At 39.6% G+C, this 72,089-nt stretch overlaps 1 protein-coding gene across 4 annotated transcripts; it reads left to right on the forward strand.

Moving 5' to 3' along the window:
- The first annotated feature begins 1,933 nt into the window (after positions 1–1,933).
- On the forward strand, positions 1,934–46,321 carry RBBP8 (RB binding protein 8, endonuclease). Of its 4 annotated transcripts, XM_048289543.1 has the most exons (20): positions 1,934–4,912; positions 6,527–6,576; positions 13,813–14,033; positions 19,070–19,112; positions 21,469–21,564; positions 23,655–23,767; positions 25,464–25,539; positions 28,585–28,754; positions 30,141–30,242; positions 30,936–31,033; positions 31,663–31,790; positions 32,718–33,603; positions 33,688–33,814; positions 35,697–35,797; positions 36,550–36,664; positions 37,593–37,745; positions 38,367–38,436; positions 39,392–39,488; positions 43,643–43,784; positions 45,704–46,321. In XM_048289543.1, exons 3-20 carry the CDS (start codon positions 13,922–13,924, stop codon positions 45,799–45,801), a joined length of 2,727 nt encoding a protein of 908 aa, XP_048145500.1. In that variant the 5' UTR covers positions 1,934–4,912; positions 6,527–6,576; positions 13,813–13,921; the 3' UTR covers positions 45,802–46,321. The 4 variants fall into 4 exon arrangements, with proteins under 4 accessions (XP_048145500.1, XP_048145501.1, XP_048145502.1 ...); XM_048289544.1 differs by lacking the exon at positions 6,527–6,576; XM_048289545.1 differs by lacking the exons at positions 1,934–4,912; positions 6,527–6,576 and adding an exon at positions 10,809–10,905.
- Positions 46,322–72,089: the final 25,768 nt, after the last annotated feature.

Consider the following 72,089-nt stretch of genomic DNA (forward strand, 5'->3'; position numbering starts at 1 on the left):
GGCTTGATGGGTCTGTCTTGATTTTCCAATTTTATCATGCATGGCCAGGAGGAGAATCTTGAGGCACAATAAAGCATGGTTCTGTATACTGTGTATGGACTAGCACCACAGAGAAATGGCTGCTTAACTTTATCTTTCCCCCTTACTTCAAAAAGTGAGTAGCTTCCTTAACAGCTCAAGACAGAAACATATACTGGAACAATAATTTTTTCAAAATTATTTTATCATACAAGAAAGATAACATAAGAGGATTAAAAATCTGGCTTCAATAAAGTCATTAGCAAAGCTCCTTCTAACTTTAGAAGCTTGGAATTTTATGTGAAAGACATTAATTGCAAAAGTGAAAAGCTTTGGTTTTGAAAAGTTGGAACATACATTTACATCCATCTAGTGTTTTCCCAATACCCTCCTCCTCTTGCTGTTTCTAAGAACAAGAAACACAAGAGACCAACAAAGCTTTAGGTATTGGAAGAGAAAATTCTGCAACAGGACTGCTGAATGAAGTAATGGAACAGAAGAGTGGTTGGGTTTCTCTCATGTTCTGAATTTTGAAGATGCTTAATAACAATGTGGCATTTCAAGTTTCTAACAAAAGATATTATCTCACTAACATTACGTTTCAAACCAAAAATATTTTCTAACTAGTACTCAATGACCCAGAAAGCAACACATAACATATTCTCTTTTTAAAAACAGACCTATTAAAAATTTTAGTGAGTCTTCGTTCAGTAATAGCTTGATTAAAACTATTATTTCATTTTGTAATATGAGACACAAAGAGAAACCTAATGTGCTAAGAATATTTCAGCAAGCCTCCTACAATAGAAAACTGTAGCTCCTTAATAAAAGTATCTATCTGGTATACCAGTAGAACAGCAGACAAATGAGTAGTACACAATCTACTTGGATTTTCTGAGGTCTTTGACCAAAGATTGCAGGGGAAACCATAAGTACAGACCAAGGGATGGGAAAGTAGTTCTCATATTTAAAATAACTGAAGGCCTAGATGACAAAACAGAAAAATAAAATATCAAATTTCAGCATGTGAAAAGATAACTGTGAGGTCCATGATATCTCATGCTTCCATGTCTTCATATAGAAAGCCTATTGCTTAATAGAGTATCATCTGAAAAAGAAGACAAATAACAGAAAAGTATTTGTTATTCAGACACCCAAAGAATGACAGCAATGCCTCTTCTGGTTCCTGCCTTATAACTCTCTTTACAGCAAATACTCACTCTTCTGTAATGATTATTCTCCATAAAAAAAACAGCAAAGCAGTCCTAAATGTCTGTAAGACACCAAAAAAATAATAACACTTAAAAGCTTTTTCCTCTCAGAGAAAAATAGCAAGCTTTTACTTTAGGCTTACTCTTGTAGTGAGAATAGTGGTAGTTCTCTTGTAATTTGTTATTTATATTCTGCCAATGTCCAGTTCTGCTGTCTCAGACAAGGTAAAGGAGAAACTGTTGTCATCAACAAATCAGCTGTAACAAGTTCTAAACCTGTTCTTGCTCAGAAGAGCATCAAAAATGCTTTAAGTTGCATCCCTTGGCTCACTTGAAGGCATTTTTCTCTAGTTAGCCTCTAGGTCAGAAATTAACTGCTGCTACCTCTCCTCCTTTTCCAAGGCAGGACTTGGCTTACTTTTCATTATGCCCTTTATGAACCAACAGTCTCTTGCCCGTACACTGTTACACAACTAGTCAAGAGGAAAGAAATATTACCTAACTCTGATAGGGGGTGGGGGCATGTGTGTTATCTGAATTTGCTTGTGAATATACTGAACAGCTTTTGATAGCTACGGGGAGGTATGTTGTAAACTCTCTGTAATGAATACTTGTAGACATGAATGTTTGTGCATACCTTCACTATAAGAACAAGTTGAAGCCTGTACCATTTATATTGTCTTATTTTTCAGAATTGCACCCCTCTGAGACTCTTCTCCTGAAGAAGATTTTATGTGATCACTGTATAAATTGGTAGAGTTCACAGATAAGCATTATGAGACTTTTCTTGATGGAAGCTGGAGAGGACAAACAGCATTTACTTCATTCTCAATAGGAAAAGCCTGCAACAGTAGGTTTGATTTTGAAGATAATTCCTCTGTGAAATCCATTTAATGCAAATTATAAGACAGAATATATATAAGAGAGAAATCGGTCCTTCAGGTAATTATACTGCCTTCTTCAGGAGGAAAAGCGATCTGTCTCACAGAGAACTCTAAGCAAGCCTGATACTATAATATTTATGTCTGTGGTAAGTCTATATTTAGAACTGTCATGAGTTACGAGGCTGAGAACAAGAGTCAAGTGATGTCTATCAAAAAATTTATTGATACATACAATATCTTCTTTGTCTTATACCTTTGCCTTTTACTTATGAAAAATTAAATTTCTCTAACTTGTGGAAGTGAATTTAAAAGCATAACTTAAAGTCTCAGTCCTGCCAGCAACTCTGTATGAGAAGCCCTAACTAATGAAAAGCCCCTGCTGGATCTCTAAGGTGTGTACATGGTGGGTTTTGTTTGGGGGAACAAGAGTCTGGAGAGAACAAGCTCCTTTAAGCTCTCAAGTCAAAGGAAGAGATAGTAAACATCCCTTTTATGCCTGTGCTTTTCAGAATCCAGTAAAGAGTTCAGTGGCAAGTACAATGCCTTTAAAGTTCCACCATCAGGTTCACTATAAGACTCCAAGTTTAATGATGAGCTCAGGATGCAGAAAGGAAAATTTCATACAGTATCTTTTATGAGACCAGCTGACATAGTTGGAAGTAGACCAGCTTTGAAGCACACCAGCCCTCCCAAAGTCTATTATACAAGCAGAACCTTTTCCACATTGTACAGTCTTACAGCTATTTTGGGTGGTAATTTACTTGTGTTAATCAGTTACACAGTTTATCCAATTATGCGACACTCATAAAACCAAATTGTAGGCAGACACAGTACATTCACATTGGATAGGGATTTACAGTGCAAGATGAAGTGTTTGTGGAAAGGACTTTGGAGTCTTTAAAAACTTCCATTTAATATAGCACCAAGACTGGGGCATACTCAGAACCCAATGTCTCCATCACATTTGGCAGTGGTGCCCGATTATTCAGTACAGCCTCCTGAATCACCAAAACCACTTCCTGCAGCGGACTTTCTGCAAATCTCTTATCCAAGTACTGACCCAGCCCAGCCCTGCTTAGCTGTATGAAATCATAGCCTAAGGCAGTGTGACTCCAAGCACAAACAGCATACATCTGCCATTTCAGCTCAGTTAGTTGTCTTCTTCAGAAAAGAGCCTTCCTTTCAAGGCAGTCATAAGATGCAGTCTCATAGGAAGGGTTATTCTCCTCTAGTAAAATCATCTGAGTATATTTGAATATCAGTTTGTCTTTCCTATTCTGGTCAATGGTGAAAACAATGCCTATGCTACACAACGTTGTTTGAATTTGGTGGTAACTTCCTGTTCTGATCACTGGTTGTCTAGTAACTACTATTAAAATGGGTAAGCAAGCAAAGATGATCTAAAAATTAAAAATATCACTGTGGGATCAATTTAGGAACAAACACAGCTTTCTACAGGTAATCAGAGCCTTTGACAACATTCAATACAGCAAACCTTTTCAAGTCTGAGTGTTTAAATTTAGGTGCCTAAATAAAAAATAAGCACACATTTAGAAAACATTGTATATAAAACCATTATTACATTTCCAGAAGTCTTAAGACTTTTACAGGTCTTACTGATTTTACTCAACATCTCTGACAATCACAGCAGGAGATCTGAAAATTATAGCCTATAATTGTATCTGGAAAAAAAAAAGTACTAAGTTTACACAGATGCAGGCTTCTGTCAGGGCATATCCTGATCTCTGCCTACAGCCTGAATAACTATGCAATATGCAGGACTGCTGTGCAAGTATTCTTGCCCCACAGCCATGAACAAGAAGCAGTGCAGCTGCTGTTGCAGCCCATGTGCTATTGTAACAGGGCAGCTGTTGTAGTTCCTCACAGTTATGGAAGCATGTCCCATACACGCCATGTTCTCTAAACTGTTTCACCTTGAAACAGGCTATGCAGTAATTCAGGGTCAGCTTGCACAGACCTAGGGCTCTACCAAAGTCACAAGGTGGATATTCCACATGCAAGCTCCCAATGTGCCGTCTCCCATGTGGTAACAAAAATATGTTCGAACCTATGCATAGAGTAAATACATTTTGTACCAGAAATAAATCTGAATTAGTGCACAATTTCGGGGGTTTTTAGCTGGTCACACTAAAAATTTGGTGTTATTTCATTATAATAAGTTGGTACTGTTAGTATTGTTTAAAAAAAAGACATTTTCTTCCCTGTTTCTCTTTGCACTTATGCTGACAGACCTCTAGCCCAGTTCATCTGCATATAAAATGAAACAAAATTTATAACAATAAGATCTTGCTCCACTTAACAAGGATGTATCACTCCCCTACCCCTCGGTAAATTATTTTGCTGGAGGCTACATCATTCTCTCTGAGTAGTATGTTGGGAGTTGACAGAGGCGTGAATAATTCGCGGCGTAGAAGCCTCCCCAGCCGAGCTGAGCTGCAGCATGTTGGGCCAGCCTTTGATGCAGACTGGTTGGGCAGGTTCCTGGGCGCCCGAGGAACCGGTCTGACAGGCCTGTTATGCCAACAAATTCTGGTATGATTCCATGCTCTCCAGAATGCAGAAACCTGCCCAGCCAGTTAAATGAAAGGCATATTAGGTTATCCATTGCACATTGTATATATCTTAGGTGCAGCAGATCTCCTCTCGGCATTCTCTAGTGTGGTCCACAGTGGCTTCCTCATCTCACTTACACTTGAGGTTTATAGCTGGAGGGGAAGTCAATAGTAAATATTTATCACCCCGACCAAGAACAGAACTTTTCACAATTCAAACAGAAGGGTGAGTTTTGAAAATCTTTCTTTAAAATTAATTTAAGATAACCTTAAGCAAAAAAATTCTCTGATGTTTGAAGGGTCTCTCCTTAATGTGTCTGAGTACTGCCAGTCTCTATGGCACTTGTTGACAGGATTTTTGTAATTGCAGCTGTTTGAGCCTTCTTTGTGCAGCTCAATATCATCTGCTCTGTCTGCAGAGTATTTACTGGAGAGACAGTTCAATGAACTTAGCACGGGAGTGAGAGATAAAAACTCCACTGCCAACAGCTTAGTATTTTGAGCAGTTCACTTAAGTATTGCTTATTGGTCTTCTCTTTTATACAGTGTTTTTATAATCTCTGCCACATAACAGCAGTGTAGTGATAAGGCATAGTGCCATTACAGTAAGATGTGTGGTTACTAATTCTTGCCAGACTAACTTTTTTAATTGTTCAATTTTATAGAGTGAGCTACTTAAGCCTAGATTTACCTACTCAGAGTTAGCTTCATGGTAAGATAGGAAACTTACCTGTCATTCTTCCTGCTTTCTTTCTACATACTTATTAGAAATTTACCTGTTTAGAGTGAGTAACGGTGGTGGTAATGGTAATAAAAAGCAGTGCTAGTCATAAAGAGTAGGCTGACCTGAAAGTTGTACCTGTATCTGCAGCTGAATCCATTCACAGGTTCTGTGTCAAATAAGAAAAATTAAACAGTGTGAAAACAAAAGCTGTGGAATCTGGTAACTGATTAACTACTGGAGCACAGAACTACTTGCTGTGCTGAATAGAAAGGAATGAAGACAGGTTTTGTCATGCCTGTTAGGACAAAATAACTCTTTAACTTCAGTAAATGTGAATCTTCTCAACTTCTGTGTAGCTACATTTAAAAAAACCCTCACACAGCTACTTCCATCTCCCAGGAATTCTTGATTTTGTTTATCTTTAAGCAAAACAATTACTAGTCTCTTTTGTGATGTGAAAAAAACCCGTATCAGAGTCAGTGGATACAAACCACTAGATACAAAATATCTATACAGGATTATGTAAGACTTTATGGTACTCACGCAACAGGAAGCTTCAGTTATGTTTACTGCCAGCTATTTCCAGGTTGATGCTAGAATGAATATTATTCTTTTGTAGAGTGCCAAGAAAAAGACCTCCTGAGCAGTTTTAAAAACCAATGAATTGAAATCACCTTCTCTTTAGTAGCGCTGTATCTGCGAGCAAAATTTTTTCTTGAAAGTGTGGCTAAACAGAAAAGAACATAAGAAAAGTCTTGTAGTCTCAAAGAAGCTGAAAATATTCATCAGGAAAAAAGTTTAATTTTCTTATATTCTCTGTTGATTCTGCTATCAAATACGTAAGGAAAACTTGTTAAGGGATAAACCGTTTTCCAAAGAAAAATTACATATGGCTGAACCGCATGTTTGCACAAGAACTCTGTGTCTAGCCTATAAAATGCTACAAGAGAGCTTTGATTTCTAAACCTATAGGATTTTAACACAGAACATGTTGAACATGTTTATAATTCAAACTAAATAAACTATTTTTTCTAAATGCTGCTTGCTATCCTCTCTCCCTCCAGTTTATGTGTTCTGTTTTATTTGAGTCTTCTTCAGCTGCCTTTTATTTTTTAGGGGGCTGGAAGAGCAGGGACTATTGTTTGGGGATTTATTTTTCCCAAATGGTAAGTAAAATATTACTTCCTATATGTTGTTTCTTTTCTGTCTCTGACTTCATGTTGTTCACTACAGTAAAAGGTAGGTGGCATGAATTCATGCACAGGTAAACTTTTACTTCAGCCTTCCAAAGCTAAGATAAATATGCATAACTACTCAAAGTGGTCATGTTAACCTGAGAAACATCAGTAGGAGCAAAGCATTTCTGCATGCAGCTAACCCAAATAGGTGCTGCTGCTTAAGCCTGAAGACCAGGAACACTGCACTGGGGTCCTGCAACAGCATCCCTCAGGTTGCTTTTTTTGTTTGTTTCCCCTCCATCAAGACTTCCTAAGAGACCTGAGAGTTTCAGTTGAATAAGCCCTGGCAATTTCTGACTACAGAGGAGGAGCAGTGAAAGCACTTCAGAGAGGGTTCCTTAAAGTGAACAGTGTTACTGGCATCAGGGAATTTGATCCTGGCTCAGTTTCAAATGTGGCCACGCAAGCAACTCGAGAAGAATCAGATTCAACTAGTGGGGGTGATGGAGTGGCTCCTCCCTACTTTTCCAGAAAAAGCAACCACCTGTGCCAGACAGCAGTGGTGTTGTCTGTGGTCTGTGTGCCCTCCCAGATGTAAGAAACCATGCTATTCAGAGCACTGCCATTTCCTACACTTCCAGTTCAAATCCCATTTAGGTAGCAGCTGAACTGTGCCATATGGTCTTATTTGCTGAATCTGAAGTTGGACTCCTTTGATGTCCTTACTGGCAACTGCAACATAAAGTTCATTAAATGAACATGACTAGAGAGTTAAACAATATATTTATCTTTCAGTTGCAGATCTTTAAGACAGGGAGGCTGTGAACACACTGGCCATGTATATGCATGTGTAATCTATTATGTCTGATGCAAATACATAAGGACCTCACTATTTTATTTTATATATATATATATATGTATATATATATGCAAAGAATTAAATGGCTACCTTTATGCATAATGCAAATAAAACATTTAAATTGGACTTCCCATTGTAATTCAAAGCTGGTTTTAATCTTTACATCTAAATTTAAAGTAATATAAACAAAAAAAGTAATCTTTCTACTAATCTCTTGTAGCCCTACTCTGCATGCATATGCACTGAACTAGGTCACCTGCTGCTACCTGAGTGGTTAGAAACACTGATGCAGCCTCTGTACGACCCCTCAAAAAGGGAGGGGGGTGTGTGTGAATTAAAGGCTATTTCTAAGTATATCTGTGCTGCAACAATGCAGTACTCTTACAGCAGAACTTCAGTTATTAGCTGATTTGCTGGTAAATAGTCCAGTCATCAAGAAGAAAAGCATTGCCACTAAACTGTAACTGAAAATCAACAGCTCCACCTACTATTACAGGATTAAACATTCCAGCCTATCCAGGTCTAAAATGGGCTAGGACAAAATAAGATTCCCTTTTTGCAGAATTGCTCATGGATAAGTGTTCTGTCACCTAGTTTCATGTGCCACAGCAAGGGTTATTTCGAAATCTGGACACGAGCCATGACACCACAGGAAGTTTCGTATCTGTTCAAGCGCGGCAGTAGTGAAGCTTTTTCCCACAGTTTTAATGTCTAGGTGTGTGTGATCACTCTTACGAGGTGAATGAGATGCAGTTCCAGTTAGACTAGTCATCTTAAGACACCCAGTGTAAGTGACTGTGGAATATCAGACTCTCCAATGGTTTTCTACCCTGTTCAATGAGCCAGGAATCTGTTCAGTGGCCAACTATGTGATTACAGAGTACATAAAATCAAATAAATCTGGAAGGGAGATAAAAGTAAAGTTCAACCGTTAGTGTTAATCCGTTTTCACTTACTGTGGAGTAGATAAGGATAACACTGTAGAAGTCAGTGGATTTATATTGCTGTAAAGTTCAACATGAGAGAATATGAAAACAAACAGCTCACAGTTTATTGGGGAATAAAAGGGATGACATAATTATTTGCCAGAGTGCTTCCTATAAATAGTAAGAAAGGTACAGCTTATGGTAAAATATCTGATCAATCAGCAAGAGGGCTATTTTATTGCTACTTACCAGATCTGTGTGTAGATTTAAGACATCTGCTTCTCTCAACTCTGAGGAAATTATTACTTGCCTACATCACAAACTTTTAGATTACAGAAGTTTCAAAAGTAGAATGAAAAGCAGCCAACAAGCATTATTTAGAAAGACTGGAGTGTCTATCACAGCCTATTATGACATGACAGCTTCTTCCAAAATATGTAGCTAATCTTAGCTCCACCATGTGTCTACTGATCTGGTAATGGATCAAACTTACAATGTAAGCAATCTGCTGCTGAGCTCCTGAATACCACTTTAATTTTATTTAAGTTGAAAAACAAGTGGTTAAACAATGGTGAGGAACAAGCAGAAAAGTTAAGTACAAGATTTCTTCAAAATACTTCAGAATTCATGGTATATACTTGATGGGAAACAAAAAGTATTTTCAACAAACGGGAACAACAGATTGAAGCCTGAATCATGGACCATCTCTTGTCTGCCAGTACTTCAAAATACCTCAAAAGTGTTGAAATAGTATTACAGATCCAGTTTTATTTATGCTGTAGCTCCTTATTTATGATGTTTTCTTGAAACCTGAGTGATCTGAGTAATGTAAAAAGAGTTAGATGGAACAGCTACTAACAATTACGAAATACCTGAACACCTAACTTTTAAAATATTGCTATTAGCAATCTAGAAGGTATATGTTTCAGCACTGGCCCTTCCAAACTGATCACCATTGTGTCTTCTAGCCATGGCACCAAGCTGCCTCTGCAAGAGTTCCATACATACCAAAATGGTCCAGTGGAATCATGTGAAGGCAGAATAGTAACAGTGAAAAGCTGTGTTTTGTTTCTATTTCATCACTAAGAACTTCTTAAAATCAAGGGGTTTATCTCATTGCAGACAGCAGGGCTGGTCCCAATGAATGAAGGAACATTGATCTGCAATTTGGGAAAAAAAATAACATTGAGAAGTGACAAAAAAGTTCAGCAGCCTTATGCTGTGCTAATTATATGTGCCTACTGGTTTCCATACTCACATAAAACATAAAAATATGCCTAGGCTGCTCTGCCATAGAGTAAAATGACAAGCCATGGAAACTCTTAAGATCAAGAAGGCAGAAGGGAAGCGCTGCAAATACTTCTGCGTGTAAACCCCAGCAACCAGATTACAAATCCTGTGGCACAGATAGATTTAACAGCATAGCCCTAAAGGCAAGGCCACTTCTGGCACAGTTGTACACCCCAATGACCCTCTTCACATCTAAACCAGCAAGAACTTCTTTCAGGAAGGCAGGGGCAGCATGTGTTTCAGTGCAGACTCTTGCACACACCCTTGCTTTTCCAGACTGTTCTGTGCCTGCGGTAACACTGAACTGGGGCACCAGCCAGGGCCTGGCTTGTCCCCTCTGGCAGCTCTCTGTGGGAACCCCAAGTACCAGGCCACAGGAAGAGAGGGCTGGGACAACATCTGGTGACCTTGATGAATGAACATGAGCCAGCAGTGTGCCCAGGTGGTCAAGAAGGCTAATGGCATCCTGGCCTGTGTCAGAAATATTGTGGCCAGCAGGACCCTGTGCTTGGCACTGGTGAGGCCGCACCACTAGTGCTATGTTCAGGTTTGGGCCTCTCAATTCAGGAAGGACATTGAGGTGCTGGAGCATGTCCAGAGAAGGGCAGCAAAGCTGGTAAAGTGTCTGGAGCACACGTTCCATGAGGAGCTGCTGAGGCAGCTGGGGTTGTTTGGCCTGGAGGAGGCTGAGATGAGAGCTTATCGCTCTCTACAACCACCAGAAAGGAGGCTGTAGCCAGCTGGGGGTCAACCTTTTCTCCCAGGCAACAAGAGACAGGACAAAAAGAAGCGGCCTCAGGTTGCTCCAGAGGAGGCTTAGGTTGGACTTTAGGAAGAGTTTCTTCACAGAAAGGGCGATTAGACATTGGAATGGATGCCCAGGGAGGTGGTGGAGTCACTGTCCCTGGACGTGTTTAAGGACGTTGCACTTAGTGCCGTAGTCTAGTTGACATGGCGGTGTTTGGTCAAAGGCTGGACTCGATGACCTCAGCGGTCTTTTCCAGCCCACTTGATCCTGTGATTCTGTGGCCGTATCACTCCCGCCACCTGAGCCCCCGGCGGGCGGGGGCCCGGGCTCCGGGCCGGGGGGACGCAGCCCCTCACTTCCCGCTTTCTCGCGAGAGCAGCACGGAAGCCTCGCGAGAGCTGCCCGCGCGCCGCCTCCCTGGGCAGGGACGGCGCTCGCCGCAGTTTTTCCTTTTTTCCCGCCGTTGGCGCGCGGAGCCGCCGGGAGCCAACCAGGTAACGGCGCGCGCTCTCCTCGTCCTCCACCGGGGAGCGACCGCGAGCGCGCCGCTCCCGCTCCGCCCCGGGGACGGGCCCGCCGCAGCCCCTCCGGGTCCCCGCCGGGCGCTCTGCAGGCACTGTCCCGCCTGCCCGAGGGAGCCCCGTTCTCTCCGCTTGGGAGGCTCCCGCCGCTCGGGAGAAGCGGTGTGGGGGACATGCCATACCGCTCCTCTGACGTCCCGACTGCGGGGTGTAACCCAAGCCTGGCGGGAAGCTCCCAGGTGTTGGTCATGGCAGGATTTCCCAGAGCATCTCGGCGTGTCTTTCGAGTGAGTTTTCTGTGCGGTGTTCTTGCAAGAGGGAAAGGACAACAAAATTCACCGCCGGGAGGTACAGGAGAGTTGAGTTTGTAGGAGCAGCCGGTGGTTTTTGGTGGGAATTAAGGCGCCGTGTGCTCCCCAGAATCCCGGAGGGGCGGTGTGTTCCTGGCGGGAAGGTATCAGCTCCGACAAGCAGCCTCGGCACATTCCCGGTGCTGATCGATTGCTGGAGGCAGTCATTGTTGAAGCCGTGTTTTCAGGGTGCCGGAAGGAGTTATTTGTAGAAGAAGAGGGAAATGGACGCTTTTAAGTGGTTCTATGAAAGCGTCAGTCGGCAGGATAGCAGCAAAGCAGGACATCCGGGAGAAGGGCTAGCACTGTGCTTCCATCCTCCCCCCACGCAGCTTCCACTTCTGTCTTTGCCTGCAAGTGTCCGTACATCCAGCTCAGGCTTTTTTTCCCCCTAAGGACTGGCAAGCACTTTCATAGGACTGGAGACTAAGCCACCACTTTTATGCCTGTGCAGCTGCCCAGGCGTGTTAAAGGCTCGACTTGAACGCTTCTTGCGGGCCCTGTATTTTAAGGGAGGTTCAACACCTGTGGGAAGCAGTGTATCATTTTGGGATCTTGAAGCAGATGAAGCTTGGGAAAATGCGTTGCTCTTTTTTCCCTATTTGTAGTCGGTTAATGTACTAATAACTTGCAGAAACTCTGAGCAGGCTTTGTGCATTTTTTTTTCTTGTAGTCATCTTGGGGAAAAAAAACCCCAAACAAGTATTAGGGCCAGCATTTACTGTCTAGAGTCGGATGACCTTTCCGTGGAAATGAGTCATCTGACATACTTAAATATGAAACAGTAAGTGAAAGCAAGCTTGTTGTTTTCACTGCCCTAGTGCTAGATAGAGAAAAAGCTTAATCCTGAAGCATCAGTTGAAGGTGCAAAGCAAGAGTTTGAAAGCCATTCCTAATGTCGCTAGGCAATTGATTCCACAAAGAAGCATTGTGAGATGGCTTAATGTGGCTGCACACAAAGTGGAGCATTTCATCTGCAAAGATGCAAGCAAACTGTTGTTCAACTTCTGCTGGAGAATTGTAGGCATTGCTAGTTTGAAAAGGTAATTTTATTTTCTGTTAAGGACTTCTCTGAAGATAACACTTGCTAACTTGAAACCATATACTGAAATAGGCGCTGAATTTTCTATGGACAGAGCAGGTTAAAGCAAGTGTGGAGGTGTCTGCTTCAGTACTGTAACATTTAAATATCCTTATGCTATCGTAAACATACAGTTCAAGTGTTTCTGTTGAGAATAATGTTTTGTTCCATTATTTTTATTTCATTGTAAATACAGCCAGACTGAAAAAAAGTGACTTGCTTAGGATGGTGCGCAGAGAGACGAGACAGGAGAGTGGAACCAAAGCCTCCAAGCCTTACACTTGGTTACTGACCACTGAACGTTTTATTGTGGTGAATCTGGGGGACCAGCTAAATGCAGTAGCTGCATTCAGATACTCTTTAAGTTGTTTGAAGGCTCTCAAGATAGGAAATGCAGCTTCTTGACTAGTCATAGACCTTTTATCAGCTGAGCTATACCTTATGCCTCGAAAATTTGAGAGCAAATAGTTCCTTCCATTTGGCAATATAGGCGCGGTGGTTTGCTTGCTCAAGTTGCTAATTTAGGAATAGTACAAAATACCTATCTTTCTTTTTTTACTGTATTTTATATCACAGAGACATAGAGATAGCTATGTCCACCTGATAATGACAGTCCCTGTTCAAAAGTGTTTGTTTAAAATTGACTGCATAAAAATAGGGAAAACTTAGAATGTCCAGTTTCACAGAGAGGGAACTGAAGGACAGCGATTACAGGAGTATTTCAATATTGGACACACAGTGCCAGTAGAATTGAATCTTAGCTTGGCTCAGAGCCAGATCTGAGTACCATGCTACCACTGTAGAATGCCTGAGGCCATCATCTCTGTAAGAAACCCTTCAAAACAAGTGAGAATTATGGGTGAATTATCCTAAGTTTTGCAGGCAGTCAAGCTTTTAAGACAGAGCTATCTGATTTTGATAGTTTTCTCAAATATTAATGTTTTGGAGATTTATAGATTTTGAGATTAATCTCCTTTTTTTTTTTAAATCAGGGAATGGGAATAATTTCAATGTAGAATTATGAAGACTTCAAGGGGATGTGAGCTTTTCTTTGCAAAAGGGTGTAATTTGAATCCAAGTTTATAAAAAGGATGTATATACACAAATCCATCTCTGATAAAACTTTCGTCAAATGCTTTCACTGGCAGCCAGATTTTGGCACTATGGCTTACTTTTGGAAAACAGGAATTAGGAAAAAAATAAAGACTCCTAAGTATTTTAATCTAATTTTAAGTTGATGGCTTTTTAAGGGGAGGAAAATTCCGTTAGTTTGTAATTACCTGTAGCAAAATACTTAGTATAATCCAAGCTTTCAGGGTGACTATCAGTATAAAAGTATACAAATATATATCCTCGACAAGGATAGACAGTAAACTTAGTATTTCATCCATGGCTACAAGTTATATTCTGATAAATTCAAATGTAAGTGTTGTCATTGTGTTGTTACAGACGTACACGTCTCTTCAGAAACAGTTTCATAACTATGTAATTTAAAATATAAAGTTTGAGAGTGAGCCACTTCTGCGAGTCAAAGAAGCTGGGAGCAGCAAAAAGCAAGATGAATGCATCTGGACGAAGCTGTGGGAGCCCTAGTTCTGCAGAACCTACAGGAGATTTCTTCAAGGAACTGTGGTCCAAACTGAAAGAATGTCATGATAAAGAAGTACAAGGTAAATCATTAAAGTTTGGGTTTGTCAGATTAAAGTTGGTGTTTGTCAGTTACCACAGGAAAACTTTGAATACTCTGGGTGGAACTAAATAGATTTTTAATGTTTTACATTTTGCAGAAAGTTGGACCGGATGATTACAAATGACCCTTAGAGATTGACCACCTAAGCCTGGTTAAACAGGATTAAACTATCAACACATATAAATGATCTGCTAGGTCAGTGAAGAAAAAGTAACACAGTGTTACATGGAATCTCTGCTTGCCTACAAAATATTTAAATGTTATTTTATCTTTAATGGATTATGATTCAAAATTTCCAAACCATGTTATTCAATGGATTATTTTTCTTTTGCCTTTGGCTTTAGTTGCTTCAGATACATTAAAATTATTTGCATTGTTTATTTCCCCTAACTTGTGCAAAATCGCACTGCAGATTAATGCTACTGAAGTGAAAATGATTTCTTCAGATTTTAATGTTCTAAATTTTCTCAGCAAAATTTATAAGGTTTTTATAATATGATTATTCTTACTTTATGTGATCTGTGGTAGCAGTCTTACTACAGATTGGCTGTTAGTGTCTGTCCATTCTTCAGTAATTCAGAAAAGTTGAATTATTGCACCATATGTATTGTTACTGTAATATTGTTTTGCAAGTAGTATTCGTAAGGGTTTTTTTGCTAAAAATGTAAGTTAACATTTTGTTCTGCTAATCTAAAGATGCATGATCCATTCTTTTGAATGGAATTAAAACAGTATTAGACTGTATCTTCTAACAAGCATATCCATATGCATGAAATAGTATTTATATTAGGCTGGAATAAAAATGGGTGAGTTTTTGTGAGTTAAGAGCTTTAGTCATGCAAGTGGATCTTTACCCAGACCATTTCAGCGGCCTTGGTTGTTTCTACCAGCCTCAAAACAGTTTCAGGTCTGTTCATTTCAGTTCAGTTATACCATCACTTTTTCATTTCAAAAACTGTTGGAGATTGTTTTATAGTTATGTATGTTACCTGCCTCCTACTGAAAGTCTTGATTCAATAATTTGCAGCACTGGGCTGTGCCACTTTGTTGTTAATTATTAAAAAAAACCCAAGCAACCAAAAAGCATATATCAATATGGAAACTGAAAAGAAAACTATAGCAGGCTTCTTTACATTAAAATTATTTTTTTAATTGTTGATGGTTCTTTTTGGAGTGGGTGTGATGTCAACCACAGATAAATGCGGAAATACTGACAGAATGGGATCTGGCAATCTATGGCATGTCTGAACAACAAAAACTTAACAAACAAAAAGCTCTGATGTAGAGACTTCTTCTAAGTGACCCTTTCTCTAGTTTCTTGGGGTGTGCAGCACGTGATTTTCAAGTTTGGGTTTTCTTTATGCAAGCAAGATACTCTTTAGAATGCATGCAGGGTGTGGCCAGGTAATTTTGCCACCAGGCAGTCTTTTTCATGCCTAGCCCTTTGTCAGTATGTCCCACACCGTGTTAGGTAAAATTAGGTCTTCCATGATAACATCAAAGGCATGCCTGAAGGATAGTTAATTCTTTCAGAAGGTGGGGATCCTCTTATAGAAAATGGTACTGCAAGATATTTTAGAAACATCAAACACAGACTTGCCTAGACTTTGCTTGTTTCTGAAGTCTATAAATAAGAATTAAAATTGACTCATGAGTTTCCAATCTGAATGTCAGCAAAATTTATTTTAAAGGTGGTGGAAGGTGGATTAAGGGAAAGTTAGTAGTTGTTGAAAAAGCTTTTTGCATGTACAATGTACTAAACGCTGAAATGGTGGAATTATTTTTATTTAAAATCCATGAAAAGCAGAATTTATGACACATGAACTTGACATGGTCAGACATGTTATATGAGTTATATCTATAGGATGTAGACTGAAGAATCCTTTAAACTCATGGAGTTTAAAAGGGATTTTATTGAATTTTGATATTGCTATATTGTAAAGGGTGTGGTTTTCCACCATTATGTGAAAAAATCCAGTTTCTTGTTCTTTTAAACTGATCGCTTGCAAAAAAATCCAAATTTTGGCCTTCTTCAGCCAAAATAGCTATTATTTAACTTCAATTCATTATACGACAATGGGTAGGACACCTACATCCCAGTTTCCAAAGATGTTGGGTATGGCAGTGTCAGTTGACTTTTCATGGAGTTCAGAAGTGCTCAGCAGCTCAGAATAATGGTCATTAAAACTCTATTTGCTTTTATTTCCTATCTGTAGAATGTGTGGGACACTTGCATAGTTCCCAGGAAACTAAAGAAATTTAATAATGCTTTTTATAAACTGATTTATTTCTACAGGTGTTAGCTCTTAACTCTGGCTTGAAATAATTATTTAGATGCTTGCTGCATGTGGATCTTATCAAGATGGTTTCTGAGGATTAATTCAAATCTAAAACTCTGTACTAAAAATATATATCAGCATAGAAATGTGAGCAGTGTTTTATATAAAAGAAATAGTCTAGTTTTTTTCAATTACTGCTTACCTCTGAAAAGCAGAAGATATCAATAAGGAGAAAACTGTAGTCATAGAAGCAGAGAAACTTAGGAGGAAAGCAATCTCATTGATAGATTGCTGTCGGAAAGGAAATGGCTGGAAGTTCCTCAAAAGTAAATAATTATAGAAAAAGGAGCTGGAAGGGATTTTAGAAGGTCATCTAGTCCATCTCTGTACCCTTAAGGTAGGATTATGTCTGCGTCATTGCTGACAGAAGCTTGTCCAACCTGTTTCAAGAAATCTTCAGTGATAAAGATTCTGCAGTCTTCCCAGGCACTGTCAGTTTTAAGGAAGTGCATTTAATGCATTTGAAAATTCATCAGAACAGAAATTATCATAGCCATTAATTGAAATATTACAGCTATGTAGTCTAATCAAGTAGCAAGTTTCATGAAATAATGTTCAGTTAATCTGCCTAATGATAGTTTAAAGAAGGTCTCCATTGCTTTAATAGGGGTAGAGTGTCATTTACTAACGCACTTAGGAGCTTTAGGTAATGTAGCTTTATACAGTCTGCAGCTTGTCTATTCCATAGAAATATTGTGTGAAAGATAAAACTGAATTGAAAAGAGACATAGTTTTATATGCTCACTATGTTAAATAAGGAAACCTGAAAAAGCAAAACTGCTTAAATGAGTATGCTTAAAAACTCAATACTCTGGAAAAGCAAAAGGAAGAGACTACAGCAGATGTAGTAATTCAATGCTCTTGGATAAATGTAACAGTCTGTTTTCCTGCCTTCTCATTGCAGTCATTTGAACTATGAAAAAATGCAACCTTTAAGTAACCAGTTTAGTTCCTCCTGACTTCAGGAGAGAGGGGAGATAGTGTTACCTGTAGCACAGTACTGGCCCTTTTGGGCCCCGCCTCTTCAATTGGTCGCTCAGGTTGCCAAAGTTACAATCCTAAATACTTGCTGAACAGACTACCTGTTCATACAGGAGATGCATTGTTGTGCAGCTTCATTCCTTCCGATGGGCGTGGAGCAGCTTTAAAGCAAGCTTTATAGGGGTTCTAATTGCAGATGCCTAATTGGCTTGATGAATAGCAACTACTTAAAAAAATAAACCCTCTTTCTGTGCTGATCTGCATGATAGAACATAACATCTCACAGGTGCTGAACACTTGGAGATAAAAGAAATCTTGCTGTATTTCCAAAGAATTTTTTTAAGTGGTCTGTCTGCATTTTTAACTCATTGTCTCACTGGCATCTTGTAGCAAGCATGGGTTCACTGAGTCTGTGGCTGGCTTGACATTTTAAGTGGCCTGAAGACTGAAGCTTCTCAAGCAAGTAATTTTCCCCTTAGAGCTATTCCTAGTTGAGTGTGGTAGGGGAGAAAGAAAAGTCTGTTAGCTGCCTTAACCTACGTTTTCTATAGTAAGATGTAGTATCAGCTGTGTATTTAGGCTTAAATTCAAAGTAGTCTGAAGTTTTCTTAAAAGTGTTTTGGTTTTGTAAGTTTATCCTACTATCCTAAATGCATCACACTTTTGCAAGAGAGCTTACAAGACACCTAATGTTCAACGTGGAGTTGGTGGCAGCCTTTCATATTTAGAAGAAAATAATCATGCTAGGAAATACTATGTTATTTTCTGATGTGATATGAAAATTTCTCTTGGATTTCTGCTTAAGAAACTGCCCTATCATTGGAGTCTGTTTATTTCTGACTATTTATTTGGAGTAGGAATGGCCAGCCTGTGTGTGGGTAATGTCACTTAAATTTCCATAGCACTGTGTCCTGCTGGTTAAGCTGTGCCTGTACTTAAATATCTTCTTGTCTCAGTGCACATACAAATGCACCCAAGACCTTGCTAGCGGATTGACTGGACAGTGTTCTGTCCCCTGGGCTGTCAGCTGGCCACTCCTGCTGAGAACATCAGTTGCATTTGCAAACCTTTTTACTTCTGCACAGAGTGTATGGTTAGAAGTGTGGAACTATTAGTGGGAGAAAAACCACAGATGAAATATTCCTTAATTCACCTTCAGATCTTCCAAAGAAGCGTTGACTGAGAGTGTCTTGTAGCACATCTCCAATGAAGGATGTTGTCCTTCTGTGCTTTAAAGCCTTGAATCACATATTTTTAGTGTTTCCCTTACGCATATACACCGTAAAGCATTTCTCAGTTCAGTGATTGGATGCTTCATTTCCAGTGTAGTATTATGAATTTATGTGCATGAAGAACATATTTTATGTCATTTATGTGGGAATAGTCAATGAAAGTATATTGGCAGTGCTGGCTATTCACGTGTGGTTATTTCACAAATGTGTTTTTATACCTGTATAAGTGGTAATCTGTGTGTTTGTTTAAGAAGTCCTTATTTCCTGGAGATCACAATGACTGTATTTGTTTCCAAGATCCTGTAGAACACACTCAAAAAGTCCAGAATGAACCCTTTTCTCTCCAGATTAGTGACATTTTTTATCTCTCTTTGCAGATGACAGTGGCAGAGTTAATTTATTGTCTCTCACATTTTTTAAAATCAGAATTCTATAGCATGTAATTTCTTCTTTCTATTTTTCAGGCTTACAGCTGAAAATATCTAAGTTGAAAAAGGAAAGATGCTTGTAAGTATTCATCCTAATGATCTAATTTATTGAAGGACAGTCAGAGTCCCATTAATGAGCTACAATTCTTGTAAGATTTCATGGATTCTTCCTTTAGATGTGTACAAAAAACTGCTCACTTTAATAATTCAGCTGAAGTCATCTGAAGATGTACGGAGCTCTTTACAGGGTGTGTTATTTCTTAAATATAATTTATAAATTAAGTAGTTGCTAATTTTTAATCTGAAATGATGAAATTATCTCTTGGTTTTGTTATTAGCCTGGTGTATCATAAATTCTTCCATGTTCTGGAATCTTAAATTGATCAGTCAGTTTTCTACATGAGAAATATTATCCACGTTGTCACTGAACAAATACCAAATAGGTTAATCATTGTTTGTTGGAATCTTTCTACAACTGCCACATTGTAGATACAGTTCTGTCACATAGGAGGTCTTGTTCTCCTTGCTTCGTCTGAATACCTGAGGTTTAGTATTTCAAACTTGATTATCATCTGACAATGAGCACCTTATTTTGTATCCCACTCCAGCGTTGGAGCTAATGACTTGTAAACTCTAGGTCAGGGACCAGCCATTATGCAGTGCCTTCATAACCAAAAATGTCTGTTGTGTTTATCAGGTGCACTGGAATTTTGAGGAAAAAACCCCAGCCAACAGCCTAGTTCCTTCTGTCATTTTACCTGGGACATTTCAGAGGGTTTAGGTGCAAGGCATATAGTATTAGTGTACATTAATGTCTTACTTATTTATTGCAAATGACTTAATGCCATAGAATGACTTAGAGTTAACTAGAGAAGATTTTTAAATTTGCTATTTTAAGCCTCCTCTGAATGGCGTAAACACAAAAAATGAGGGGATTTTTTGTGGTTTTAGTTTTTTGTTGGTTTTTTTTTTAGTGTCCTAAACATCAGGAAAATACAGCCTGCTTTCGTCAGACTTCAGATTTTTCCATGGCTTGGCTGTACTTGGTTAGTGAACTGTGGTAACAGAACTTTAACATGTTGTCCTCCCCAAGTAAAAGTACAAGCCTTAAATAGTCCCTCATGCTGTTTGCATGTACCTGGTTTATAGGTTGAATATGCAGTTGGAATGGCCTATGTTGGTCTGTGTGGTAGTACAGAAACATAAAGCATCTGTACTTAAATTTAAGGGTTAATCAGATATGCTTGTGATTGTACACTAAAAACTTCCAGCTGTCCCATTCACTTTATGACCCATGATTGCTAGTTTCTTGTACTACTGTAATGCCAGCAATATCAAAATGTGGTTGGCTAAACATTTGTTAAAGGGATAGTGCCAATTTAAAAGTATGTTTGTGTAAAGGGATTGTATCAACAAGTTAGTAAATATGTTTTCATTTCCTGGTGTGTGTATGTGTGTGTGCTTAACAGCTTTTCATGAGCCAATTTCATGACTTCCACAAATAATCCATCTCAGGCACACTGAAAACAAACAACTGCTTTCATGGATATGTACAAAGGATTCCACGGTGAAAAGAAGAGCTGGGAATTTCTCGGAAGTTAGTCATTGTCATATTACACAGATTCAGTTGCTTATCTTTTACTGAGCATTAATTTCCTCTTAGAAAATAATTGTGTGCTTGTCACTCATACCGTGTTTGCATCTTGAAGAGGTGGTGTGATCTGATAATAAAAGTGAAAGGGAGCTAAAATTGGGAAGTTAATGTTACTGCTTTTTCTTAGCTCTTTTAAGGAGAAAATATTCTTTGTTATTTAATTAGTTTTGGTTTTTAAAGAAGGTATTTTCCACAAGATCATCTGCTTCTGAGGGTTTTGGAAAGAGACTTCTTTTCTCCTTATTCATATTATGGGAATACATGCTCTATAGAGAATTTCTTCTTGAGGAAGTAAACTTCTAATGGATCTAAAGACTTTTCAGAGATTTCCAAACCTAATGTGGTTTGCCACGCTGCAGAATTCACTCATTGGTAAGACAAGACCAAAATGACCTGATTGTCAAAGCTCCCATTAGATACCCAACAGCTCCACAACACAGTAAAGTGTGAGAGAAATTTTGGAGTTTGTTCTCTGAAATTGTTGTTTGAACATTGTTAGCTTTTATGTCTTGACTGTCATGAATTCTAGTTTTTACTTGAGCAAAAATCAGACTTAACAGAAGACCACCTGTATTATGAATTGGAAACTAGCTGCATCTTTCCTCTGTCATTTGTAAATTATTATTAATCAGAAACACTTGCTTCATTTATCTTCAACTTAATATTTGTGCTGATGATAATAACATTTCCCAAGGATATGAAAGGAACATGCCAGAGAAAATTCTCTAGTGAAAAAGTAATTGCTACAATTAGAAATAATTTTTCTTCTTTTTCATTTCAGGGATGCAGAGAGGCTTGAAGAGTTCTATACCAAGAACCAACAGCTCAGAGAACAGCAAAAAGCACTTCATGACACTATCAAGGTTTTAGAAGACAGGTGAAGTAGTGTCTTCTAGCTTTTGAGTTTGCTGTATTTTGCTCTTACAGAGTAGCTCTGGATACTTTGCAAGTTGAGTTTATTATGTTTTGGTGTGGCATTATTGATTTTTTTTTTTTTTTTCAGTAAGCCAGTCCTTTTCTAATGCAATCCAAATAGTGTGTTACAGAGAAAGGTATAGAATTTGCATTTTTCTGACTGAAGGACAATCAATAAATATATAGCATATATATTTATTTATCTGTCTCATATATATAACTAAATATAAAATAAATAATAAATATAAATAAATAACAATTTCTGTTATATTGTTATTTTCAAAGTGCTTAGCTTGTTTAGTTCAGTTAAGGTCAATGGAAGTTGAAATAGAGCATCTTGGAAGGCAAACAGACATTTTCAGGTGCCTTCTTCTGTATCCATCTTTGTAGAGTTAAATTTTATATTGATCAAGATGTAATGCAAGTACAAAACCCAAAGGCTATAATATGTTGTGGAACTAATGAAATCACTCACTAGGAAATGTTTCAGATTTGATGGGGTCTTTTTTACCAATTGCCTGTTTTACCTAAATTTAATCACAGGTTCCATCTGTTACCTTCTTTTGTACTTTGGTGTTCTCCTCGCCTTTTGATCCATTCTGCCTTTTCCTTGATTGTTCCTGTTTAATCTGGTACAGCAAAACAAAACTAATAGACATGAAATTACAGTGCATTTTTTCATCTTTAAAAACTGTACCTGTTTTGGAAAGTGTATGTTAAATTTGCTGTTAATAGGCTCTCAGAAGTTTTCTGGCAACAGGAGATCATTACATAGTAAATGGTTTTCAAGCATTCCTGTGTTACCTTGAATTTTAAAGCTGTGATACTCTTCTTTTACTTTCAACTCCATTTCTCTGTGAAAGGCATTTCTCTGTGAAAAGCTTGTAGCCATGCAGGTAATAAACTTTCACACCATGTAAGTAGAGAGACATTCATGGTGTGGGTGAACTTTTCTAATCCCTTAGTAGATTAATTGCTCACATTGTGGAAAACAAAAAAAGTATTTCAACTGATTTAATACAAGGAAGTTGTAATACTGTGTTTATTACACGTTCAGATAAGCTAGTATGAAGAGGCATTTCAGTATTTTACTCTTACCATAATTCCACAATATTAAAACACCAATAAACCAGTATGGCTTTTACTTCCAATATTCCGCTGTGAAATTGGAAGCTTATATAGTTTGTTTAGTTGGGGTGTTTTAATACTTGACGTAGTAGCAGCAGCAATGCAGAACTCTTGACTAACTGGTTTTTTATTTAGCACGCAAAAGCGAGTCTCATTTTCACTTTGGTAATACTGTTAGCTTTTTGCTGTGTACCAGAAATAAATGCATTCAGTTTATCACCTATAAAATGAACACATATTTCATTGCATGAATGAATGTGTCAGGTAAGATGGAGTGATTCTAACAAGTCCTTTTCTGATCATGGATGTGTTTTAAACAGCTGATCTAAACCATTAGAGACAGTGGAGTCAATGCCTCTCATGAACATTTGGATCCACTTCTAATCATGGGTGCTTAGATAAAGGGTTTCACATTTGCTTGGCGTTTGTTATAGAGTGAACTTACTATTTGTCCTTTTTATTTGATTGTTTAGCTTAATGACACTACATATCCTTCTTAGATGCAATAGTAATTCTGTTTACTGATTTGCTTATTTGTATTTTCTTGAATGAACTTTACTTAAAATGAATGGTGATTTATATCTGACAGTATTCATAGTAGGACACCTCACAAAGGCATTCAGTGGCAAAGTGTAGCATGCTCCACTTTATTAAATAGAGTAATGCATGTTCTTTTAGAAGTATCCAGTACCTATAATCATTTATGCAAATGTTAGAGCATGTAGTATTAGATCATTCAGAAATCTCAAAACATTGCTATGTGAACATATAAAACCACAGTACTTAGTGGTGTTCTGCATAGCTGTCAGAAGTTTTCTGGTTTTCATTTTTCATTGTTCAAAAAGTCTGTTACACATTGATATCTGCTTGATGCATGGCAATATTTTTTTAACAGAGGGACCTTTTCTCTTAATTTTATTGTAGGTTAAGAGCGGGGTTATGTGATCGTTGTGCTGTAACCGAAGAACATATGAGAAAGAAGCAGCAAGAGTTTGAAAATATCCGGCAGCAGAACCTCAAACTTATTACTGAACTTAGTGAGTTTTATCCCCAAGTCTGAAGACAAAACATGCTATTTTGTAAACTAGTTCTCCAGTAATTCCTGTAACTTGATATAATTTATATGTGGTATGTTTAGTAAGCCCAAGAAGTTCAGGTGGGGGATACTTAACTGTACAGTCTGAAAATATGTAACATACCAGCGACTAGTCATTTGACCCACCTTCTTAGATTGGAGTGCTGATACTGAAAGTGAACTGACGTGGAAAATCTTACACTGTAAAGTAGCTACTTTAGATAAAATGTGACTGCTTCTGTTTATTTCTACAGCTAGAATGATTGCCAGCTTTCCTAAGAAAAGCCTGACTTCAAAAGGAACTGGTGATGGCAAAGTATCAAGTTCAGACAGAAGTGGGTCCATCTTCTGTCCTGTAGTTAGTGGGTCTTGGACTTTGACTGCAGTAAACTCATAACTGTCACATAACCAGCTGAGGCCACAAAAAAATAGCTTTACACCAGGTGGCTTGTAGCCAGCTCATTTTGAAACCAAGAAGTAGAACATATGAGACAAATTAAACTGTTTGTTCCAGGTGATACACAAGCAGGACACAAATGTGCTCAAAGAGTTTGGAAAGATTGATTGTATAAAGTGCAGAATAATACAGGACAGAATTTTAAAATGTTAATGGTATCTTTGCCATTAATTATTTTGTATAATTTAGTTGTCTTGCTTGGTCAAGAATAAGCAGACATTCAGGGAAACACCAGACAAAAAGTAGCTTTTCAGTGCTTAATTAAATTATGGAAATATTAGGTTCTGTGCTAATACAAAATACTTCAGTGTTTCAAGGACTTCTAAATTGAGCATTTTTATAAAAATATTCTGAATTTTGAGTTTAACGATGAACAGCAAACAGGGTACAGCCAATCTTTATTTAAAGCTCTGAACCTTAAAAATCAGGGTGATGCATATTAGGTACAAATCTTCTTGAACTGTCTGACACAACAGCAGGCTCCCATGAGTTTGGGTTGAGAGCTATGTAACGATGAAAAAGATCAGTTGAGGAATCTAGAGGCAAAATAGACAACAACAAAATAAGAACATGAACATAAAAATTAAAGTGAGCAGAAAAGTTGGGAGCTATCACTACACTAGTTTGAGACAACATGGAAGGAAGGCTGAATGGTGTTGCAATAAGTTTGTGTGAAGTAAAGACGGGATTAGTTCGCAATTAGGAAAAGTAAAATGAAAAAGTTCTGAGTGGGCTCTCTTGATTTCCAAAATATTTAAGTGATTTTGAAGAAATTGCTGGTGGGTTTTTTTTCCTTCTCTCCAATTAGCTGTTTGCTTTAGTGGCTAAAACCAAATTCAAATTGCTTTGTACTTGGTAGGTTATCTTTAGCCTAAGGAAACGATTTTGTCCATGGAGACAAGTGAGCAATTCACTCATCCTTACAACACAGTTTCACTTGTGTGTACATGGACAAAAGTAATTAATGATTGTGTAGAACTAACAATGTGATACAGTAATTGTGCCGTCTCTGCCTTTTCTAACACGTCATTTTACAACTTTTTTAATGACTAGCTTGAAACTTCCTTTTTGTAAACAATAGAGAACGTGTATGGTATTACATTTTACAATTAGTTCTGTTTCCTTAAAGGACCTGACAAGATTATAATGCTAACATGTGTGCATTGATTTTTTTTCCCCTCTTTTTTTCTATAAATTTCAGTGAATGAAAAAAACAACTTACAGGATGAGAATAAAAAGTTAACTGAACAGTTCCATCAATTACAGAAGGAGATAGAGTAAGTTTTGGGTTGTTTTGGATATTCTCCCATTCCTCTGTAGAAATGTCTGGGAATATAAATATCAGCTTTTAAGTGTTTAAATCTTATTTCCTCTTTTCTGATAGACTGTGAAAAGATAACCTAGTGCCACTATAATAACATAAGCCCAGTTTCTTTCTATTGTGCAGAGTTTTGTTTCCTTTTAACTATGTGCATCTTTTTTTAAACTGGGAGAAGTAAATTTATCATAGAAATTTTGTTTGACTTCTGATCACAGTGTATAGCAAAGCCTTATGTCTCATACTGTTATTCCTTGGTTGCTTCTTTACCAGTTGTTTCCTCCTAGGCTAAGACTTCAGAAAAGTAGTTGTTTAAATAGTCAAAAAGTTCCAAGATTTTGCAATACATTTTTTAAATAAGCTTATTATAATTTTGCAGTTTTAAAAGAAAAAAACTATAGTAAATTTTGAAAACAAAACATAAAAATAATGAGCTACAAATTGAAATTTTAATCTGATGTAGTAAGAATATGCCATCTAATGTTGTGGTTAATATGTGAATGTGGTGTACTGTGCAAGGCAGAGGTAGTGTTTCTTTCTTCTTATGGTCTGACATCATCTGAAACTTATCTCACTTTTGCCCATCTGTGATAAGTTGTGTACATGCCTGGGAGAAATGGGACAGGATGTGTGGACTTAATATGGAAGGTTTTTTATGCATGTGGCTTTTTTCTTGTCTCTGTTAGAATTCAACTTCGGTAGAGGAGTAAAACAACTAGAGTTCAGTTCAGAATGACTGTAGTCCTACTCCTTTGTATTTCTTGGTTTGTCTCCCATCTTTGCACCTTAATTGTCCTTTCTTTTTCTGTATGTATTTAATCTTCTTGGAGTAACATACTTTAAGGCCCCATCTTCCACTAAAAATATTTGGCCAATGTAGGAAAGCTGGCAATGACCAATGTAACGCTAAGTTATTTTCTCTGTATGTTAGGTGATTGTTCAAATGAGTGCAGAGTTGAGTGGATAAACAGTTTTTTACAAGGGTGGTGCTGCTAGTTTTAATACAGTCACTGCATTTGGTTGAACTATACTCATGGTACTTTATTTAGAATTAGCACCTTAGATCAATATAATGTCATCACATCGTAGGTGCAAAGTAGCAGAATGTTTCTAGTGCATGATATGAAATGAGATTTTTGCAGTCTTCTGTATTTTGTAACCAAGTTATAATGGGAATAAAAGTTATATTGGGAATAAAACTCTTGAGAATTCTCCATAAAAGTGAAATCAGTGAAATTGTAGAAGAATTGTATTATCTGATCCTTTATGACATTAGGATTTCATTATGCGTGGATGGAAACAGCAAGGAAATTTCTGCAAAGACCTCTTCTGGGTTCTCAGATAAATCCATGATTCAGAAATTATTTATTACATAGTTATGATGTACAGTATGTGTGGCAGCTGCTTCATTTGATGTTTTTTTTCTGTGATGGTATGTAGAAGGTAGGTTTGTATGGAAGTAAGGTGCAGAAAAATACTTTTTTTGTAGGTTAATTTACAGGGCCACATATGCCAGTAAATTTAAAGAGAGCTCTAACAGCTAACTTAAATTTACAAAGTAAATTGATGAATATATTGCTCTGTTGTTTATTTTGATTTGTTTCTTAAGATATTGCTAGTAGATAATACAGTTTTCCACTGCTTTCTTTGTAAATGTGCTAGAAAAGAGGAATTGCAAAATTACACAATAGGATTCGTCAAGACTTGAGAACATCAGTGCATCAATATTTGTCATTAAGAGTTCAAAGTTAGTCATGGTAAAAAGCCTAACTACAAAAATGCTTTTTGTCTCAAGACAGACAGCTTTTTAAAGTTTTCTATTACCTTATTTTATATAAGATCTTATGGTTCACTTCAATGCAAGCAAAAATTTATCTGTATTTCCTCTTCTTCCCTTAGATCAAAACCTTATATCTTCCTCTTTATAGTTAGGAAATGATCTTTTGGCCCGTGTCTGCTCTTGAGAATCAAAAAGAAAAGTGCAACTGCAGGAAGATGATCAAGAAGGCTGAGTTAGATTTCTGTGTGCTTTTCTTTTACCTCCTCTTCCATTTCTCACTGCCACCTCCATAGGGCAGATAGCCCCTTATGAAGTACTAAACAAACTATTTAAGTTCAAAGATCCAAAATCAGTGCTTTTTTGTTGTTATTCCCTGGCTGTGTCTAGATATAGTTTTTGGGGAGAAAAGACATAGTTATTTGTTACATTAATTTTTATATACTGACTCTCCAAGAGGCTGCTAGAGCTGACAGTGTGAGAGAACGTAAACTTCATGACTCATCTTGTATTTTACATTACTTGTTTTGTATGCATTTTTACATTATTTGCTGAAGACCTTTTTGAGGTGAATTAGAGGTAACATCAGTGCTTTGGAGAGGGATTGCTTTGAATACAGTGCTGTTCATTACTACTTAAAATGTTCCAAAAGCTTTGTTTTGTATTTAAGACAGTATTTCCAGATCACTGAATATATTCTGAATTGGAAAGGACCCACAAGGGTCATCAAGTCCAACTCCTAAGTGAATGGCCCATCCAGGGATTGAACCTACAGTCTTGATGTTATCCAGCACTCAGCCAGTCTCAGGATTGTAAATTGTGAGGATATACAGGGATTTCCATACAGGGAGAGAGACACTGATCCATCCATTTCAGCATTCTTTTGTTAAAGAGGCACCTGCTTCAGAGGACAAGCTATAACCTCTACAGTACCTAGTTTCTTCCAGGAAGAAGTGCTTCCATAGTGTAGTAGTTGTATGTTAACTTCAAATGTGAAGAGCTAGGGTTGTATGCCGTTCTTGGGCTTGATGGAGCAATGGTTAATTTTTTGTTAGATGTATCTAAAAACTGGGTTGTAGTATTACTTTTTTACAGTGTGATGTTATTGAGGTGGCTGTATTTCCGAAATGGTTGCATCCTTGAACCATATGATTGTCCTGCTTGCTGAAATGAAAACTTCATCTTGCTGACTTGGGGTTTTATTTGACCACCTGATTTGGTCTCCAGGGAGCAAAAGCAGCAAGCAGTGGAGGTAGAAAAAGGAATCATTCCAGATTCTCCAGTTCTAACTTCTTCATTTTCTATGGTTAATCGTATGAGAAGAAAAAAAGAGAATAAGCACGTCCGATACACAGAACATACACCCCCAGATTTGGAACTTAGGGAAAACAACAGTGGTAAGAGTATTTTATTTTGGTTTTTTTAATTATGCTAAGAGCTAAAGAGAAAGATGATGTATAAACTTGATTGCAAAGAGCAAAATCTAAAAAAAACCCCAGCTCTTGTGGGTTTTTTTTATTTGCCTTTTCTCTTTTTGTGCGATAATGCATGAGTCCAGGGAAAAATGCCTTTAGTAGTAACTGTTACATGAGCGATATGCTCAGAACTTATCTCAGCATTTTACTTTTATTCCTCCACATGCATGTGCAAATGTAAGCGTTTTCCAGCCTATATTTGTTCTGTAAGTGCAAATTGGCTGGAAAAGCATCTGTTCAGGTTTGACTTGTGCACGCAGCAATGTCACCACCTAGCGGAGAGTGAAACAAATGTTTTGCCACATTCTGAAGTTATTCTGCAACTAATGTTTCTGAAACTGTGAGACCTACATGATCTCTCTTTGTCTGTATTCTACACTGTTTGCATTTGTTTTGTCTTGAGTTCAGAAGTATTGTGTGCGTTTAATTTCCAGACTTTGTTCTGTAATGTCATAGAAATAACTCTAATATATTTTAACTACAAGAACTATTTTTGTGAAATAAGGAACCTTGTGCTTGTGTTTTATTGATAGGCAGGAAATACTATAATTCAGGTTAATTTATCTTGTGGCATTAAAAAAATACATCTAAATATAAGTCTTGACTAAAAGCCTCTTTCCAGGAATAAAAATAGGATAACTGTGGGATGAAAAGGGTGGGCTGGTTATTCATGCCCTCTATTTTGCATTTGAAATTTTTAGTGCTGTGAAGTTTCTCTTTTCTAAGCATACCTGTCTCTCTCCATTTTCTGTATTAAAAAAATGGAGTTACTAAACTAATCCAAAGTATAATATGTAAGAAATGGTGTAAATACCTATCATAGTTAATGGCTGTGAAAAGCTGTTGGTTGTCAAGGTAGAAAGGGCTACATGGCATATGTCTGTCATAATTTAGATCTCAGGTTTTTCACCTTTGTATTACCTGAGCTAAGCAGAACATTGTTGCCTTGGATGGTTTACTCTTCAGTAGTTTCATTGCCCTATTAACAGGTCAAATTCAGCTTGAATAACTATTTTTATGGGGTCAGTATAGATGGTGGTGTCATTTTGTGTTAGTATTCTTTTAGGGCTGACTGGCTGAGATCATATTTGTGAGAAAAAGGATTAATATGAAATATTTATCTTTTTATTTTTATTCTGACGTATCACTGCCACAAATTATCAGACGTGCTTAGATTGCTGGATCTACTGACATATTAAAACCAGCATTCAACTGCTTTTAAGATCAGGGTCGTTATGGGTATCTACACAAGATTATCACAACAGGATACCTAATTTCACCATGTGAAAATGTTTCTACATCTCCTAGAGTTTGGAAAATTTCCACTCTTTTCCACACAAATGAACACTCACCATGGAGGAGAGATACTAGTGGCAGACACCTGTGATCCACAATTGTCCCCTGTTCCAAGTAAGTGTATTAATAGATTTAGTCCTAATATCATTCAAAATAAGGCAAAAATATCGTAAAACTGAGGTTTCATCTCTCTAACCTTTCTTTAACAAAGAAATCTAATAAACTGCAAACCTTTTAAAATTCTTTAGTGACTGTGAGAATCAGGATGGAATTATTCATGCAAGTCAGGGTTGTGGTGGTTGCTCTTCTTGTGCTTTCCAATCTTACTATCTTGCCCCAGTTTAATGAACTGAGTAATGTTAAATCCCTCAAAGAAGGGAAACTCATCTATTTGTTTTTCTAATAAAAACTCATGAGAAATAATGGTGACTGTCAGTTAGGAAATATGCAAGACGAGCATTTTATTATAAATACACATTATCTCTGTTCTACATGCTTTTATCAGACTACTTGTGCCCTGGACTGGGAGTGTGAAAAGCAACTTTTGCAATGGCTTTTAATTTTGGGGTGCTGTATTCAAATTGGACACACATTTCTCTGTGCTGATACAGCAGTTTGCTCTCATCAGAAATTCTTTTGCCACTTACCACTTCCAGATACGATTTTTATCTGACAGAGATCAAACTATTTCCATAAATGCCAGTTTTAATGTGTGATCTTTTTAGTTCTGTGTTTGTACCATCTCTGTGAGTCGAGCAACATACTATAATGTTTATGCAACTTACTGTGATCTTTCTACTCACAAAGATAAACCAAGGGTGGGAGGATACCCTGTTCCAAAGCCAACTTTTAACTTGGCTGCAGTCGTCGCAGAAACAATTGGACTTAGTGTGGAAGAGGAATCTGTAAGTATTCCCAAATTTCTTACATAACCAGTTTTTTGGGCCAGGTGTTTTCAAAACCATTATTTTTCTCTTTTGCATTAAAACTCTGTAAAAGTATTCTGAGTTCCAGTAAGCTTGCTTTGGTTTGCTTTTGCACAGTTTTTATTGACTTGCTTTAGCAAGAAGAGATATAACTATGCTGACCTGTCTGGAGGGTTTGAGGAGGAAGGTAGAGACATGGTTCCTCTTTTCAAGTTTTGTTGGCACAGTGATCTAAATCCTTGGCTCTGCTAAATTCCCTTTGTGCAGTAATCAAGTCTAAGACACTGAAAAATATTTCTTGGCAATGAGACTGGTTGGTGACTCAGGTGAGGTTATTTGATGTTTTTGATTGTTAACTACAATGAAAATTACAGTATACAGAATATTTTGTGTCCATGCCTATGAATGAATCTTTTCAATTTCAATAAGATTTCTTTAAAGCTGCTGGTCCAAATTTAATCTCTTAGCTTTTATTATTTTTCAGAGCTTTGAATGTTTCGATTTGAATGGGTTTTCAGAGTATTTATGTGCCAACGAAGCATATTTCTAATTTTAATTCCAGTATCTTCTCACACTTCTTTTCTTTGTTTTCCTTCACCGCTTGCAAGGAGTCCCAGAGTGTACTGAATCTTCCCCTCACTAATACAGTTATGAGCCAGGCCTCAGAGGGCATGCAGTCTGAAGACTCAAGAAAACATCCAGCTTCAGAATCAAGAAATGATGACAACAATTTAGGGTGTGTTTCCACTCAGTTATAATAGTATTATTTTAAGCAGACTTATAGAAGTTCTGGTTTTTGTAGAATTTCAAACCTTGTGGCATTTTACTTTAAAGGTATAGACATGGAAATAAATGTTTTCATATCAGAGGGGTTTCTTTCAAGTAAATAACATGAGAAGCAAAGAAACTGATAGAATGCAAAACCTGTAGACTTTTACTTAATTCACAAACTTCTGATTTGGGCTTCTTCTTTGTGTACACAGTCCCTCCTTTCCTAACTTCTCATTATTGCAAAATATCTTCTGAGGCCTGTAACCCTGTGGATAGTGGGTCTGGAGCTGGAATGCAAAAAGGATCATATTGCTCTGGTTAGTGTCAGACCAATAGACTGTTGCCCTTCCCACTCTCCTCAGGATATTGTGATCTAAACTGAAGATTTTTTTGGCCCAGTTTGTCATCTTGAATGTATGTTTTATTGATGACAGGTGAAAAGCAGCACCTGAAAGCTTGCACTTTTTTCCTTCACTTGCAGAAGGTTTGAGAATCTGTTGTCATGGTTTTAAGATCTATACAAGAACCTAAACAGGCTTTTATTGCAACCATTCTCACTTTCTTCCTTTTCAGTGCACTGAAAGGTAGGGAGTCCTTGGGTAGAAGAGATACTTAGGCAGGCTTAACTGTCCTTGATTCTCAGTTGAACATGTAACAGAATTTCACACCACACACCAAAATGAAGGACAAGATCTGTGTTTTGTTTGCCTTTCACAGCTCTAAGTGCAACAGTATCTATCCCTAGAATAGGTTCATTTTTGTTTTTCCTTCTGTTTTCAGCTCACAAGCTTTAAAGCAAATCAGCAATGGGGAACACGTATTTTTTTTATATCGCTTTCTCTCCTTCCATCTTCTGTACCCCAGAAAATCTCTCATGTCTCATTGTATTCAGTATTTCAGATCCATCTCATAACACTCCACCATGTGATGACTGGGATTCTCGGGTAGCGTCTCCTGTTTTTGGAGCTTCTAGCAGTATGAAGAACAACTCAAGTACAGGTCATGCTCCTTGTATTTTAGATTCAGGATTGAAGCCTCATCTCAAAACCAACCTCTTCAACAATCCATCCAGTTCCAGGTGTCATAAAAGTAGATCAAAATCTGAAGATGTTGCTTTTGTTGCACCGCTGAATCTTGGGACAGAAATCAACTCAGTTATCAGCCAGGCCTCTGTCCATAGGCAAATGGTTGTGAAAAAGAATGCTAATGAGGCTGTAGCCTGTGTTGGAAACACCTGCACAGCTAAAAATGAGGTGGTCAAGAGCGATGTCCTTCTCGCATACCAGAAGCAGCTAGAAGGCAGGTGTGCTAAGAGAAAGAAAGCTGAAGATGATCGTGCAGTTAGCTGTGAGAAAACATCATTCAACAAAGAGAACTCTGTGCCATTCCGATCCGATGCTCAGCAGATTAATGGGGAACATACAGCTGATAAGCCCTTGGATCTGTCTGATCGCTTCTCTGGAGTTCGTGGTCAAGAGAAAAAACATGGAAGTGAGGAGACATGTAAAAATAGACTGAAGCAAGTGACTTTGCAGGACATTTTTTCACACATAGGGAAGACCATTCCTGAAGGTTCATCATCCGTTCAAAATGCCAACAACGAGAGCTGTTTTTTTGGCAGAGATTTACAAGAGGAATCCTATGTACAAGAGGCAATGCTGGGAAAAACATTCTCTGATAAGAAAAACCAGATCCAAATGAAAGAAGAAGTTCCTCCCTTCAAATTTGCACCACTGCCAAGTTCTGCAGAGACAGAGGAACTTTTTGATGATGTAAAGGTATGCTTTTCTGACTCTCTTTCTTCTCCTTTGAAGTATTATATTTAAGTTTTGGGAAATAGTAAAATTGCAATATGTTGTTAGGTTGCCAGTGGCCATGTACCAAATAGAAAGAAAACAAGGACAGGACATGGAGAGTCTGAACCAGCATCTGTACTTCAGCCAAACCCTTGTAGACTATCAAAAAGTAAAGCACAGCAAAATGAGCAAGGTAACTTGATGAAAATGTTCCTTTTACCGCCTCCTTACCCCCTCAGCCTATGCTCTGGTTGAATAGAATTTTTAATATCTTCCTTTCTTCCTCTTTAATCCCTTTGTTCTGCTTCTAACTCAGTCATATTCTATTTGGGATTTCTCAAGATCCCCCCAGCATTTACAGTCTGTATCTTCCTGGCATACTTTTGCCCCTGTATAATAAATATATTATTGGTATTCCGGTGTACACTCAACAGGCTGTGAATCTTTTTCTTTCTCGTTTAGTTAGCATTGTTATTTGTTGCAGTATAATAATAAAATCTCTTTGTGTTTAAACTATCTATATCAAATACTTGATAACTACTCAAGTGTAAGCATAAGTCTTTTTGTTAATATTTTTCTTTTTTCCTAATGATCTGGTAAAGCAATTTGTACCTTTAGGGATAATGAACACAGGCTGTCATATACTCTTTCTAGAACTTGTGTCTTCTTTCCTCTTAAGTGCTCCCAGTTGGAAAACTAATTTTTTGGAACTAGGATTGTAGAATCAAAGCTTCTGTACTGCTTAGCCAAATTGTTACACTGCATACTTTATTTAGAAATACTTGCATTATGAACTTAAGAGATACTTGTCAGTAGTTGGTGTGGCCGTGTAGCTTGGAATGTAAATATTCCCCTCAGAGATAAATCAAGAGGCATCTTTGGAACGACGACCAGACACTTTTGTACTCTTTCCTTAGACGTGACTTTTGTATTGTCGATCTAATGTCAATAGTGACCCAGCTAGGGAAGGCACCCACTGGAACTGTTGTTTGTCAGCAGAGAAGGACTGGTAGGTAAAGTGATGGTGGGGGCCATCTTTACTGTGACAGTCACAAAATGGTAGAGTTTTCAATTGAGAATTAAGAAGTGGGAGGTAGCAGAACTGCTACTTTGAACTTTCACGGGGCAGACTTTGGCCTGTTTAGGAGACCAGTTGACTGGTCCTGAAGCAGTCCTGAAGGGCAGAGGAGTTCAGGAAGTCTGGACATTCTTCAAGAAGGAAATCTTAAAGGTGTAGGAACAGGCTGCCCCATGTGCTGAAAGATGAGCTAGTGGGAAAGAAGGCCAGCGTGACTGAGCAGAGCATTGGCTGGAACTCAGAGCTAAAGAAAGAGTTTATGACCTTTGGAAGAGGGGGCAGACAGCTCAGGAGAACTACAAGGATGTTGTGAGGTTACATAGGAAGAAAATAAGAATGGCCAAAGCCCAACTGGAGCTTAATCTGGCTACTGCCATAAAAGACAATAAAAAATGTTTCTATAAATCCATCAGCAACAAAAGGAGGGCTAAGGAGAATATCCATACTTTATTGCATATGGGGGAAATACAGGGACAAAGGATGAGGAAAAGGCTGAGGTACTTAGTGCATTCTTTGCCTAAATCTTTAAATAGTAAGACGAGTTGTTCTCAGGGTACCCAACCCCTGAGCTGGAAGACTGGAACAGGGTGCAGAGTGAAGCCCCCATAATCCAAGGGGAAATTGTCAGTGACCTGCTGCAACACTTAGACACACAGAAGTCTATGGGGCCAGATGAGACCCACATGAGGGTACTGAGAGAGCTGGCAGAAGTGCTCAGTGAGCCACTTACCATCATTTATCAGCAATCCTGGATAACCAGGGAGGTCCCAGTTGACTGGCGGTGAACAAATGTGGCATCCATCCTCAGGAAGGGCTGGAGTGAGGATCCAGGGAGCTACAGGCCTTGTCAGCCTGACCCAGGAGACCAGGAAAGTTAGGGAGCAGATCACCTTGAGTGCCATAATGTGGCACATACAGGACAACCAGGGGATCAGATGCTTCTGGCAGAGTTTGATTCTGATTATTTGTCTTTTTTTCTCATATTCTGTGCATACAGACCTGAAAGATAAACCCTCTTTAGAAAACTTCCAGTGGAGCATAGACCCAGGAGCTGACCTTTCACAGTACAAAATGGACATTACTGTGATTGATACAAAGGTGAACTTTTATAATAAGTCTGCTTGTTCTATGATGTTGAAAAAGCCTGCAAAGTAGTATCATGAGCATTGCTCTGGGCAGACCAAACCCACTCTGTAACAAATTCTGAGTTGGGCTCATTTGGTGTTTGTTCATGCTACAGTTATCCTAAAACATTTCCACTGTTTAGTTGTACTTTATAAACTCAGCAGGCATATTCACACTATGAAAGGGATGCTTTTTGGAGGTGGTTTTGAGTTTCTTTTAAGACAAAAAAACTTTCTAAATCTCATTGTTTTTCCTGTGAAAATGTTCAGTATGATATCTCTTTATGTTAAGTAATAGAAAATGTGCCAGTACTATTACCTTTTTTGAGTTGGGTGCAAGTTGGTTATTAGGATCTCTGAGAATTTTCCTAACGTTTCTGTTTGTTTTGTCTCTCTCACTTAAAGGCTATCTTAAAATCTTTTAATTTGACCAGTCTTTAACTTCTGTACGTTTCATGGTTAATTTCTATCTTTTTAGAATTTAACGTGAAATTTTCTAAGGCTGTTCTTGCTCACCAGATAAATGCTTCCACACTTAAATTTCAAAACACGTTATTCTCTTACTAGGTTTTACATCTTTATTGTGCAGACATTACTGCAGGAAAAAAAGTAAATCAGTGTCTGAAAAGAAGCCAGTAACTGCTGTGAAAGTGTTTCAGATACACAGCACTGACTACACCAGTTGCTTCTGGGTGCATTTGTCATGTTTGCTTTTTTTTCTTCTAGGGTGGTTCTCAGACCAGAGTTGGAGGGGAAGTTGTTGATATGGATTATACATATGTTAGTGACAGTGTGCTATTAAAAATGAAAAATCAAGAGCAAAATCAGGAAAGCAGTCCAAGTAAGACTTTTTTTTTCTCTTTTCTTCTCTTTGGTTTGCTTTTTTGTAGTATGGTGGGGTTTTGGGGGTTTGTTGGAGTTTTTTTGGGGTTTTTTTTTTTTTTTTTTTTTTTTTTTTTTTTTGAGGAGGAGGAGGAGGAAAGAGTAAAAGGGCATTTTTTTCCTGTATGACTAGATAGTAGAAAATGGTTGCAGTAAAAAAGTGGTGATGTATTTTTATGTTACACAGATCAGTCTGTTTCCTAGAAGAATTGGTGGTGGGTTTTGAGGTTGGTTTTTTTTAACATAGATCCAAAAAATGATAGGATTTGTGCTTAGAGAGCCAGTAGCTATTCCTTTACAGTGCTTAAAGGGTGAAATACTTAACCATGTAACAGTTCTGATCTCACCTGCAACAATCGCTCTTGCAGCAAACAGCTTTGAAAGTTTTCTATGTAATCACATCAGACTTTGTATGGGAAGGCTAATTTCATTTTTAATGATATATAAATAGAACTCGTATGTTTAAAAAAATCCAAATGTGTTTATATCACTTTTAATGTGTGGTATGTGGTGAATCATGGCTGCGGGGCAGTGTCTATTTCCTACCACAGAAAGTATTTCCTTCTGCTTGGATAAGTCCATAATTACAAGAGGAAGAATTTCACATATCCAGTATTAAGGTTAAAGGTACTTCACAATGATTTAGCAGTTAATCAGATTTTAGAAATGGGATCCAAGATACCTGAAAAATAAATGAGCACTGGCCACATTTAAAACATTGACAGAGAATTTGCAGAAAGAATAAAAGTATAGCTGTTGTTGAGTTAATTGGTACTGGAGCAGGAAGTAAATATTAAGTCTTTTGGTACACATTTAGTGAAAATGCAATTTCTTAATGAAGATCATTGAGACATTGATTTGGATGCTCTTTATGCTTTTAATAACAGGAGGAGAAATAACAGATATGTTTGATCAGACGAGCCATGAAGAATATGAATCCTGCCTACCAGAGGATAGTCCTTCTGCATGTGATGAAAAAGAAACTCTTCATGATGAAGAGCAGGATAAGGGAATAACAGCAGCAAGCAAGAAACTAAAGAGTGGGATATAATTTGGTTTTGTCTTTATTAGCTTACTTAAACTACAAGAGTTGATTTGAAATCAGACTCTGTTCTTTAGGAACAAATATGCCAAATTAATCACCAGTTCTTTTTTTCATAAATTTATGGTAAAGTTGATTACTTGTTACGTAATTGCTTTATGTTATGTTACATAACATAAAGCAATATGAACATTTTTTTGGTAGTTCATTTATCACCACACAAATGTGGAATGTGTAGTGGAAATTGGCATAGCAGTGGAACACCAAAGTGACTCTTAAAATAAACACGCGTTTTTGGCTACAGTTATTTACTTCCTTTCTTCTCACTATTCTAGGTTCTATTGAAGATTTTACAGTTTTTTGTATTTTAAGCAGCCTTCCCGTTGATGTTTTCTTGTATCTTTTATTTGTCTCACTGCTGTTTTACTTCTGCTTCAGTAGTGCTTTTGGATTGCTGGTTCTATCAATTCTGTATTTTTTTAGAATCTATTTGAATCTATTGTCTCAGACTGAATGTACATGGCAATTTTATATTTCTTAACAGTTGGTTAATAATTTTACTGAAGTTTCTCCAAGCAGTCTGTTAACTTTGTATTTTGTTTTGCATGTATATTTACAGAACATGAGGATAAACAAGATAAAGCCAAGCAGAAAGCTTTTGTGGAGCCTTATTTCAAAAGTGATGAGAGGTAATTTAGTCTGTTCTGTATGGGCATTTTAAGGCTCTTTGTATCTGCCCTGTAGGGAACTTGTTCCACCAGAAAATAAACATATTTGTGCGTAACAGACTAGCAGTTGAAGATGCAGAGGTAAAATACTACATTAGATAAAAGACTTTAGATAAAAACTGAAGTAGGGGAAAAAAATTAAACATGTTGTGATGCCTATCACATTTGCTGAACAGAAGGGATTGTCTCTGCTGCTTTTTATAATTTTAGTGAATGCAGTGTTTTGTAATCCATGTGGTTTCTTACAGGCATGTGGTCATGCCTGAGTTTATGAGCCAAGAACCTATGGGCGGCTTGTACAAATGTAAACCTTTCTTTCTCTGGTATTTTTGCCCCTTGCTCTAGGCAATAAATGGATAGTGTTCAACAGTTCCACCTCTTAAATCTTCCTCTGTTGCCTTCCAGTATAAGCATCATTGGAAGTCTGAATCTTCATTTCATAATGATACCAAGCCCTTCAGTTAGCTTATATTTTGCCTCAGTGCATGTTTTCTTTGTAGAGGAAAACTTTAGTGTTTTGTGAGCAATTAAGTTGAAAAGAACCTACTGATCTTGAACCCCAACATATGTTACTCTCATGGAAATCATTGCAAGCACAACTCTGTCTTGGGCAAAAATAAATATTCTACAGAAGATCTGTATTTGAATAATTTCTATATAGCAATTACTTTCACGCTATGAAAAACCATAATAATGAGACACACATCTCTGGTTACGTAGAAGTTCATATTACATTTGCAAGCTATTTTCTTTATAAAAATTCAGCTATGAAAGGCAGTATGATTTGGCTTTTGTAGGCATTTTCCGATTTATTTTTTAACTTGACTCTCCACCATTGTGTTCAAAAAAAATGGAAATTCCCAGTCACATTGAAGAAATAAAAGTACTATCATGTGAAAACATTTTTGTTTTTCAGAAAGAATACTGTGTTAGATTTTCCTCATATTGAGGTTGTTCGAAAAAAAGAAGAAAGAAGAAAATTACTTGGCCACACTTGTAAGGAATGTGAAATAGTAAGTAGTGCTTTAAAATTTGTCAATCTTCCATTCTCCTCAGACAATATCTAAGTGCTGAAGTGCTGCTTTTAATTATTAATCTGGTTGCATCATCATCATTACCTACAGTAGCAGGGAAGTAAGTGTTTACCAAAGCTGGATAACCAAGTTTGCAGGTGGTTTGTTTGTTTTTAGTGTAGTAAGTGCATATAGCGTGGAAAGTCTTGGGTTTGATTTTTTTGTGAGTCTCTGTATGATAAAAGCTTCTTACATGGAGGGTTCCAGTAAGGTTAATAAAAAATACATTAGCTGATCAAAGAACTATTCCAGGTTTACAAACTTTAGATCAAAAGCTCTACTGAACTTTACAGGTACTGCAAAAAGTAAGTTCTATATCCTGTTGTATAGATTGATTGATTGATCTCTTTTTGGTTTATTTGATTTTTTTCCTTGTTTTCTGGGATAATTTTTTCAGATAATTGCACCAGCATAGGTGACAGTGTGTACATGTGTGCAAATGCATGCCAAAATGTTTACATTAATATGTAAAAAAGTAGGAAATTTTAGGTTTCACATTGCACTTTCCTCCCTTCTAATTTATTGAACTGCTTTCATACGCAGTGTATGAAAGCAGTGGTGTAGAGATAAAATATTGAAGTAATTATATGTGTAATAAGAACGTGTTTTATTTGGCCATTAAATGATGCCTATTCGAAGTGTGGATTAATGATTGAACAATGGTGGATTTTCTGGAATCTTTTTGCCTAATTTCCACACGTATATAGAACGTTTTCATAGATTCTCCTGCTATTCACTTTATAGTCCAGTCCCATTTACTTAGCTGAAGAAATTTATTAGAGTATGTTTTCAACGAAAACATGGTCTGAAAAACAGTTTTGGTAAAACTCATTAAATACAAATACTTTATTTTTATGGCCAACTAGAAATACCATTTAAAAATATATGTCTGATTTAAAGAGTTTGAAAGAAAACAAAACAACCCCCAACCTTCAGTCTGCTTCATGGTTCCAGAGCCATGTGTTAAGCATTGTAATTTCCTGTTTCTGTAAGCTACAGACCTTCCCTCTGCAAATTCAGTTCTTGTTACTTTCTGTCAAGTTAGAGTGATAACTATGGTGTCTGGAAACATTCACAGCTCCAGTTTTGTAACAGTAGGTTTTTACATTAAATGTCAGAAAAGTTTGGGTTTGTTGTTGATTTTGGCTTTTGGGGGTTTTTTTTAAGTCTACATCATCCAAGATTAATGTCTTGGAAAGTGTGGAATGCTTGGCTGTGTCATTGCACAATAATAAAACTAGCTTTGGATTAAACGCCTATGGAAGAAGGGAGTGTTGGATAAAGCATAAAGGATGCTTTAGAAAAGTCTTGGCTTGCTGATTAGCCATGTGGGTTTGAAAAGCCACCAGAGTCTAAGGGAATATTTAGGGAGTGGGTAGAAATCAGTAAATTGTTTCTGGCCCGGTACTGCAAGTGGTGTGAGTGGGATCTGCTACTGTCACTCTGAGACGACCTGAGATTTAACTTCTGCACATGCCACAGCAGGCTGATATTAAAGTCCTTTGTAAGGGCTTATTTTAAAGCTTTGTGGAAGCATCTTATTCGCTTTACAGTGTATAACTTTTGATAACAAGTCTTGTTTTGGTTTTTTATGACCTTGTGATACTATCAGAGGAAGATTCTCAGCAAAAGTTACAGGTAGCTTGTAAAAGTAACATTTGTTAGTGTGGTTAAGTGTAGCTACACTTAGATGAGTAGGAGAATCAGTCAGATGTTTTTATATGCATTTAGATTACAGGGATTATTCTGTAAATTTTTGCTAAAATAATGGGAGGAATGTTTTTAGGGTTTGTTCCGTTTCTGAGGCTGCAAACTGTAGATTTCTATAAACAATCATTTTACAGGGAAGACAGGATGAGGTTGCAGTATCTTCACACACAGAAAAGCCTAGCTCGAATGTTTTGTGTGGATTAAAAATGCTGTGGACAGTGAGATGAATCTAGAAAACAGCTGAGAGAACTTTCTGCTGTTTAGCTGACATACATAATTCTCTCATTCTCTGTCAACCCTAGTAGATTTCTAAACAAGCCAAAGAAGAAAAGTTTGTCTAATTTATTTTTAAAACATACTTATCTTGATTTTTTTATCATGTTCTTATTTTCTGTTCCTACTAAACTGTACTGTATTTTTCATTGTTGGATCTGTAATTATTCCTTGCTAATCATAAATTTTTTAATTTAAAAAAATGCAACACACTACAAACTTTCATTAGATCAATTTCTAAAATTTCAGGCTATTTACAGGACAAAATAAGGAGCACTGCTAATTATCCCTGAATAAAACTCAGCACTATTTGTCGTACACAGACACTGTAGAATTCTTACAGTTGATTTTGTTGACTTAACACCTAGTTCTTCACTTTTGTCAGTAAAAATTGAAGTGTAGTGGGTAACAATTGCCTGTTCCTCCTCTTTGATTAGTCTCTAGGTCTTTAACTGAGTGACACAGACATCTTTCCAGCTGGGTTTCTGAAGTCCACTTGCATAAGTGACCCTACTCTATTTGACTCAATCCCTGAACAACTGATGATGCCCACTAATGATGACACCCTGCTGATGACACCCACTTATGTTCTGGTCTTGGCACGGGCTTTTTCCAGTTTAAGGGAACATTGTATAACAAACTGAATCTTACGTTCTTGGCCAGGAGACCCATGTGTTACTAGATTAGATTTCTGTACTAATACGGGCTTTGAGAGCAGAACATGTTCTGGTGGCACACCCAAGATGGCACGAAGTCTGAATTGATTTGTGGGGGGAAGATGTACCTGTGTCAGGGAGAGCTGCAGTTCCCACAGACTAGAGAATTACAAAATAAAGCAAGGCTTTCTTTCCTCGTTTGTGCGGTTTTGACACTGATGATTTCAGAGCTGTGATTGCTCTTTTCTAGCCAATCATCAATATTTATATCGCATGATTGTTTTCAAGGAGGATTTTTATGCCTTAATACTTTGTCTATGATTTGGAGGGGAAAAAGGAATTTATTAGCATCCTTTACAATTCCAAGTAGGTTTTCTGAAATCCTGCCAATAGCTGGGAGCATGAAATAATCTCTGTTGACAGAGTTATCCTGTTCTTTTCCTGATTTCCCCAGTCTAGGTCACTTTCCATTTGATGGAATGAGTTATAAACTTGAATTTGCCTTTTTGAATTGTAACACTATCAGTAGAATTTCAGTAGAATCGTTTTATCACTTTCACAAGGGTCAGGGTTCTTGTGTGACTGTAACTGTTGACTTGCCACTTGAATCAAACAGTGCATTCACTTTGAAAATATTTTGACTCTCTATGTGCTCTAAGGGCCAGATTTTTTTTTTTAGGAGATACAACTAGAATTACAAATTAAAACAGTAGAAAACTGCAAGGAAAAAAATTATACCCTAACTTTCTATGATGCTACTCGGGGGAACACCAAGCAAAAAGGTTTGGAGAGTGTATCTATTTTTCTCATTGCAGCCACCAGTACAGCTGACAGGGGTGAAAGAGTAGCCAATTTACTGTAGAGAATGCTCAGCTGGCAGATAGTTTCTGGGGTCCCAGTGTCAGTCAGCTACTTAAACTAGCTCTTTATTTACTTCTCATTTGAGGGTAAGTAAGTAGGAAGCATTTTGACTTAAGTTTGCTGTTACTACTGTAAATTTGGATGCTGAAAATAATTCTGCAGCATAGGGTTTATAGTGTGGGGTTTTTCTCCTTTTTTAATTTTGTTTGTAAATGCAAGCTGACACAATAAATTTTAAAATTCCGATCTCTTTCAACACCTGTGCTACTTAGCTTTGTAAAATCAGTCTGTAAACTGTTGACATAAGTAATTGTACACATGCCTAAACCTTGTTACCTATGGTATGTTAAAAGATAGAAGGTTAACAAATGTGCCACCATAAAGTTATACTTAGTCTGTACATTCAGTAAACTTTTAGGATAATTGCCAGGTGTTTGTCACTTGGATAACAAATCTCTACTCTTGGCTGTCCTCACCATTGTTTTTAGATAACTGTGTTAATAAACACAGTGATTGATAATGTCAATTGTGTAAAGCAGTTACTCTATATGTATGAATGTATTAACTAGGATTCTTTTCCCCCCTTACCTTCAGTATTATGCAGACATTCCAGAAGAAGAGAGAGAGAAGAAACTAGCTTCCTGTTCAAGACACAGATTTCGCTACATTCCTCCAAATACTCCTGAAAATTTCTGGGAGGTTGGATTTCCTTCCACCCAAACCTGTGTGGAAAGAGGTTTGTGCAAAAAAAAAGTAGCTTAAAAAGCACTTTTAAAAGCTGGTTTGGTTTTTTTTTCCCACTGAAATTATCTCTAGTTCATATAGCAGCCTTTCTCACCCAGTCCTGTTGAGGTCTGTTTGTCAGCAGCCATTATTTTTAATAAAAATTGTCTGGTTTTAGCAGTTCCTGTACTACTAAGAAAGGAGTATAAGAAGACTTTCTTAGAGCCTAGCTAGAGAAGGCAGAAATAATTGGGATTTTCATAGAACTTAATTTAAACCCTACATATCTTTGGCCCTAAGCAAGAATTGAGTTTTCAGAGGCAAGGGCCAAGCGATTGTACTTACTGAGGAGAGACAGGCAGCACTATTGATGTCCTTTGTCAGTGTTTTTAGAGCTTCATAATACCAAGTGATAATGGAAATGTTGCAGGTAAGGGGTAGTTAAACATTTTTTAATACATTTACTACATATACATGTTAGTGACAATGCAAAGATGTGGTGTTTGGTTTGGGGCTTTTTTTAACTTGTCTTCACATAGAAGTTTGTTCTTTCCTAAATAATTTTTCAAGATCTTGAGCCTGGTATAAAAATGAGTTTTTACTAATTATGTTAAACCACAGTGGGTTTGTAGTGTATTCTATGTACGTTTCTTCAGAAGTGGTGAAATGCTGGGGTGAGGAGCCCTAGATGAGCTCTCTAAGTTACTACAGCTTTACTTGTGCATTAGCTGCGAAACAATAGTCTTTGCTTTTATCTGTTCTTGTAACAGTGTCAGGTCAGGCATAGGAAAATGTAGCCAGAGTTGTGTATGTGTATTGTGTGATAGTGATGCAGTATCATCCTTAATCTTCCAGAATAGGGAGCCTTGATTTTTACTGACTATATAACTTGTTACTACCCATTTGGAATCTGTTTGCAGCCTCATTAAAAATTAGCTTCTTGGCTGTCTCCTTGTTCTGCTGGAGTAAGAGCTGTTCAGTTGTTAATGGTCCTCAACAGCATATCAGAGGCAGGCTTTAGATAACCCTCCCTTGGAAAAGAAATGTTTTATAGCAGTGCAGCAAGAGAACTAAAACACTACAGAGAGTTCCCACAATGAGCAATCTCTGCTGCCACCCCAAAGTAGTGGGGTACAACATAGGTATTTTCTACTTCTTATTGGTATCTTGAACTATCTGTTTGTGTTGTGGTTTTTTTTAAATAACTGAGTTACATATATAGAATTTTCCAACTACGAAGTAGAAATGTACTGCTCTCACTTTGGTGGATATTGTTGCTGATAAACTGTAAAGAATTGACAAAAGCCAGGTGCTGAAACTGACTTACAAAAAATGTCTGTTCACTGTCAGTGTTAGCTAAGTTGAGCATTTTACAGAAATCTTCTATACATTTTTCTTATCAGAGAGCTTTCAAGGTGTGTTTGATCCATAGGCTCGTGTTTGGCTTTTTCCAGTCTTTAATAAATCCAGATGCTCTTAAAACAGAGGGAGGTGCTGTTTAAACCCACAAAGCACATGTGCCTGAAGTTTCCTCTATATGACTAGGATTTACATTTTCAAAGTGATTTTTATTAGTCAACTGAGCTAGCAGTACTTGCATACTTTGTTACTCTTATGTAAAATCCTTGGTAGAAAGAAAATTAAAAGTGCAGTTTTGTTTTGAATAGTTGAACAATTTATGGTTTCCATTCTCTTCTTCATTGTCAAGTGTCTGTATTGCATTACTGTGCAGTCACCTACTAGAAAGCAGCTGCATGTTTTAATGAACGATATTTGCACCCTGGGATCTCAAAACTTTATGTGAAGTCAGAACCAGTTGCCCCAAAAGGACAAAAAAAAGGACAAGTTATTTTTTGAGGGCAAATACAAATTAAAGCTAAAGTTATGCCTGTTTTTATATTGTATTTCTTACCTCAGATTTATTCTTTTAAGGCTACATTAAAGAGGATCTTGCTCCCTGTCAACGTCCAAAAAGGCGGCAGCCTTACACTGTGATGTTTTCTCCAAAAGGCAAAGAGCAGAAGACATAAAGGATGGGAAGTAAGGAGTGCCAGCCTGAAGTGTATCTTTCCTGTCCGTAGATATTTATAGTTAATATAAACTTGAAATAAAGAACTGTGTTTTCCACAATGATAGATAAATCGTTTAATTGAATATGTAAATTTTATAAAATTCATTTGGGAGTCTGATGTACCAGGAAACAAAACTATTTAATGTATGTTTGTTTCATATTGTGTTAATACATTTTGTATTAATTTTTGCACCTGTCAGACAAGTCTCCTACTTTTTTTTTTCTTTAAGGCCAGCAGCTGAAATTCCAGCAATTCCTATCTAAACTTTGTGTCAGTGGGTAACTGCTTTGAAGTGACTAAAATCTGTTGTTCTTGCAGGGGTAAATGTCTGTCAATGGGAAAAGAAATTACAATTTTCTAGGGTGCTTTTATTTTGCACTGGATTTTCTTGTATTTCTTTTCTCTTGTTGCAATAATGGTTATATCTACTTGGAATAAAGCTGTATCTACTGTTAATAGTTTGGAGGTGTGAAAACCAGGAAGTCTGTGTCTTTCTTAAATTCTGGTGTTAAATGTATATCACCATGTTTTCCTCAGTGTTTAAATTAGAATATCCAATATTCCTTTTATTTTTTTCCTTGAAATCTCTTTGCATATATGTGTCTCATTTATTGATAAACGTTGTTTCTAAATTTGGGTGACAGCTCTGCCCAGAGTTCTCCTAGCGGACAGCAATAGTCATCACCTAGATTATGAAGGATTCTACAGAGGTATTTTAAATTAATCCTTTATAGCAGGGGATATAGTTCCATACTTGCATTGGGAAAGTAAGATCATACAATATCACAGAGGCAGGGTAATACCTACATAGGTAGGCAAGCCAAAGATCACCATAAGATCCTTAGGAATAAAGAAGCTACAATCAGAGTTGGGTTCAACCAGTGAGAACTCTTTTAAAGAGAGATCATAAAGCAAGCAACTATTGAAATGCCTTAAGAAAAAATAAAATAATAGAAAGTACAGATACATCTGGGGGGTTGTTATATTTATATAAAAAATGTGTCTGTAATTTCTATTCTTGTACTTTATGTGTGTGTATAAAAAAGTATGTGTTTTAAAACTTCGTGGTTAGGACCATTTAAATTCAGCTGTATTTATATAGGAATGGTGGCAGGTTCTGCTGGTGGAGAGGTTGTAGTGTAGGTCCAAGAAGAAAATTAAAACAAATGTGATTGATTTAACTGTAACACTAAGTGACACAAAATCCTTTTAGGTTGAAATTTCAGGCCTTGCAGGAAAGTAGAAGAAGGTATAACATTGGGCACTGTCCCCATCCTACCTGTTTCGTTGATTTACTTACTTGAGCATTTCACAGGGTTATATCCTAAGGAATGCCAAGGCATAAAGCCAAATAATAATGCAAGTCTTTAGTCATTCCCATATATACTAATACATGCTGACAGTAAATGTTTACACCCTATAAAAGATAATTTCTTGGAGCAGGCAGTCAAAGAACCTATGCCAAGGTAAGTATGGTTTCCTGCAAATTAAAAAAAAAAAAGAAAAAAATTAACAGATGCTGCCAAAAAGTGGAATTCTTGCAGCTATCTTGAAAATTGTTTTAGGACAATTATAACGTGCTCTGAATAAATATTTATCCATTAAAAAAGAAGTTTTTAACAAGAAGAGTAGGGTAGGAGACTGCTTTTAACTAGGGAGAACCTTTACACAGTAGAAGCTCTGTCCACAAAGAGAAAAGTGGAAGCACGTTGTAACTTACCAAATGTAAATTTTGCTATGAAATAGGCAGTTTGAGAAAGTTTCTGAAAGAAATAACTATAAATCCTATTTTAAGAACTATCATAACAAATTTTATCAGTAAAAGTGAAAGGTAAAGTAAAAGTTCAAACAATAACGGGAACATTTAAGGTAGGATGACAGGAAAAATTGGGATTTTTACAGCCATGTTCATTATGGAAGTGCCTGGGAACCTTTCTCTGCAGGGTAGGTGGGCAGAACTGTTGGGAACTGAAATGACAGAAAAGGTCAATGACATGGGTGCTGGCAAGCAGACAGCATTGGAGCCTGATCCCATGGATTGGAAGGTGAGAGAAGAAACTGCTGAATCCCTCACTATAGCATGGAACAGGACACTCAAAGCAAGCTGTGGTGGGTCAAGGAGAACAAAGGAACAATTCTGCCTTCAGGCTTTAAAAAAAGACTCCAAGGAGGTCAGTGGGGCTGCAGCCTGGTGAGTTTTATGGAGTCATGGGAATTGGGCTCATTGATAGGATTGTAACGAGCAAGATTTTCAGACCTTTGGATAAATACAATGTGAACAGATGACACCTTTTAGAGGTGCCATTCTTTTAGACACTTTGAAGGTGTCAAAGTATGATTTATCTGACAGCTCACAGTAGAATCAACTTGTCATGGTGCAGAAGTAGTTCTCTCCTAGAGGATGCCTGTTTAAAGGTACCTAAGAAATTACAGTGGGGTTCTGCTAGGTCCCATTTTATTCAGCCTATTTGTGTTCTGAGAAAGGGTGGAGGGAAAAATCTTAAATTATTCACTGAGCAAGTGGAACTGGGATAGAAGAGGGGGGAATTTGCAGACTAGAACCCCTTCACACACAAGAAGGGATGTGATGGATGCTGATAAAGTCATGAAATGTGGAAAGAGTGAATAGCAAGGGTTGCTCTCCAAGGGCAGCAGGTTTAGTTACAAGAAGAAAGGAGTGGATAGTGTCTGTGAGGATATCACTACTCCACTAGAGGACAGTAAGGAACTGCCTTTGAGCTTAAAACAGTGTAAGAGTTACCCTTTCTTACCCTTGGATAGTTGGCCCAATTTTATAAGATTTCAATTGATTTTAAAATTGTAGATCTCTTGTCTAGCTCTTCTAATGCCAGAAAAACTATTTTGCTTCATCTTGAAAAGCACGAGATCAGTTGTAAAAATCGAGGAACAAGAATAGAAACAGACTATGATTTCCCCTCCAAAAATAAGAATAAAGAAATACTAGAAGTCTAAGCAACGTTTGTGTACCAAAAAGATTATTGAGATTTATAAATTTTTAAAATTTCGTTAAATATTTCTATTTACAGAAGTTTCCATTATGGTTTACCTGTATTTTTAGCACACTCTTGGAATAATATATATCTTTTGCCCAGAAGGAATGGAAGAAAAAACTGAGCCAATCAGACCTAGCAAGGAAAGAAAGTCTGCTAAAAAATTAACTTTAAATATTGTTACATTTATACATATTGGCTATATTTGTCCTCTTTATGGCATGGCAGCACATTGTAATTGCAGTCAGCTGCACTGTCAGAGGAGTGGACTCTCTTCTTTGAGATTTGTGGGATTTTCCACATCTGTTGGCAGTGGAAAAAAAGCTTGGATAAAACCCATAAGTTGAAGTAGGTTTCTGTCTTTGGAGGAGATTGGGGCAATTGACTAAAACCAATGTTTGTGAGCCAAATATTCAATGGCTTCTTACGCTAAGGCATTACTCAGAAGTTGAGAGAGTGGGAGAAATTTCTTCAGATGTATTGAAGCATGAGCATCCAAATGGGAATCTCTGAATGGCAGTGCCTGTTGGGTCATGTATCCACCACCTGGCAGAACAGCCAGAAATAGCTGCAGCTGTCTTCTAGCTTCCTGTCCTTGTCTGTGACGACATCTTAGTGTTCATGCTGCCTCTTCTCATTTTATGAGATAAGGGGGAAACTTAGTAACTGATGCTAGGATTTGTGCATCTTGCAGTTATGTAAATAAATACTGATATAACATTAGTCATGACTGGAAGAGCTTGAAGATTGGACATTCATGTAATAAGAACCCCCAAAGAAACAGTAATATCTAGGAACTCATCCATTCGACATCATCAGAAACAACCCTTACTGGACTGGGTTGAAAACTGGAATGGGCTTCTGAAAGTCAGTTTTTCTGAACTCAGATCAAGGTAAACCTCTCAGGTTTCAGCTCCTTCTGGCCTGCTCGAGTACAGCACATTCCTAGTGATTCTTAGCATATATTCCAGCCTGTGACATTCAGACACTGCTGTGGACCCAATAATTGTACAACTTCAAGTTGGTGGCTTAGTGTCCTTCCCAATCTAAACATAAAGATGGCAAAGTCATGGCTTTAGCACTTCCAGAGTGTTATCTGTCCACTCTGCAAACAATCTCAGCCAGAAAAGGAAGCCTTTGATCAAAAAAAAACGGTTTTCAGGCTGCTTGGAGCACAGAAGTCAGACTGTTGGTAAAATGTCCACAGGCAAGCTGTGTTTCCTCCACTGCCTATGAGACCAGCTTGGTTGTTAGTTGCTTTTAATTAGTTGTGCTTTTGAACTTTGCCTTTCTCTTGTAGAAAGGATGAATGCCTTGTCTCTAATGAAGCAGGAGGAAAACTGTCTGTTTGCTGATAATTAGAAACTCCTGTCAAAAGGAAAAAAGAGAAACAGTACAAGACCAGAAAAATCATAGGCCAGGGAAGAACAGGAGCGAGAAGAAGTGTGATGAGGTGCTTGTTGGTGGTACTTCATGGGGTACTGTAGCGGGTTGGGTTTGTAACCAGGCGGAAACACCAATTTAGTGTAGTGGTTTGGTCCAAAATACTCATTACTGTTTATCTTCTGTGAGATAAGAATTAGGAGAAATGCAAAGCAGGCACCAACTTTGCAAGAATATAAAGAAGTTTATTAACAGACCTAAAAGAAGGGAAAAAAAATTATACCATACCTTCAGAACTCTCCTCCTCCCCCCACCTTCCTCCCTTCTCCCACTGACAATGTAAAAAGACAACCCTTAAGATGTTCAGTCTGTTTACCACTTCCATAATAACCTTGTTCAGTCCATTTAGAAAGAGAAGTCTCTTCTTGCTCGTGCTATGAAAACATTATCACAACGAGACAGCCGCCCACTTCCAAATATTGTTCAGTCCATTTAGGAAGAGGAGTCTCTCTGCTCGCAATGTGAGTCCCTTCCCCCGACTTGCAGCTTTTCCCGCAACTGCTTTCAAGGGTCCACTCTTGAAGGTTTTTGGGGTACAATTTTAAGGTTGAGCCGTTCAGAAACAAAAGTTCTCTTCACCCATGTCTGGGAGCATTTCCTCTCTAAGAACAGAGGCCCTCCTCCTTCCCTGGGAGCAAAGGGTCTTCCTCCTCTTCATCGTTAGGACTATCTCTGGGAGCATCTCTAGGAACTGAGGTTTCTCCTTTCCCGTGTGGAGCAAAAGTTCTCATCACTTCCATCTCTCCCTGTCCAAACTTCTCATGAAATAACAGCTGTGTCAGCATCTGCCTATCTCAGCGCAGGTGCTTTTGCTTACGAGTTGAACACTCCACCCCCTATATCTTCATGAAATTACAACGGGATACTCTGATACACCATAGCTTCACAACAGAATTTCAGCTTTAAGCATCTCCTCTTTCTCTTCCCTCAGGTTTTCAGCTCTTCACAGCACTAAAAGGGATAATCTCACCTTGGCCTTGCAGCTGTGTGGCTTATCGCTGTTGGTCACCCGACCTCTGCCGGACAGCGGTGCTGCTTTTGCTGAAATCTTGGCCGCAGTGGAGAGGGGGGGCAGTTCCGAGCTGCTCTGGCTGCCCACAGCCCTGCTGGGGGGGTCATCCTGGAGCCGTGGCCCGGCCCGGCCTGGCCCAAGCAGGGCCTGGGCTGGGCCCACTGGGCCCCACACGGGGCCCGCAGCCGCCTGTCCCAGCGCCAGAAACGAGAGAGAGCTTGGGGGGGAGTTTGTCTATTCTTAACTGTGGACCACAGAGGTGGTCACAACTCTAAGTGGCTTAAAGAATTGTCCATATTCAAACTGGCCAGCTGATAGGTTCTGTCAGCTCACAGAGGAAGCTGTAAGCACCCCTTAGCAAGGACATCCCTTCCGGGACTACGCTTGCTAACCTATGACAGGTACCAGTGGACTCTTGTTTTTAGAAATAATAAACATGAGCCCCGATCCTCAAGGGAAGGGGTTTGCTGTGTTCAAATAAATCAGCTGTGGAGCATTTGGAAGAAAGAGCTGATGCTTCCTTTGTCTCACATGTTGTAGCGTAGAAAGACTGCTCAGTCTCAATGTAGTCTGTCTTTGCTGTGTTCCTGGACAGAGCATTAAGTTTCCAGGAGTGTTCTCTGTGTACAGGTATGAACACCTAACTATGAAGGGAGCAAGACACTGCAGAAATAAGCCCAAGGTTTAGCTCACTGGAAGATGGACCATGCTTACTTTAGGCTTACTTTCTTTGGATAAAGACTGAAATGTAGAGCGTTTTCCTCAGAATTCATCTTGCTTCTTCAGTCTGTGCATTGCAAACTGTATTCCTGTATGTCACCAGGTCAAAAAGTTCTGTGCTGTAGATGATAAAAACTGCGTTGTCCTCTGTGAATTATTTTACAGGTTACGAAGGGATGGGTCAGCACAGGTTGTTGGGTCTTAGAACAAGGATGTGCTATAAAAACACACAATTCATTTTGATCATCAAGTTTGAAATTATGATTCCTTTCAGTATACACAAATCTCCCCTCAATGATCACATGAATATGAGATTTTTTTTTTTTAATTACAATTGTCTTCTGTCTCCCACTCTTTCAAAAGCTACTTTTCCTCTTTAGAATATTTTTTAGGATACATATGTAGCTAGACATTTGGCGTCCTGGGCGCAGTGCCTGAAGTGCAAGCATCATCACTGCAGAGCCACGTGGACTTCCAGGGGTCTGGGAGAAGTTACTGTGTCACGTTCATTGTGAAGAGAGGCACTGGGAGCCTCCAGTCAAGGGCAGTGACGTCTGTCTCCCACACTTAGCAATGCTGGGCGATAACCCTGCCCAGCAGGAACTTTGAGAAGGACATCTGAAGACAGCTTGTCCTTGGGTGGCTGTTGTCTGCATTCCAGCTGCAGCCATGAAGAAGGCTTATCAGTCTCATTTATAGCCAAGCCTCCTGTTTAGCATCTTGTTAGGAAAATTAGTTGGAGCTTAAGGTCAACATGGAAGCCACGTTTTTTCATTACAGATGGGAAAGCTGATTTAACCTAAAAGCATGTATTTATTGGGAAGGCATCTTCCAATGGGAATATGTTACCAAATCAGGACAGTAACATTTGGTACATACTTTCTACACTGGTGACTACACTTGGAGCTAACCAGTGCACCAACAAAGTTTTAAGCACAAACTGGTGACATACATGACATATTCAGACAAGAAAAGTGAGGAAAATATCCCCAGAAATAATTGTAGGAAGAGTTCCATGTCTACCTCTATTCCACACATTTCTTCTATGAAGATATTACACCCATGTGGTGATGATGCATATTAATATATTTCACGTTACCAGAATAAATATAATATTAACAACAATTTGGAAATAGAGATGATCTCCCTTTTCCCCCCTTTCTTATTTCTGAGTGGTCTACCCAGGGCTTTAAACACCAAAGTAGAGATTAGTTAGATTTTTGTTTTGGTTAGTTTTTTTCATTTTTGACAGTCATTAACTTTAATAACTGCTTTGAATTAGTTTATTTTCAGTTACTTAATACCTTACCTGGCATGGTTCCTACTTAAGACAACAATTTCATGTGGAGAATGCTTTAAGAAGAAAATGTTAGTGATAGAAAGGACAAAACCTTTATATGCCTGTATTCCAAACCTAGTAGGAATAGACAGGAGACAGTGCTGTGGATGAGGTACCCATGAAACAAGAAGCAGAAGAGACAAAATTCAGATCTAGTCATCAGCTCAAATCCATATGGTGATAAAAGCTGCTCAAATTTCCTCACAGTTAAAATTACCAACTCTATGAGTCTATTTAGAGCAGTTTTAAATAAAGTGAGAATAAAATAAGGCTAGATAAGAAAGAAATAACAGTTTAGGGGCCTTTAGGAATACGTTTTGTGTGCTTTACTTGTGCCCTTGGGTAAATCAGTTGTGGGAAAAGATAAAGAGATTAAATACAGTCTCTGAAATTACATTCCTAATGACTCACCATTTCAGAAAGCTTGGGAATTTAAGCTGCAATTGAAAAGAAGCATAAAATGAAAAAAAACCTAACATTATATCTTGGATAATGTGTATCAGATAATGAGTTGATACTCCTTTAATGTTGAACAGATGTCCTAGAAGAGGCAATTATTTTAATTCAAATTTTCTTTTACTTAAGCCAGTTTGCAAAAATACAGGTACTCTCTCACACAAATGTAAGGATGAATATAATTACAACCAAGACACTAATAGCTGCAAATCAGAAAATCTAATTTCTTATTTATATTCCATGGAAATATCCTGCATCTCAGATTGTAGTAGTCTTCCACTTTGGAACAAAACAGCAAAATTTTCCATTAAATTAAATCTAAAATAATTGGGTCTGAAATATTAGACTTCTTGAAGTATTTCACTCTGCCCTAGCAATTGAGCTTATATCATTACTGTCAAATTAATAGAAGCAGGCAAGAAACAAACTCATCATGACAACCCTCTCTGAAGTCATTGTGCTCTTTATATGTGTTTCTAAAGTGTTTTGCTTGCTGGGTATGAAATGAATACTTTCCAGCTTGCTAGCCTGCCAAGCACACTCTATTAATTGCTAATAGATCATTAAATGCTTGGCAAGCCATTCAGAGAAACCAATGGGACTTTTGAAGTTTAATCCTAATAATTTGACACTTAAACAAGGAAAAAAAGAAATGTAAAAAGTTGCAAAGGATATTTTTTTTAGCCATACTTCCCTCTACTTCTTTTTTGGTCGGTAATAGAGAAGCACATGAAATCATTGGAAATATGATTCTCTTCTTCTCAAACCTGTGTTGGAAGAGTTAACTGTTTAGGGGGGTGTCAGAAAGTCTTTTTTATTCCTCAGCCTCTGAGTATTGACAGAGAATATTTTCTTAGCAATGCTTGAAAAGTATTATGCATTCCCCAGAAAGGAATTGCATTTATGTCTCATCTGCTCCATCTTCTGCTGTGGTTAATGGAGAGCATCGAGCCAGGGAGGTCTGGGATCAGTGGTACTTACTGGTAAAGGCCCTCCACAACTGCACTCACCAAGACTTTGTTAAGGCTCTTCTCTACCCTAAGGATAAGCAAAGGAGGCTTTTGTGAAAATATTGTCAAGACATTAAATGACCACGTTGTTCTGATATAGCATTGTGGAAATATATATGGAAATCTATGACTTCTTTCGTAAGTCATAAAATGTGATCAATACTTCTTCTAAAAGAAGACAGGTATGTGCTGTGGGCACTGGTGGTCTCCAGGCTGTGCCAGCTCTTTAAAGTTACTGCATGTATGATCTTCTCAAAGAACTGGGATCATTTATAAAAAGGCATTGATGTTAACACAAATGTGAACTGGCACTGAAACAATTGCTATCAAAATATATTTCCTTTTGCGATGTCAACAATTTCCTATTCAGTATATATAAAAATAGCTTTCTCAGAAGAAAACTTCTGCAGAATCTGCTTACCCTAGGACTGACCTGGGAAGGACATGAGAATAGGAACAGCAACATTTAAGGCATTTGTTGCCCAGAGAGACTACAAATTAATATTCCAAATGGGTCTGTAGTCTTGAAATGACCTGTTCTGGGGGCTCTCAGCCATGTCCCCAAAACCCAAGGCAGCTCTTTTACACCCAGCAAAGACCCATGAGCTGTAGCACACCCTGAGTCATTCTAGAGGGAACTGCCTTCAACATGCAGTTATGAGACTCACAGGAGACTCCCAAAACCAAACATCTCTTCTTTCTGCCACTCTAATTTGCTATCTAGAAGCAGCACCCTGCTTTAATTTGCTCAACTCTTACAAGTTCTAGACGTACATCCCTTTCCAGGAACAAAACTGATGCTTGCCTGCCAAGGGCCATCACCCACATTCCTGGTGGTAAAATATTTTCCCCTGCAACTCTCCATCTCTCTCACAGTTCTGGATTCAGGCTTCGGTTCAGACTAACTTGAAATGTTTTGAAAAGGGGACCTTATTTCAAAGGGCAAGAGACTCAAGATGCTCTAAAATGTGATGGAGTTCAGCAATCAGAAAGCAAGGTGCTGTAATTCACATCCCATTGCAGAAAGCTTGGATATAGGTTGGGGCACTGGCAGAGGACAACTCAGGTGGAGGAAGTTTTGTGTGAAAATATTCCATTTTCTCAAAGAAGCATGTTAACATTAGGACAGTCCAAGACTATTTTGTCAGATCCTGGCCTGCTCTACAGCCACTTTCAAAACTCACCCATCTGTATTAACCTACTTCTGTGGCTTTTCTTGTGCCATTGCGCAACTGGCGGCTGTTGAATCAAATACTTCAAATTGGCTTACTGCATTTTAAATCCCATTGCTTCTTTTTCTGTGTTTTTTTAGCACTCAGACAAAGGGAACTGCATCTTTTTTAGAGATTTATGCTATATAATGGCCAAGAATAAATCATGCAAGTGGAAAAATATCAAGGACAGAGTGTAGAAAAATAAAATAATGTGATTATGTGTATGGCTGCTGCCTCTGCAGTCCTCAAGCAGAATATCTGCTGCTCTGCACCTCTCATTTTTTGAAAGGTAAAAAAATCTACAACATAAAAGACCTGCTATTCTTTGGTCATGGCCAAGGAAGCCAAAGGGAAGAATTTTTCAGGGAGGATTTCCGAGCTCCCACTCACAAGCCTATTCAATTTTTTAAGGCTTTGGGGTAATACAGACTCATTTACTGCTCAGAAGTGGCCTGCATGTAACTTTATATCAAGGAGGTTTGATGAATTTTCAACATGTGAAATTCCAGTATTTTCCTGGCCTACAGACAGAACTTCTGAGATCTTCTCCTTTCACTACTTACATGTGTGTAATTAGGTACTTTGGTTGTGTTTTCAGACCGTTCCCCTTCCCCATTTTCATTGCTGCACTGCTTTTGAGGGTCCTGATCTCACCACCAAGCCCACAGTTGTTGTATTAACAAAGCTGCAGCCCCTAAAATCCAAGGATTGTATAAATTTATGCTTTCACTTAGGCAAAGCTTTCAAAGTAACCTGAGAGGGCAGAAAGTTTTTCGTATGTCTAGTGCTGTTATATGACAAAAGGCACAGAAACCCTAATAGCCTTACTGGGGACATGATCCCTCCCTGTTCTTTGCAGGACTGTCCCAGAGAACCCTTAGCCCCATGCGCCAAGGGTGACATCCATTGGGGTGAGACAAGGGGAGAGGCCCACCTGAGGGGTTTGGCACATTATGGGGTGCAGGGGAACAATGTCTAGGGATGGAACAAACTTAAAGGATGTTATTAGGAGGAATCAAAAGTGGCAAAAGGGAGGGATCATGGTGGTTTGGAGAATAATGAGTAGGGGAGAGTTAAGGCATATAAGAGGCCAGAGCACACATGGCCAGTCAGTACCCTTGTCTGGCCATGCCCTGCACCTCATTGCTGCCATCTGTCATGTCTGCTCATTAAACTGTGTCCAGCTATACCCCCGGGTAGAGAGTGCCTGCTGTTGCTGGCAAGCAAATGGAACAGGTGGCTTGGGAGCCAGACACTGAAGCAGAAATAGCCTGGGCCAGATGTTTCTCCATCCCTACCTGTGAGACAGCCAGAGGGATTGGGTACTGGTCCAGAGAAGCACAGGGGAGAGTGTGAGGTCTGGGGTTCACTCTGAGACCTGTCTGCATGTGTGTGTGTGTGTGCAAAGGTTGATGAGAGCATCCAGGGCCAGCTGCCAGCTAGGCTGGGTGTCCATGACTGGTTACAGGAGGGGTCCATAGCCTTGTGTGTGTGAGCATGTACACACAAAAGGGATTTGTGTGCCTGCAAATGAGTGGGACTGGAGTCTTGGGGGACTTGTGTGCCCCCCAGGTGCCCCCCAGATACTGGATAGATTGGCTGTAAGAGGGTAGTTCCTGCCCACATGGTGTGTCTGTATGTATCTCCAACACACAGGCCTTCGTGTTGATCAGACACAGAGGGGGACAGGACTAAAACTGTTTGTGCTGCTTGTGCAAGTGCAGTGTTTTCTGGCTGTGCTGGTTTTGACTGGGATAGAGTTGATTTTTCCAGTATAGCTGGTGTGGGGCTGTGTTTTGGATTTGTGTTGAGAGGACTGTTGAAAATACAGGGATGTTTTTGTTCTGGCTGAGCAGCGCTTACACGGAGTCAAGGCCTTCTGTGCTCCTCATTGCACCATGCCAGCCAGGAGGCTGGGAGTGCACAGGAGTTGGGAGGGGCCCCAGCTCACCAAGGGTATATTCCATACCATATATACCATATTGTACACATGCTCAGCATATAGAGCTGGGAGAAGAAGGAGGAAGTGAGGGATGTTCAGAGTGATGCAGTTCGTCTTCCCAAGTCACCTTCAGGTGTGATGGAGTCTGGCTTTCCTGGAGGTGACTGAACACCTGCCTGCCAATGGGAAGTGGTGAATGAATTCCTTGTGGTGCCTTGGCCATGTGAGTGGCTTTTGCTTTCCCTACAAAACTGTTTTTATCTCAACACATGGGTTTTCTGCTTTTAGCCTTCAGATTCTCTGCCCCATCCCACATGTAGGAGTGAGTGAGCAGCTGAGCTGCCAGCTGGGCTTAAACCACAACACTGGGTTCTGGTGTGTGGCCACATGTATACAGGGTTTGTGTGTGTGCCAATTTGGAATTCATGCTCAACCTGGCTACAGACCACTTTTAGCCACTGGGCTGCTGAATCCAGCAGCCTCCAATCCCACATGTCCAGGGCTCTGCTCTGCTGAATGCAGAGAGGATGAGTAAGTGACCTAGAGTCTGATGTTTACTGAGTTTTAGACTACTGGGGTTTCTAAATGAAGGATTTTTTGTTATACAGGGAAGGCTTACAGACACATAGGGTCCATCCAGTCTCTGACAGTGGCTGCTCAAGATCTGTACAGGGGAAAGTAATTTCTGACTGCTGCATAGCCCCCGTGCAAAAATAAGAGAAATAGATTATGGAGGGAGAAACTTTTAGCTGCCACTAGTGCAGAGGTTGCAGGTTCTCCCATCAAATTTAACTAGTGCAAGGCCATGCCTCCAGGATGGCCATGCATGTGGGTTTCATTATCTCATGCTGCGACGGATTGCACAGCTTCCAGCACAAGATCATAAGCTACATGACCTGGGGCTGCAGGTCCCTCCCACTATCCAGTTACTAGGAATTTTCCAGTAAGTGAGACCCCATAAGGAGGTGTCAGTGATAAAAGCCAACCTGAGAAGAACCCTCTCAGCGTCAGCGCTGAGCACACTAATAAATCATTTAGCCCAGCACCTTCTAAATACCAGCCCCAAAGCAGCAATATTTACATAAGTTTCCCCAGCCCATGCACAGATGGTCTCTGACTGCTTACACTCTGGGAGAGCTCTCAGCATGAGCAAGGAGAGCCCTGGGTGAGGGAACACCTCAGGCTTTTCACAGGGACAGTGTGCATGGTTAGCTTTGGGTTCTAAACAGTGCAAAATAAAGCAGAGAGTATTTCCTACGAGCCTGGGAATTCTGACCTAATTCTAAACAAGCATCTGTTTGCTCTGAGCATCAAAACCATGAATAAGCTCAGCAAAACCCTTCTTCTGAAAACAGAGTGATGGAAAGCTTTCAAAACCTTTAAAATCCCTGAAATCCTTTAAAATTCCCTTTCAGATTCCTGAGTCGTGGTATCAAGCAGAAATATCACCTCAGCACTCTCTAGGATGAACAGGCTGGGTTGGCTGTGATGCTGCTCGGAACACCTGACCCACTGCCCAACTGAGCGGAGACAGGAAATTGTACATTGATGCCTCATGTCCTCCCACCAGGATAACAAAGGACACAGTGGAAGCAGGTCAGCCTTATCTCCTTGTCTGCCTCTTGGTCCCAAGTGAGACAGCTTCTCTCTGCAAGCATTGCTAAGTGTCAGTAGCTGGTCCACACTCTCACGTTCCCATACAAAGCAGATTTTTTAAGTAATCTCTTTTAAGCCATGCATTGACACAGGGCACTCCTATCAAAGGAGATAAATGCACAGCTGGGGCTGTGATGTGGTCCTGTGCTGGAGGCTTCAACTGCAGCCCTAGGTTGAAAAAAAAGGGTAAAAAAAGAAGCACTGATTCCTGATTTCTAATGCTTGCCATGAAAGAGGCAATAGCAAACAAAAAAAACCCCAAACCAAACCAACCAATCAACGGAAAAACACACACACATACAAAAAACACCCCCTCCCCCCAAAAAAACCAACAGGAAAAAAAAAAAGTGGCAATAAACATGTCAGTTCCATAGGGCTGTTTTGAAGGTGTCCTGGGGGCAAGCTTGGGTTTACCTGATGATGTTTGCAAGTTGGGCATACAACATCATTTGGCCTCCTCTTTTTCTCTGTATTGTCATCTCCTGTTAGCTTCTCCTGGAGCTGTGCTTCTGCAGGTGCTTTGGTAGGCAGAAAGCTCACTCAGAGTCCTGCCTGCAGGATGGGGACAGGCATCTGTCCCCATCTGCATCGCACTGTGCTGACATCCACCTCCCACATGCAGTTATGACCACGCTACAACAAAGCAGGAACATCCTCTGCCTCCAACAGCTGTACCAGCAGGAGTGTGGGGTACATCTCAACATGATGGTCCCTCAGCAGACACCAATTTTCAGCCCCCACTGACATTTTCAGCTCCCAGATGGATGTGAGTTAGGATTTAATTCCACCCAACAGCCTCATGATAAGAAAAAAATTAAAACGTGGAGGAGCATAGTAATTTAAAAGTCATAACACAGAAACTGGGGATAATGCACCAGCTGCATGGAGTAACATGGAGCCCACAACAACACTGCCAGTGCCCAATACCACCATGTGATTTTCCTTGCAAGTCTTTTGTCCCACTCTGCAGAACTTTGCACACCTCAGACTGGTCCCTGTTTTTACAAGACACCCATCTCCCTGGCTTGTGCCTGTATCCTCATTCTCCTCTCTAAAGCCAGAGCATTTCTTCCTTGCCTGAACTCTCTTCCCTGAGACTGGAAAAGGAGAAAGACCTATGGTCCTCCATCTCTCCCCATGCTTAGATAAGCAGTTTCCTCTTCTTAGTTTAGTTCCTTGAGACAGCAGAGCAGCCATGCACATGGGGTCAGTGAGTGACAAGAGACAGGGGAGGGAGGGGAGGAAGGTGCTGCACAGATGGGCACTTGTAGCTTCCAAGGAGACCAACACAGGAGAAAGAAGCAGCACAGACTGTGTGATGAACCAACCACAGATCCCCTTCTCCATCCTCCTGTGCCACTTGGGGAAAGGAGACAAACTGGGTGTGAAGTTAAGCCCAGGAAGAGGGGAGGGATGGGAGGAAGGTTTTCTAAGACTTGGATTTTATTTCTCATTACCTTACTCTGACTTAATTGGTAATAAATTAATTTCCTGGAGTGAAATCTATTTTGTCTGTGATAGTAGTTGGTGCGTGATCTCTCCCTGTGCTTATTTTGACCCATGAGCTTTTCTATATATTTTGTTATATTTTATCTCTGCTGTCCAGCTGAGGAGGGGTGATAGAGCATCTTTGATGAGCACCTGGCATCCAGCCAGGGTCAACACACCACGGCTTCTGACCGTGCATGCCATAAGACAAGGAAGAAGGATCTCTCTAGCCTCTACCCAATATTCAGCCTGCTCCCTCAGCAGGTAAATATTTCTGGAGCAGGGATTTCTAAAACATGTGCCAGGGAGATGGACAGTGGATCACACAGGTCAAAGTAAGCAGTCAATACGGTGACCCAAATGCAAAATGGTCTGGCACGATCTGTTCCATGCCAGCGCACCGAGCATTCATGCATGCTGCAGGAACAGTCCTCCTCACCCAGAGACAGACCCTGACAAACCTCCCCTTTCACCTGGGCTGAAATGTTAAGAATGGAAGGCAGCTTCAAGGTTTGGTCCATATGTTTAAAGGTAGCAGTAGGAAGAGCAGCTCCACTAAACCACCGCTGTGACTTAAAGAAAGAGTCTAGAAAAAGACACAGGTAAAGTGTAGCAAGCTGTTCTTCCTGCACCACAGCATCCCAGCTTCCTGAAGTTCAGGGATTTCCTGCACCAGAGGTTATTCACTGGAGCATTATCTGAATACACAGCTTGCTCCCACCCTCCACGGAGGAGGGAGGCTTGCTCCCATGTGAAATAAACAGATATCCCAGTGGACGTGGACAAAACGTCTCCATGGGACTGTGCCATCTCGTATGTCCCAACACCAAGGTTCGGGAGCATCCTGCCTGTTGGGGAAGATGAAACAGGAAAGCCTTATAAATATGATTGCCTTTTGCCCCACACTGGTGTCTGCAGAGAATGCAGTGAATGAATAATGTTTCTAGTCCGCAGTGAAGATAATCATATACTAGAGCTCCAAAGAGAACTCATCCCATGGACATGCAAGGATGCAGCTCTTTTCCTCATGTCTATAGATGGCAAAGCATAAATGAGTTGCTACGGTAAGAACTGTTCAGGTTTGGCCAGCTGAAAACTCTTGAACACTCTGCAGATAGTTCCTCCATCAAGCTACAGCTAAGATGCTGGGAAAAGACGGAGAAGAGAAAGCAAATTTCCTTGCTGACGAATGAAAAAGCAAATTTCCTTGCTGACGAATGAAAAACCAAATCAAATGTTCCACATATTAACAGCACAGAAAAGAACCTTGGCACAAAGTGCAGAGGAGTTTCGTGGTGTGCATTACCCCCTCAGTCACTCATCACAGCATACAAAGCTTGAGATCTCCTGCTAGGTCACCTGTATTCTGTTCCTTTCTCTTCTCTTACAAAGGAGAGTTCATCTATTCCTCCCACACAGAAGTGGAAAAGAGGAGTGAAGAGAGTTTCTTCCAAATACTTCAAGAGCAGTCTCAGATCATAACAGTGAGTGCAGGGGTGCAGAGGCTTGCTAATATATGCACTGCATGTACATAGGCCAGGTCCTAAGCCTACAGAAGCCAAGAGCTGGGGCTGCTTTGGGCACAAAGATCAGCAGGTCACAGATGCAGCTACAGCCATGTCCTTACGGAGCAAGGGAGACCTGCAGCAGGGATGGGTCTCTCCTTCCCCCTAAACTCCCCAGAATGATAATACCAAGTTCTCTTTCACTTCTCCCCCTGCCAGACAGGGGTTCTATTCCCAGAGCAGGGCAGTATACACAAGTATCAGCAGGGGAGACAGTAATGACAGAGGCTCAGCAGGCCCGAGAGGGAGGTGGCAGGGCCAGCAGTGTGGTCAGGAGTGAAACCCTGAGTCACCCAGGACAGATGGAGTCTGAGGTTAACTGCTTTGAAGTCACTGCCACGCTACTGAATTTTGCTTTCCCAATAATTCCCAGGAAACAGTGTTCTTAAGCTGTTGAGAAGCTTTCAGCTAGTTCTGATCACTTCTCCCCAATTCATATGAGGAAAAAAATAGCTACACATTCCTGGTTGAAAACTTTCATAGTGAAAGGATTTCATTGATTTCAAAGTGTAGATCAATCTTTAAGAAGAGAGGATGAGGACAAATGCGGGGGCTTTGGTGGGTTCAGTCTGGACCGGGCGTAGACGGACGGTGACGAGAGATCTCTGAAGTCAGATGTTGGAACATGCGGTTTATTGCAAAGGGCGTGGGTACAGGGGCACTGCTTAGAGCTGCCAGCTGCAGCTCTGAGCAGGCCCAGGAGAGCAAGAGAGTAAGCGGGTAAGTAAAGAGAGAGAGAGAGAGCGAGAGAGGAATGAGAGTGAAGAAGAAGTGATGAGAATAGAATGGAATGGTGAAGTCCTGGTTACAATATAATAAATCATCTTCTGTACTGAATATTCTAATTGTCACTAACCAATCTAATACAAGATACAAATCCTATAGCATTTACATACAGCCTATAAGAGTTCTTATATTACCATAGAGTGTTACATCTTAACTTCTAAAAACTACTCTTTGGACCCCTTCTGCTGAGCTAGTAGGGTCTGCTCTGACCCTTGGACCTGCCTGCAAGCAGAGGATATTGTTCAATCAAGAGGGGATTACCTTCAGTCGGCCATACCATTGTTTTCCAGTTGTTCAGTAACTAAGACTTGGTATTTCAAAAGTGGCTTTCATTTCGATGTCGCCTGTATTTTTCATATTCCCAAAATCTTTTGTCAGGCAATCATATTTATAAGGCTTTCCTGTTTCATCTTCCCCAACACCTGCCACCCTGACAAATGCTTGTCCAGCTTGGAGCGAGCTAAAGCTGTCAGCCAATAGCAGGATTCCTATGCTGCGCGTTAAAGGAAATATTCCCACATTTTCCTTTCAGATTGTGTTGAGATTGTCTCTGCTGTGGGTCTGACTTGGTAATGCTTGCTCACAGCAGAAAAAATCCAAGTCTCCGATGATGTGAAGTCCCTCCTAGGTCCTGCTTTAGGATCCTCAAGCAGAGGGGATGAGCTGTAGCCCAGCAGCAACTTCAAGCCAAGGAGAGGGAGCAGGCCAGCCAGCAGAAGCTGGCAGTGTCGCAATGACTTGTGACCCACCTGGAGGTCCCAGGAAGATCCCAGGAAGAACAATGTTCAGTCACAGAGAGGTACTTTTCTCCCCGCCAACCGCAGCGCCATCATGGGGCACTGCTGCTTTCCACCAGCTGAGCTAATGTTAAAAGTACAGACTGTTTCCTTGAGAAATCCTCAGGGAAAGCGATCTCTTGCCATTATGCTGAGGAGGAGGAGGATACAATCCCCAGAGAAGCCCTGCTGGCAGCTGAAATCTGTCCAGCAGACTTTACCAGCTGGATTGGGACAGGCAGGGGAGGAAGAGGATTTCCTACAGCCCTTTGTCTCCTCATTTTGGCACATGCATGGCTCCAGACACAGGCTTGGATCTGCGAAGGCTAAGATTTGGTTTTAGTCACGTCTCTAAGAAAATATAACAAAAAGTTGCGAGCATATTTGTTTGCAGTATGAATAACTAATGGAGCAAATACCAACCAAAACTGAAACTGTTGTAATTAACCACCGTGTAACAGAGATTTCGGTTCATCATCATGGTACTTTTAAATTAGGCGGTTATCTGCACATAAATTGTAAGTATTATTTAGAAACGGAGTGATCCTAGAGCAACGTGATTTGCTCTAGGAACACATTCTGGAAGTCAAATTTCTATTTATTTACAGACAACCAAAATGAAAATATTACGTCTATTTTCATGTGGTAGGCTTAGAAAACAAAAACAGTCACAGGAAAAGCATTTGTGATGGAAAGTTACTGTCCTCTCACTGGGACTGCTCAGACTGTGAGAAGGAAAGGGGAGGGAAGGAATATGTGTGTGTGTGTGTGTGTGTGTGTATATAGATGTATATATTTACTTATATATATTCAGTGCATATTTATTTATATCTATTTATGTACAGAAGTAAGAATCGGTATCTCAGGGAAAACCGAGTATTTTTAGTTAACATGAGAATAAATAATACTGTTTCTTAGGCTGGAAGGGAGCAATGTGTGCACACAAATGCACGCATCCCTGGTGGGAACTGGAGGCCTGAACTATTGTAGTTTTGGTAATGGCTGGAATGAAAGACAACTAAATCCAGGCTACAGTTGCCACCACCATAGCTCATGTCCTGAAGACATGGAGAAGCATGAGTAGGTGCCACAGTGCTTCCCCAAGTTTCCCATGAGAAGCCTTCAGGGGAGCCATGTGCTCTATAAAGACCTTGTACACTGCACTCTGTGCATGTGAAAAGTGATTATAAGGACAATAACCACATTTGTCTCCTTTCCCTGTAATAAGGAGCATCTTTAAGAGACAGAGAGAGCAAGCAGGTATCTCACTCAAATTCCTTTGTTGTGCTGCACCCATATTTCCCCAGCTTTGGTTGAGCCGGTCCCAGCAAACACCTGCCCTGACCTTGCTTCTCTTTCCATCTGCCCCAGGGGCTCAGCCCCTCTGTGAGGAAAGATGCCGTGGCCCAAAAAATCAGCATGTCAAAACATCAGCCAGTGCTTTTATAAATAAAGAGCAAGAGCCAGAGGATAACCTCCCTCAGAGGCCAGGCCGACGCTCGGAGCCCACGCGTGTGCACGGACACGGTGCCACCTGCGCGGGTGAGTGTGCAGTGCGCAGCGGGGCAAACCTCACATGTGGCGATGCTGCCTGACTTGTGCAGAACAAAACCCTCCACAAACTCTTCCAGAAAAGAAAACAAAAGCCTTGAACAAACCATCCCGGGCCATTTCAGCCAGCAACAAAGCTAACAAGCAAATCAAACAGAGAAATACCCCAGCAGACCTCAACTGGCTGAACAAACAAATGGAGAAATTCAGGTTCCAAAGAGCAGGGGAGCTGGGTTATGAAACAAGATTTTTGATACAAAAGGAAGCTTACAGCTATCGCTGGTGATTAGACACGGAAGAGAAAGGTCGCTCTGGGTGTTAGACCACACTTCACACACACACAGAGGTTATTCAATCAATATTTGTCCTGGAATCACATGCGGTGGAAAAAATTTCAAGTGAATGGTCAGCAGAATTTAATGCTCGCATTCATTCATGTTGTGCTCTTGGATGAACATGTGTTTTTATATCTAGCACAACCTCAGCTTTAGAATCCAGGAGGTTTTTAATCAAAATACAGGAAAATCTTGGAATTAAATGCTACATTTGTATATGACTTTCAAGTACGTTTTCAGCAGGACAGGAACCCCTCACTTACAATTTTAGAAAGGGATCTGTAGTAGGAGGGAGATTATTTGAATCTCCAAGTTCTGGAACTAACAGGAAAAACAATTCAGTTAAGGCTCCAGAAAGACAACACTGTCCACAAAAACGTCCCCAAAGCAGAAGGGAGGGACTTATTCTTGCCATCACTGTGTTCTTCAGCCATGCTGCTGTGCTGGCATTAGAGGTTTTATTTAGGGTCACAGCAGTAACAGCGGGAAGATATAATCCTCTGATGAACAGGCAGCTGTTACCCCCTGCCTTTGTGAAAATGATGATCTCAGGTTGATGATATTGTTGCCTTGAATCATCATATTTTTTTATCCCCCTGCAAGTTTGTCACAACAGATTGTTTGCTTATATTCAGATCATAAGGCCGTGACTCAATTTTCTCCCCTCAGCAAGAGTTAATTTGACTGTAGCTGCCCTAACCATGGACTTTAGAATTTGGGTGCAAATAATGATGATTAAAACACAAACAAAGCAAAACAAAAACAGACAAAACCCAACTCTCTTACCTAGTGACTTAATGACAAAATATTTGGGAGGCGCAGCACAACATCCAGTTCAGGTTGTGATATACCTGATGGGTGGCATTCAGATGACTATCACAGAGGCAGGATGCCCCTAAGTCCTTCAAATAGTGTCTTTGTGCGTCTGAAGTGAGATATTCGTGCTCTCTAAGATTGCATAGGGGTTCATTTCAGCTGCACAGGGGATAGCCTAGCAGAGGAGAGCCCCAGTGAACAGCACAGAGAGTTACAGAATAAAGGCAAATACAGGGTGGCTGCTTCAAGGCAGAAGCTTTCAAGCAGAAGTTTATTTTCGTATCCTAGCTGGAAATTCACCTGGAAAACAGCTCCATCGGCCCTGGTCAGGAAGAGCGCGAGGGCAGGGATTGTGTTCCTCTGGCAGTCTGATGAAGCTCCCGTGCTGCAGCACAGGACAAAGCGTTGCCACGTTCTGCATCCAGTGCCTGTGCTTTCTTCCTCATGCAGCTAATGCAAAAGAGCAAAAGCCACGAGTTGGTCACACTGCGCAAAGGATCGCTCTGATGGACTTCAAACAGCCTGCTGAAATCATCTGCTGCGCACGCAGTGCCACTCTGCTGCCAGAGGAGATGCTGCAGGAGGGCAGGGCCCGAGCGGGGAGCAATGCCCAGGTCAGGGACCACGTCCTGCTTCTCTTGCAAACCATTTTTCTTCACGTGTGCACCTCCTCCCCTCTACAAACACCCTCAGGGCAGTGCTGATGACCCGCGTTGGTGGCGTGTGCGGAGAGGAAGCTCCCTATTAAAAAGCGGGCACCCTGGCACAAAAGAGGGTTTATCCTGCAAATGGGCTGGCAGGTTTCACATGGGGATTGCTCTTTCTAGGTTTCACCAACACGAGGCTATTGAATTTGTATTTCGTAACACTTGTAAGGGAATATTCAAAGCAGAGAGGGAAAAGAAAGATCGCCCGTGAATGTGGTTTGTGATTCTCAGAGCTTTGGCTCTCGCTCTGTTTGGCACTGAGCACTACAGTGTCCTGCCTCACTGGTTCTCCGGCTCTGCATTGGCGCAAAACTGCACAGATTCAGGCACAATCAAAATGATGTTTCATGGAAGTCACCCAATGTTCTGTAATGTATTTCCTTAAATAACCACAGATTTGGCCTAAAATTACTTGGCTTGATGCCCTTTAGAAATGTCCACTTCAGAAACAATTGCAAGCTGAATTTGAGCATTTGGAGTTCTGGGACCAATTACCCTACACACGTTTGTCTTCCTCTTACCTTTATGGGCCATCATCCTCCTGCTTGTCTCTGCAGTCCAGGTATGCTTTGTACAGAGCAATAAAAACAACATATCCCTCACCTGTCTTGTTCTGGTTGGCAAGCAAATACTAAAGGCTCAAGACCAGCAAATTCAAACAAATTCAGGTCTTATCGAGCCTAGAAAGGGTTGACACACCCATGTTTTCACTGTGCGGCTCTCCTGTGAGCTGTAAGGGCTGTTCTGAAGACAGAAACTGCAAAATGTTTTTTCCAAGGGAAGAGTATGCCTCATGATATAGTATCAAATATTGCATTTGGTCCACCGAAATGCTTATTAGGTGTCAGACAGTTTAAAATTCCTAAACATTCCTAAGAACAAAAATAGGGAGGGGTGACAACATGTCATTATTGTTTAGAGCACCGTGAAATTTAAACCAGGAAATGTCTTGATACTAGAAAGAGGAATTTCAACACTAATTGAAGTTCTGCCATTTTTTAACATTTCTCTATAGCTTGCTCCTCTTCACTTTTTTCTCACAAACATGCTTATACCTCCCAAAATAAACAATCACTTGGATGAAACTGTACAGGGAGGTGGCACCTCATGGCCCCTCGTGAGCTGCTGAGGTGGCCCAAAACACCTGTACCACATAAATCAGTGAAGACAGCTCCTGAAATGTGCTTCAAGTTTCTCAACACCAAGTGTCAATCCTACCACATCATGACCAAAAATGTTCCTTGGAGGCTTTTACTGGTGCCTTAAACACAAAGGTTTCTTAGGCACCTTTAGGATTTTCTTCTTAGGGCCTCCTCAGCACCATCTTCCCTAAGGGTGACAGGGGAAATGGCACTCTCAAACGGTCCCCATCCCCGCAGCACGTTGATGTCTCACCCTGGCCCCTCAGAAACTAGAGTGAGGTGCAAGAGAAGTTGTATTGATGTAAGAGCAGCAGCGAGGGAAACCAGGACTATGTCAGCAGATAGAGATGAACCAGGACTAAGAACAGAGCTAGAGAAAATATCTGAGCAGTGCTTACAGGAGGGATAAGATCCCAACTGGAAGACACAACTCTGACATCCTTGCTTTATTTCTTTCCATTAGAAAACTGGTATTTCTGCACTCCTACTACCCGATGGAACATAATGAGACCACACCTGGGGTTTCATTTACAGATCTACTCTTGATGTACAGGACTTCTGACTCCATTTAACTGTATTTCCCCCAACTTACAATCTTGCCTTGAAATCTGAGTTCCAGCCTCCCTCTAACTTCCAGTCCATTCATTCATTACCTGCTGGCAAAGAACTGCAGGTGAAATTCTGTTTCCCTCATATCACTTAGAGACATAAAAACTACTTTGCTGGCAATTTTAGCAGCTTGGAGTTAAAAGTAAAGCACAGATACATTTGATCAGCTTCAGATCAGGGAACGAGCACTCAGAATATAGGTTCAAATAAGTATTTAGCTAGCTGCAGCAATCGCTCCAGTCTCTGACCAGCTGGTCAGAGGAATGCTTTTCTTCCCCAGAACCCCTTATTTTCAAGGCATATCATAGAATTGCAGAATATCCCAAGTTGGAAGGGACCCACAAGGATCATTGAAGTACAACTCCTGGCCCCGCACAGGACATACCAAGAATCACACCATGTGCCTCAGAGCATTGTCCAAATGCTTCTTCAGCTCTGGCAGGTTGGGTGCTGTGACCACTTCCTGGGGAGCCTGTTCCAACCTCTGGGTGAAAAACTTTATTCTAATACCTAACCTAAACCTCCCCTGACACAGCTTCATGCCATTCCCTTGGGTCCTGGTCACCAGAGAGAAGGTCAGCACCTGCCCCTCCATTTTCCCTTGTGAGGAAGCTGTAGACTGCTATGAGGTCTCCCCTCAGTCTCCCTCTACTCCAGGCTGAATAAGCCAAGTGACCTCAGCCACTCCTCGTACGGCTTCCACTCTAGGTCCTTTCCCTTGGAGCCTCATTTGGATGTTCTCTAATAGCTTTGTATCTTTCATACGTTGTGGTGCCCACAGAGGGCTTGTGGTAAGGCTGCCCCAGTGCAGGGCAGAGCAGAGCAGGACAGTCCTTGCCTGGCTGGCCATGCTGTGCCTGGTGCCCCCCAGGACACAGTCGGCCCTCCTGGCTGCCTCATATTCAACTTGCCATCAACCAGGACCTTAATGTCCCTTTCCCCCGTGCCACTCTGCAGAGTTTCATTCCTGTCTATACACACATCCATCCCAGCACTTGCCCTTGTTAAACTCCACAGAGTTGGGGATTGCCCAGTCTGATGTCACCCCACTCACTGCAACCCTTTGCACCCAACCCATGAGCCCGCTGCTCACCCATCACATGATGTGTTTGTCATATTCAAGAGAGCTTTGAAGTTCCAGGGTTTGCTTCTATAAGCACTGTTCCTGCTATAAGTCAACATTAGGACAACATAAAACACAATATACAAGACAAGACCTTGTTTTTCAGAGATCTGCATTTCAGGCAAACATTAACATAAAGCCGGACTCCAGTGTGCTCCCTCCCACAGAACAGTACTTAAATCAAGCAGTAGTTCCATTAAAGCCTATGGGATTACTCCTGCAGTAAGGTGCTTCTCAAAGGGAATAGATAGCATCATCAGGCTGCAGCTCTGAGAAGTAACACTGTGGTTGCATGGAGGGTGCAAACAAGTGTTACTACCTAGGACCTCCTAATTAGTCCTAATGACGGCTTGAATGTGACTGATTGCTTCTTGCTTCTTGCAGAGTAGAAAAGAACTATTTCAATTAGTTTTGAAAATGAGTGAATTTAATTAGAATACTGTAAATATTAGAATATTTACAGAATATTGAATTTTGTGCTAAGCACCAAATTTTTAGCCAGGATTTATGTACTCTTGCTATAGAACCCTCTTGCTTTGAGGGAGCTTGTTCCCATAGGAACACAGTCACACTGGCCACATGGAGACAGCTAAAACATTTCCAAAATCAGCCAGAAGAATCATTCTGCTATATATTCCTTCTACTGCTCTAGTTTAGCACATATATTATGTCCTATTGTATCTAGTTGGAATTACATGCCCACGGGGAAAAGTGAAATATATATACATATACATATATATATATATGCGCACAAACACACATACACAGAGAACTAAAATCTTGTTTATTCTTTTTGGTGTGTATCTGAACTATTTCCTTTGTATTTTCTTTTTCCTGAGGGACTGGCCCAAAAACCAGCCATCTCCAAAGACATTGCAGTAAATTAGAACTGATTTTTTTATTACTTTGGAAGAAGGAACTACCAGTGTGTCCAACATCCCAACAGAGACACCTGCAGATGCAACAAGTACGTACCAAATGCCATGCTAGGAGAGTGGTACCCTCCTGCTACATTGCCATTTCTTTCCGTTTCCTTTCTGGCCCCTAAGTAAGTTTTATTTTATCATAAGTTTTAGGATGGACCTGACAGACTCTTTCCAGCTCTTATTTCTTACAACTTATTGGATTTATCCTTTCCTTGGGGCTCAAGGAAGCTTGAATTTTAGTCTTTCAAGCTGAATGCCATCCCTCTCTTCCCTTACTTTCTTCTACACTTGAATGCTTCATTTATTTAATGGCCTCATTGATCTCTACATGAAAATTATTACACCGAGGTGCAATTCAATCTGAGCAGAGAAAGCAGAAGACTTTGTATGTGTCTTGTCAGGGGATTGCCTTTCCATTTATGTAATTTCCTGCCAAAACATTCAGAGCACAAATGTATCCTGTTTAGACCATTTTTAGCAGCTTTAATTGCTATCAGACTACATAAAACATGCATGTGGCAAGTTGTGGTTACTGGGGGTAGGATTGAGCTGCTGTTTTCACCTGCCATGGCAGCAAGACATCCCTACCCCACAGGCAGCCCTGCTGTCCTGGCAGACC

This window comes from Corvus hawaiiensis, chromosome 30, assembly GCF_020740725.1.
Source record: "Corvus hawaiiensis isolate bCorHaw1 chromosome 30, bCorHaw1.pri.cur, whole genome shotgun sequence".
NCBI classification, from domain to species: Eukaryota; Metazoa; Chordata; class Aves; order Passeriformes; family Corvidae; genus Corvus; species Corvus hawaiiensis.

What these genes read in the sequence shown, in the direction of transcription:
- RBBP8 (XM_048289543.1), top strand. Translation starts at nt 13,922, where the DNA reads ATGAATGCATCTGGACGAAGCTGTGGGAGCCCTAGTTCTGCAGAACCT. An exon ending in ACAATTGTCCCCTGTTCCAA is followed by an intron (nt 30,243 to 30,935) that starts GTAAGTGTATTA and finishes CTACTCACAAAG; the next exon opens with ATAAACCAAGGGTGGGAGGA. An exon ending in AAATCAGGAAAGCAGTCCAA is followed by an intron (nt 36,665 to 37,592) that starts GTAAGACTTTTT and finishes TTTTAATAACAG; the next exon opens with GAGGAGAAATAACAGATATG.